Genomic DNA, 72,089 nt, shown 5'->3' on the forward strand with positions numbered 1-72,089 from the left:
TTCAAGGTGGGGAGAGACTCTGTTTGTTAACTTAACGTATATTCAGCTGAGGTGAAGAAACCCTTGTATCTCTCCTAAGAAAACCCTCTAAGTTAGAAGATGCAGCATTCAGCATCTCTGTCCTAATGAGAATTGTGTTAGGTTTGGAAAGAAATGCTTCCGGTAGTTCATAGTTTTCAAAGCGCAAAAAAGCTCATTTTGATCCAAAAAGACCTATTCAGCCAAGTGGAAGAAACACAGGTATCTCTCCAAGAAAACCATCGCTATTAGATGCAGGAGCATCGAGATCATTGATTCCTTGTGAGTATTGACTTAGGTTTTCAATGCAATGCTTCCTGCAACTAAGGTATTTCAAGATAGATTGTCTCTCTTTGCTCCAAAGGTGCCTTTTCAGCTGAGTTGAAGAAACACATGTATCTCTCAAAGGAAAACCATCCATGTTAGAAGCACTCTGTTTTCCTCTGAGAACTGCATTAGTTAGTAAAGGAAAACTTCCTGAATCTTAGGTGTGGAAGGGTTAATATAGACTGCGTTTGGTCTATTAGGGCTATCCAGCTGAGTTGAAGAAATTCATGTACCTCTTCAAAGAAAAGCATGTATGCTAGAAGCTGTAGCAGAGCACATTGTTTCACTTTGAGAGCTGAATTAGTTGTTGAAATGAGTAATCCCTGCAAATCACAGTTTTCAAGGTCGAAAAGGCTCATTTTATTCCAAATAGCCCTACTCGGCTCCAGTGAAGAAACACAGGTATTTCTCGCAAGAAAACAATCCCTGTTTGAAGCAGGAGCATCTAGCACACTGTTTCCCTGTCCAAATTGAATTTGGTTTTGAAAGGAATAACTCCCGAGAATCAGTATTTTTTCGGTGGAGAAAGGCTCATTTTGTTCCAAATTGGCCTCTTCAGCTAACTTGTAGAAACACATGTATCTCTTGAAAGAAAATCATCTGTCTTAGAACCAGGAGCTTCTACCACATGGTTTCCCTGTAGTATTCGGTTAGGTTTTTCAAGGAATACTTCCTGGAACTTAGGTGGTTGAAGGTGGAGATAGACTCTGTTTGCTCCCTTAAAGTATATTCAGCTGAGTTGAAGAAACCCATGTATCTCTCCAAAGAAAACCATCTATGTTAGAAGCTGGAGCATCTAACACATTGTATTGCAGTGAGAATGGTGTCCGTTTTGGAAAGGAATGCTTCCTGCAACTTTGGTGTTTCAAAGTGCAGATAGGCTGGGTTTGCTCCAAATAGGCCTATTCAGCTGAGTTGAAGTAACACATGTTCCTCCCCAAAGAAAACCATGTATGCTAGAAACTGCAGCATTCAGCACCTTGTTCTTGTGACAATGAAATTAGTTTTGGAAAGGACTGTTTCTTGCAATGTAGTTGTTTCAAGGTGCAGAAGGTCTCTCTTTGCACTAAGTAGGCCTATTCAGGTGAGTTGAAGAAACACATGTATCCCTGCCAAGACAATCACCTATGCTGGAAACCGCAGCTTCTAGCACATTGTTTCCCTTTGAGAATTAAGGAAGTTTTGGAAAGGAATACATCCTGCTAATCACAGTTTTCAGGTTGGAGATAGGCTCATTGTGTTCCAAATAGGCCTAGGCAACTAAGTTGAGGAAACACATGCATTCCTAGAAAGAAAACCACCGAGTTAGAAGCAGGAGTTTCAAGCACATTGTTTCCCTGTGAGACTTCAGATAGGTTTGGGAAGAATAACTCCTGCAAATCATACTTTTCAAGGTGGAGAAAGTCTCATTTTCTTGCAAATAGGCCAGTTCAAGAAAGTTGATGAAACATGTGTGTATCTCGAAAGACAAAAATCTGTGTTAGATGCAAAGAACCTACCACTTTGTTTCCTTGTGAGACTTGAGTTACGTTTTGAAAGGAATACGTCCTGCAAATCATCATTTTCACAGTGGAGAAAGGATCATTTTGCTCCGAATGGGCCTATTCACCTAAGGAGATGTAACACATGTACCTCTCCAAAGGAAACCGTCTGTGATGGCAGCATTTGCGTTTAGCACGTTGTTTCCCTTTGAGACTTGAGTTATTTTTGAAAGGAATACTTACTGCCACTTAGGTGTTTCAAGGTGGAGAGAGCATGTGCTTACTCTAAATAGGCCTATTTGGGTGAATTGCAGATACACATGCATGTATGCAAAGAAATCCTTCAATGTTAGAAACTGCCACATCTAGCACAGTGTTTCACTATGAGAATTCATTTAGTTTTTTAAAGCAATGCACCCTGCAAATATCAATATTCAAAGTAGGAGGCTCACCTCATTTCAAATAGGCCTATTCAGCTAAGTTGAAGACACACACATCTCTCAAAGGAAAACCACCCATGTTAGAAGCACATGTTTTCCTGTGAGAACTGTGTTAGTTTTTGAAAGGAATTCTTCATGAATCTAAGGTGTTTGCAGGGGGAGATAGGCTGCGTTTGGTCCATTAGGGCTATTCAGCTGAGTAGAGGAAGTACATGTACCTCTAAAAGAAAAGTATGCATGGTAGAAGCCCTAGCATCTAGCACAATGTTTCCCTTTGAGAGTTGAATTGGATTTGCAGAAGAATAATTCCTGCAATTCACAGTTTTCAAGGTCGAAAACTGTCATCTCATTCCAAATAGCCCGACTTGGCTAAGTTGAAGAAACACAGGTATTTCTCGAAAGAAAACCATCCCTGTTGGAAGCAGGAGCACCTAGCACATTGTTTTCCTGTGAGAATTGCGTCCGTTTTGGAAAAGAATACTTCCTGCAACCACGGCCTTTCAAGGTGGAAATAGCCTCACTTTGCTCCAAATAGGCCTCTTCACCTGAGTTGAAGAACCATATGCATCTCTCCAAAGAAAACCAGCTATGAAAGTGGCTGCCACATCGAGCACATTGTTAGGCCATGAGAACTCAGTTAGGTTTTGAAAGGAGTACTTCCTGCAAACCAAAGTTTTCAAGATGGAAAAGGCTCATTTGGCTGCAGATCCACCAATTCATCTTACTTGAAGAAACACATGTATCTCTCGAAGGAACTCCATCTGTGTAGAAACAGAAGCTAGCAGCACATTGTTTCTCTGGGATAACTGAGTTAACTTTTGAAAGAAATACTTCGTGAAAAGTAGGTGCTTCAAGGTGGAGATAGGCACTTTTGGCTCCAAATAGGCCTATTCAACTGAGGGGAGGGAACACATGTACCTCTCCAAAGACAACCATCTGTGATAGAAGCTGCAGCATCTTCTGCATTGTCTCCCTCCGACAATTGTGTTAGTTTTGAAAGGAATAATTCCTGTGAACGATAGTTTTCCAGGTGGGGAAGGGCTCATTTTGTTGCAAATAGACCTATTCAGCTAAATTGAAGGAATCCTTGTATCCCTCAAAAGAAATCCACCTGTGTTAGAAACAGGAGCATGTAGCACCTTTTTTCCAGTGAGGCTTGTGTTATGTTTTGACAGGAATAATTCCTGCAAAAAAAATGTTCACAGGGGAGAAAGGCTCCTTGTGCTTCAAATACACCTATTCTGGTGAGGTGATGCAACACATGTGTCTCTCAAGGAAATCCCTCATTGTTCCATGCAGGAGAATGTAGCACATGCTTTTCCTGGGAGAATTCAGTTTGTTCTGAAAAGACACATCCCGCAACTTAGGTGTTTCAAGGTGGAGATCGATTCCATTGGCTGCAACTAGGCATTTTCCATTGAGTTGAAGGAACACATCTGTCTCCTTAAAGAAAACCACCTGTTTTAAAAGATGTAGCATCTACCACATTGTTTCCCTGTGAGAATTGAATTTGGTTTTGAAAGGAATATCTCTTGCATATCAGAATTTTCTAGGTGGAGAAAGGCTCAAGTTGTTCTAAATAGGCCTATTCAGCTAACTTGAAGAAACACATGTATCTCTGGAAAGAAATCTATCTGTCTTATGACCAGGAGCTTCTACCACATTGTTTCCCTGTAGAATTCGGTTAGTTTTTTAAAGGAATACTTCCTGGAACTTTGGTGGTTCAAGGTGGGGAGAGACTCTGTTTGTTAACTTAACGTATATTCAGCTGAGGTGAAGAAACCCTTGTATCTCTCCTAAGAAAACCCTCTAAGTTAGAAGATGCAGCATTCAGCATCTCTGTCCTAATGAGAATTGTGTTAGGTTTGGAAAGAAATGCTTCCGGTAGTTCATAGTTTTCAAAGCGCAAAAAAGCTCATTTTGATCCAAAAAGACCTATTCAGCCAAGTGGAAGAAACACAGGTATCTCTCCAAGAAAACCATCGCTATTAGATGCAGGAGCATCGAGATCATTGATTCCTTGTGAGTATTGACTTAGGTTTTCAATGCAATGCTTCCTGCAACTAAGGTATTTCAAGATAGATTGTCTCTCTTTGCTCCAAAGGTGCCTTTTCAGCTGAGTTGAAGAAACACATGTATCTCTCAAAGGAAAACCATCCATGTTAGAAGCACTCTGTTTTCCTCTGAGAACTGCATTAGTTAGTAAAGGAAAACTTCCTGAATCTTAGGTGTGGAAGGGTTAATATAGACTGCGTTTGGTCTATTAGGGCTATCCAGCTGAGTTGAAGAAATTCATGTACCTCTTCAAAGAAAAGCATGTATGCTAGAAGCTGTAGCAGAGCACATTGTTTCACTTTGAGAGCTGAATTAGTTGTTGAAATGAGTAATCCCTGCAAATCACAGTTTTCAAGGTCGAAAAGGCTCATTTTATTCCAAATAGCCCTACTCGGCTCCAGTGAAGAAACACAGGTATTTCTCGCAAGAAAACAATCCCTGTTTGAAGCAGGAGCATCTAGCACACTGTTTCCCTGTCCAAATTGAATTTGGTTTTGAAAGGAATAACTCCCGAGAATCAGTATTTTTTCGGTGGAGAAAGGCTCATTTTGTTCCAAATTGGCCTCTTCAGCTAACTTGTAGAAACACATGTATCTCTTGAAAGAAAATCATCTGTCTTAGAACCAGGAGCTTCTACCACATGGTTTCCCTGTAGTATTCGGTTAGGTTTTTCAAGGAATACTTCCTGGAACTTAGGTGGTTGAAGGTGGAGATAGACTCTGTTTGCTCCCTTAAAGTATATTCAGCTGAGTTGAAGAAACCCATGTATCTCTCCAAAGAAAACCATCTATGTTAGAAGCTGGAGCATCTAACACATTGTATTGCAGTGAGAATGGTGTCCGTTTTGGAAAGGAATGCTTCCTGCAACTTTGGTGTTTCAAAGTGCAGATAGGCTGGGTTTGCTCCAAATAGGCCTATTCAGCTGAGTTGAAGTAACACATGTTCCTCCCCAAAGAAAACCATGTATGCTAGAAACTGCAGCATTCAGCACCTTGTTCTTGTGACAATGAAATTAGTTTTGGAAAGGACTGTTTCTTGCAATGTAGTTGTTTCAAGGTGCAGAAGGTCTCTCTTTGCACTAAGTAGGCCTATTCAGGTGAGTTGAAGAAACACATGTATCCCTGCCAAGACAATCACCTATGCTGGAAACCGCAGCTTCTAGCACATTGTTTCCCTTTGAGAATTAAGGAAGTTTTGGAAAGGAATACATCCTGCTAATCACAGTTTTCAGGTTGGAGATAGGCTCATTGTGTTCCAAATAGGCCTAGGCAACTAAGTTGAGGAAACACATGCATTCCTAGAAAGAAAACCACCGAGTTAGAAGCAGGAGTTTCAAGCACATTGTTTCCCTGTGAGACTTCAGATAGGTTTGGGAAGAATAACTCCTGCAAATCATACTTTTCAAGGTGGAGAAAGTCTCATTTTCTTGCAAATAGGCCAGTTCAAGAAAGTTGATGAAACATGTGTGTATCTCGAAAGAAAAAAATCTGTGTTAGATGCAAAGAACCTACCACTTTGTTTCCTTGTGAGACTTGAGTTACGTTTTGAAAGGAATACGTCCTGCAAATCATCATTTTCACAGTGGAGAAAGGATCATTTTGCTCCGAATGGGCCTATTCACCTAAGGAGATGTAACACATGTACCTCTCCAAAGGAAACCGTCTGTGATGGCAGCATTTGCGTTTAGCACGTTGTTTCCCTTTGAGACTTGAGTTATTTTTGAAAGGAATACTTACTGCCACTTAGGTGTTTCAAGGTGGAGAGAGCATGTGCTTACTCTAAATAGGCCTATTTGGGTGAATTGCAGATACACATGCATGTATGCAAAGAAATCCTTCAATGTTAGAAACTGCCACATCTAGCACAGTGTTTCACTATGAGAATTCATTTAGTTTTTTAAAGCAATGCACCCTGCAAATATCAATATTCAAAGTAGGAGGCTCACCTCATTTCAAATAGGCCTATTCAGCTAAGTTGAAGACACACACATCTCTCAAAGGAAAACCACCCATGTTAGAAGCACATGTTTTCCTGTGAGAACTGTGTTAGTTTTTGAAAGGAATTCTTCATGAATCTTAGGTGTTTGCAGGGGGAGATAGGCTGCGTTTGGTCCATTAGGGCTATTCAGCTGAGTAGAGGAAGTACATGTACCTCTAAAAGAAAAGTATGCATGGTAGAAGCCCTAGCATCTAGCACAATGTTTCCCTTTGAGAGTTGAATTGGATTTGCAGAAGAATAATTCCTGCAATTCACAGTTTTCAAGGTCGAAAACTGTCATCTCATTCCAAATAGCCCGACGTGGCTAAGTTGAAGAAACACAGGTATTTCTCGAAAGAAAACCATCCCTGTTGGAAGCAGGAGCACCTAGCACATTGTTTTCCTGTGAGAATTGCGTCCGTTTTGGAAAAGAATACTTCCTGCAACCACGGCCTTTCAAGGTGGAAATAGCCTCACTTTGCTCCAAATAGGCCTCTTCACCTGAGTTGAAGAACCATATGCATCTCTCCAAAGAAAACCAGCTATGAAAGTGGCTGCCACATCGAGCACATTGTTAGGCCATGAGAACTCAGTTAGGTTTTGAAAGGAGTACTTCCTGCAAACCAAAGTTTTCAAGATGGAAAAGGCTCATTTGGCTGCAGATCCACCAATTCATCTTACTTGAAGAAACACATGTATCTCTCGAAGGAACTCCATCTGTGTAGAAACAGAAGCTAGCAGCACATTGTTTCTCTGTGATAACTGAGTTAACTTTTGAAAGAAATACTTCGTGAAAAGTAGGTGCTTCAAGGTGGAGATAGGCACATTTTGCTCCAAATAGGCCTATTCAACTGAGGGGAGGGAACACATGTACCTCTCCAAAGACAACCATCTGTGATAGAAGCTGCAGCATCTTCTGCATTGTCTCCCTCCGACAATTGAGTTAGTTTTGAAAGGAATAATTCCTGTGAACGATAGTTTTCCAGGTGGGGAAGGGCTCATTTTGTTGCAAATAGACCTATTCAGCTAAATTGAAGGAATCCTTGTATCCCTCAAAAGAAAACCACCTGTGTTAGAAACAGGAGCATGTAGCACCTTTTTTCCAGTGAGGCTTGTGTTATGTTTTGACAGGAATAATTCCTGCAAAAAAAAATGTTCACAGGGGAGAAAGGCTCCTTGTGCTTCAAATACACCTATTCTGGTGAGGTGATGCAACACATGTGTCTCTCAAGGAAATCCCTCATTGTTCCATGCAGGAGAATGTAGCACATGCTTTTCCTGGGAGAATTCAGTTTGTTCTGAAAAGACACATCCCGCAACTTAGGTGTTTCAAGGTGGAGATCGATTCCATTGGCTGCAACTAGGCATTTTCCATTGAGTTGAAGGAACACATCTGTCTCCTTAAAGAAAACCACCTGTTTTAAAAGATGTAGCATCTACCACATTGTTTCCCTGTGAGAATTGAATTTGGTTTGAAAGGAATATCTCTTGCATATCAGAATTTTCTAGGTGGAGAAAGGCTCAAGTTGTTCTAAATAGGCCTATTCAGCTAACTTGAAGAAACACATGTATCTCTGGAAAGAAATCTATCTGTCTTATGACCAGGAGCTTCTACCACATTGTTTCCCTGTAGAATTCGGTTAGTTTTTTAAAGGAATACTTCCTGGAACTTTGGTGGTTCAAGGTGGGGAGAGACTCTGTTTGTTAACTTAACGTATATTCAGCTGAGGTGAAGAAACCCTTGTATCTCTCCTAAGAAAACCCTCTAAGTTAGAAGATGCAGCATTCAGCATCTCTGTCCTAATGAGAATTGTGTTAGGTTTGGAAAGAAATGCTTCCTGTAGTTCATAGTTTTCAAAGCGCAAAAAAGCTCATTTTGATCCAAAAAGACCTATTCAGCCAAGTGGAAGAAACACAGGTATCTCTCCAAGAAAACCATCGCTATTAGATGCAGGAGCATCGAGATCATTGATTCCTTGTGAGTATTGACTTAGGTTTTCAATGCAATGCTTCCTGCAACTAAGGTATTTCAAGATAGATTGTCTCTCTTTGCTCCAAAGATGCCTTTTCAGCTGAGTTGAAGAAACACATGTATCTCTCAAAGGAAAACCATCCATGTTAGAAGCACTCTGTTTTCCTCTGAGAACTGCATTAGTTAGTAAAGGAAAACTTCCTGAATCTTAGGTGTGGAAGGGTTAATATAGACTGCGTTTGGTCTATTAGGGCTATCCAGCTGAGTTGAAGAAATTCATGTACCTCTTCAAAGAAAAGCATGTATGCTAGAAGCTGTAGCAGAGCACATTGTTTCACTTTGAGAGCTGAATTAGTTGTTGAAATGAGTAATCCCTGCAAATCACAGTTTTCAAGGTCGAAAAGGCTCATTTTATTCCAAATAGCCCTACTCGGCTCCAGTGAAGAAACACAGGTATTTCTCGCAAGAAAACAATCCCTGTTTGAAGCAGGAGCATCTAGCACACTGTTTCCCTGTCCAAATTGAATTTGGTTTTGAAAGGAATAACTCCCGAGAATCAGTATTTTTTCGGTGGAGAAAGGCTCATTTTGTTCCAAATTGGCCTCTTCAGCTAACTTGTAGAAACACATGTATCTCTTGAAAGAAAATCATCTGTCTTAGAACCAGGAGCTTCTACCACATGGTTTCCCTGTAGTATTCGGTTAGGTTTTTCAAGGAATACTTCCTGGAACTTAGGTGGTTGAAGGTGGAGATAGACTCTGTTTGCTCCCTTAAAGTATATTCAGCTGAGTTGAAGAAACCCATGTATCTCTCCAAAGAAAACCATCTATGTTAGAAGCTGGAGCATCTAACACATTGTATTGCAGTGAGAATGGTGTCCGTTTTGGAAAGGAATGCTTCCTGCAACTTCGGTGTTTCAAAGTGCAGATAGGCTGGGTTTGCTCCAAATAGGCCTATTCAGCTGAGTTGAAGTAACACATGTTCCTCCCCAAAGAAAACCATGTATGCTAGAAACTGCAGCATTCAGCACCTTGTTCTTGTGACAATGAAATTAGTTTTGGAAAGGACTGTTTCTTGCAATGTAGTTGTTTCAAGGTGCAGCAGGTCTCTCTTTGCACTAAGTAGGCCTAATCAGGTGAGTTGAAGAAACACATGTATCCCTGCCAAGACAATCACCTATGCTGGAAGCCGCAGCTTCTAGCACATTGTTTCCCTTTGAGAATTAAGGAAGTTTTGGAAAGGAATACATCCTGCTAATCACAGTTTTCAGGTTGGAGATAGGCTCATTGTGTTCCAAATAGGCCTAGGCAACTAAGTTGAGGAAACACATGCATTCCTAGAAAGAAAACCACCGAGTTAGAAGCAGGAGTTTCAAGCACATTGTTTCCCTGTGAGACTTCAGATAGGTTTGGGAAGAATAACTCCTGCAAATCATACTTTTCAAGGTGGAGAAAGTCTCATTTTCTTGCAAATAGGCCAGTTCAAGAAAGTTGATGAAACATGTGTGTATCTCGAAAGAAAAAAATCTGTGTTAGATGCAAAGAACCTACCACTTTGTTTCCTTGTGAGACTTGAGTTACGTTTTGAAAGGAATACGTCCTGCAAATCATCGTTTTCACAGTGGAGAAAGGATCCTTTTGCTCCGAATGGGCCTATTCACCTAAGGAGATGTAACACATGTCCCTCTCCAAAGGAAACCGTCTGTGATGGCAGCATTTGCGTTTAGCACGTTGTTTCCCTTTGAGACTTGAGTTATTTTTGAAAGGAATACTTACTGCCACTTAGGTGTTTCAAGGTGGAGAGAGCATGTGCTTACTCTAAATAGGCCTATTTGGGTGAATTGCAGATACACATGCATGTATGCAAAGAAATCCTTCAATGTTAGAAACTGCCACATCTAGCACAGTGTTTCACTATGAGAATTCATTTAGTTTTTTAAAGCAATGCACCCTGCAAATATCAATATTCAAAGTAGGAGGCTCACCTCATTTCAAATAGGCCTATTCAGCTAAGTTGAAGACACACACATCTCTCAAAGGAAAACCACCCATGTTAGAAGCACATGTTTTCCTGTGAGAACTGTGTTAGTTTTTGAAAGGAATTCTTCATGAATCTTAGGTGTTTGCAGGGGGAGATAGGCTGCGTTTGGTCCATTAGGGCTATTCAGCTGAGTAGAGGAAGTACATGTACCTCTAAAAGAAAAGTATGCATGGTAGAAGCCCTAGCATCTAGCACAATGTTTCCCTTTGAGAGTTGAATTGGATTTGCAGAAGAATAATTCCTGCAATTCACAGTTTTCAAGGTCGAAAACTGTCATCTCATTCCAAATAGCCCGACTTGGCTAAGTTGAAGAAACACAGGTATTTCTCGAAAGAAAACCATCCCTGTTGGAAGCAGGAGCACCTAGCACATTGTTTTCCTGTGAGAATTGCGTCCGTTTTGGAAAAGAATACTTCCTGCAACCACGGCCTTTCAAGGTGGAAATAGCCTCACTTTGCTCCAAATAGGCCTCTTCACCTGAGTTGAAGAACCATATGCATCTCTCCAAAGAAAACCAGCTATGAAAGTGGCTGCCACATCGAGCACATTGTTAGGCCATGAGAACTCAGTTAGGTTTTGAAAGGAGTACTTCCTGCAAACCAAAGTTTTCAAGATGGAAAAGGCTCATTTGGCTGCAGATCCACCAATTCATCTTACTTGAAGAAACACATGTATCTCTCGAAGGAACTCCATCTGTGTAGAAACAGAAGCTAGCAGCACATTGTTTCTCTGTGATAACTGAGTTAACTTTTGAAAGAAATACTTCGTGAAAAGTAGGTGCTTCAAGGTGGAGATAGGCACATTTTGCTCCAAATAGGCCTATTCAACTGAGGGGAGGGAACACATGTACCTCTCCAAAGACAACCATCTGTGATAGAAGCTGCAGCATCTTCTGCATTGTCTCCCTCCGACAATTGAGTTAGTTTTGAAAGGAATAATTCCTGTGAACGATAGTTTTCCAGGTGGGGAAGGGCTCATTTTGTTGCAAATAGACCTATTCAGCTAAATTGAAGGAATCCTTGTATCCCTCAAAAGAAAACCACCTGTGTTAGAAACAGGAGCATGTAGCACCTTTTTTCCAGTGAGGCTTGTGTTATGTTTTGACAGGAATAATTCCTGCAAAAAAAAATGTTCACAGGGGAGAAAGGCTCCTTGTGCTTCAAATACACCTATTCTGGTGAGGTGATGCAACACATGTGTCTCTCAAGGAAATCCCTCATTGTTCCATGCAGGAGAATGTAGCACATGCTTTTCCTGGGAGAATTCAGTTTGTTCTGAAAAGACACATCCCGCAACTTAGGTGTTTCAAGGTGGAGATCGATTCCATTGGCTGCAACTAGGCATTTTCCATTGAGTTGAAGGAACACATCTGTCTCCTTAAAGAAAACCACCTGTTTTAAAAGATGTAGCATCTACCACATTGTTTCCCTGTGAGAATTGAATTTGGTTTGAAAGGAATATCTCTTGCATATCAGAATTTTCTAGGTGGAGAAAGGCTCAAGTTGTTCTAAATAGGCCTATTCAGCTAACTTGAAGAAACACATGTATCTCTGGAAAGAAATCTATCTGTCTTATGACCAGGAGCTTCTACCACATTGTTTCCCTGTAGAATTCGGTTAGTTTTTTAAAGGAATACTTCCTGGAACTTTGGTGGTTCAAGGTGGGGAGAGACTCTGTTTGTTAACTTAACGTATATTCAGCTGAGGTGAAGAAACCCTTGTATCTCTCCTAAGAAAACCCTCTAAGTTAGAAGATGCAGCATTCAGCATCTCTGTCCTAATGAGAATTGTGTTAGGTTTGGAAAGAAATGCTTCCTGTAGTTCATAGTTTTCAAAGCGCAAAAAAGCTCATTTTGATCCAAAAAGACCTATTCAGCCAAGTGGAAGAAACACAGGTATCTCTCCAAGAAAACCATCGCTATTAGATGCAGGAGCATCGAGATCATTGATTCCTTGTGAGTATTGACTTAGGTTTTCAATGCAATGCTTCCTGCAACTAAGGTATTTCAAGATAGATTGTCTCTCTTTGCTCCAAAGATGCCTTTTCAGCTGAGTTGAAGAAACACATGTATCTCTCAAAGGAAAACCATCCATGTTAGAAGCACTCTGTTTTCCTCTGAGAACTGCATTAGTTAGTAAAGGAAAACTTCCTGAATCTTAGGTGTGGAAGGGTTAATATAGACTGCGTTTGGTCTATTAGGGCTATCCAGCTGAGTTGAAGAAATTCATGTACCTCTTCAAAGAAAAGCATGGATGCTAGAAGCTGTAGCAGAGCACATTGTTTCACTTTGAGAGCTGAATTAGTTGTTGAAATGAGTAATCCCTGCAAATCACAGTTTTCAAGGTCGAAAAGGCTCATTTTATTCCAAATAGCCCTACTCGGCTCCAGTGAAGAAACACAGGTATTTCTCGCAAGAAAACAATCCCTGTTTGAAGCAGGAGCATCTAGCACACTGTTTCCCTGTCCAAATTGAATTTGGTTTTGAAAGGAATAACTCCCGAGAATCAGTATTTTTTCGGTGGAGAAAGGCTCATTTTGTTCCAAATTGGCCTCTTCAGCTAACTTGTAGAAACACATGTATCTCTTGAAAGAAAATCATCTGTCTTAGAACCAGGAGCTTCTACCACATGGTTTCCCTGTAGTATTCGGTTAGGTTTTTCAAGGAATACTTCCTGGAACTTAGGTGGTTGAAGGTGGAGATAGACTCTGTTTGCTCCCTTAAAGTATATTCAGCTGAGTTGAAGAAACCCATGTATCTCTCCAAAGAAAACCATCTATGTTAGAAGCTGGAGCATCTAACACATTGTATTGCAGTGAGAATGGTGTCCGTTTTGGAAAGGAATGCTTCCTGCAACTTCGGTGTTTCAAAGTGCAGATAGGCTGGGTTTGCTCCAAATAGGCCTATTCAGCTGAGTTGAAGTAACACATGTTCCTCCCCAAAGAAAACCATGTATGCTAGAAACTGCAGCATTCAGCACCTTGTTCTTGTGACAATGAAATTAGTTTTGGAAAGGACTGTTTCTTGCAATGTAGTTGTTTCAAGGTGCAGCAGGTCTCTCTTTGCACTAAGTAGGCCTAATCAGGTGAGTTGAAGAAACACATGTATCCCTGCCAAGACAATCACCTATGCTGGAAGCCGCAGCTTCTAGCACATTGTTTCCCTTTGAGAATTAAGGAAGTTTTGGAAAGGAATACATCCTGCTAATCACAGTTTTCAGGTTGGAGATAGGCTCATTGTGTTCCAAATAGGCCTAGGCAACTAAGTTGAGGAAACACATGCATTCCTAGAAAGAAAACCACCGAGTTAGAAGCAGGAGTTTCAAGCACATTGTTTCCCTGTGAGACTTCAGATAGGTTTGGGAAGAATAACTCCTGCAAATCATACTTTTCAAGGTGGAGAAAGTCTCATTTTCTTGCAAATAGGCCAGTTCAAGAAAGTTGATGAAACATGTGTGTATCTCGAAAGAAAAAAATCTGTGTTAGATGCAAAGAACCTACCACTTTGTTTCCTTGTGAGACTTGAGTTACGTTTTGAAAGGAATACGTCCTGCAAATCATCGTTTTCACAGTGGAGAAAGGATCCTTTTGCTCCGAATGGGCCTATTCACCTAAGGAGATGTAACACATGTCCCTCTCCAAAGGAAACCGTCTGTGATGGCAGCATTTGCGTTTAGCACGTTGTTTCCCTTTGAGACTTGAGTTATTTTTGAAAGGAATACTTACTGCCACTTAGGTGTTTCAAGGTGGAGAGAGCATGTGCTTACTCTAAATAGGCCTATTTGGGTGAATTGCAGATACACATGCATGTATGCAAAGAAATCCTTCAATGTTAGAAACTGCCACATCTAGCACAGTGTTTCACTATGAGAATTCATTTAGTTTTTTAAAGCAATGCACCCTGCAAATATCAATATTCAAAGTAGGAGGCTCACCTCATTTCAAATAGGCCTATTCAGCTAAGTTGAAGACACACACATCTCTCAAAGGAAAACCACCCATGTTAGAAGCACATGTTTTCCTGTGAGAACTGTGTTAGTTTTTGAAAGGAATTCTTCATGAATCTTAGGTGTTTGCAGGGGGAGATAGGCTGCGTTTGGTCCATTAGGGCTATTCAGCTGAGTAGAGGAAGTACATGTACCTCTAAAAGAAAAGTATGCATGGTAGAAGCCCTAGCATCTAGCACAATGTTTCCCTTTGAGAGTTGAATTGGATTTGCAGAAGAATAATTCCTGCAATTCACAGTTTTCAAGGTCGAAAACTGTCATCTCATTCCAAATAGCCCGACTTGGCTAAGTTGAAGAAACACAGGTATTTCTCGAAAGAAAACCATCCCTGTTGGAAGCAGGAGCACCTAGCACATTGTTTTCCTGTGAGAATTGCGTCCGTTTTGGAAAAGAATACTTCCTGCAACCACGGCCTTTCAAGGTGGAAATAGCCTCACTTTGCTCCAAATAGGCCTCTTCACCTGAGTTGAAGAACCATATGCATCTCTCCAAAGAAAACCAGCTATGAAAGTGGCTGCCACATCGAGCACATTGTTAGGCCATGAGAACTCAGTTAGGTTTTGAAAGGAGTACTTCCTGCAAACCAAAGTTTTCAAGATGGAAAAGGCTCATTTGGCTGCAGATCCACCAATTCATCTTACTTGAAGAAACACATGTATCTCTCGAAGGAACTCCATCTGTGTAGAAACAGAAGCTAGCAGCACATTGTTTCTCTGTGATAACTGAGTTAACTTTTGAAAGAAATACTTCGTGAAAAGTAGGTGCTTCAAGGTGGAGATAGGCACATTTTGCTCCAAATAGGCCTATTCAACTGAGGGGAGGGAACACATGTACCTCTCCAAAGACAACCATCTGTGATAGAAGCTGCAGCATCTTCTGCATTGTCTCCCTCCGACAATTGAGTTAGTTTTGAAAGGAATAATTCCTGTGAACGATAGTTTTCCAGGTGGGGAAGGGCTCATTTTGTTGCAAATAGACCTATTCAGCTAAATTGAAGGAATCCTTGTATCCCTCAAAAGAAAACCACCTGTGTTAGAAACAGGAGCATGTAGCACCTTTTTTCCAGTGAGGCTTGTGTTATGTTTTGACAGGAATAATTCCTGCAAAAAAAAATGTTCACAGGGGAGAAAGGCTCCTTGTGCTTCAAATACACCTATTCTGGTGAGGTGATGCAACACATGTGTCTCTCAAGGAAATCCCTCATTGTTCCATGCAGGAGAATGTAGCACATGCTTTTCCTGGGAGAATTCAGTTTGTTCTGAAAAGACACATCCCGCAACTTAGGTGTTTCAAGGTGGAGATCGATTCCATTGGCTGCAACTAGGCATTTTCCATTGAGTTGAAGGAACACATCTGTCTCCTTAAAGAAAACCACCTGTTTTAAAAGATGTAGCATCTACCACATTGTTTCCCTGTGAGAATTGAATTTGGTTTGAAAGGAATATCTCTTGCATATCAGAATTTTCTAGGTGGAGAAAGGCTCAAGTTGTTCTAAATAGGCCTATTCAGCTAACTTGAAGAAACACATGTATCTCTGGAAAGAAATCTATCTGTCTTATGACCAGGAGCTTCTACCACATTGTTTCCCTGTAGAATTCGGTTAGTTTTTTAAAGGAATACTTCCTGGAACTTTGGTGGTTCAAGGTGGGGAGAGACTCTGTTTGTTAACTTAACGTATATTCAGCTGAGGTGAAGAAACCCTTGTATCTCTCCTAAGAAAACCCTCTAAGTTAGAAGATGCAGCATTCAGCATCTCTGTCCTAATGAGAATTGTGTTAGGTTTGGAAAGAAATGCTTCCTGTAGTTCATAGTTTTCAAAGCGCAAAAAAGCTCATTTTGATCCAAAAAGACCTATTCAGCCAAGTGGAAGAAACACAGGTATCTCTCCAAGAAAACCATCGCTATTAGATGCAGGAGCATCGAGATCATTGATTCCTTGTGAGTATTGACTTAGGTTTTCAATGCAATGCTTCCTGCAACTAAGGTATTTCAAGATAGATTGTCTCTCTTTGCTCCAAAGATGCCTTTTCAGCTGAGTTGAAGAAACACATGTATCTCTCAAAGGAAAACCATCCATGTTAGAAGCACTCTGTTTTCCTCTGAGAACTGCATTAGTTAGTAAAGGAAAACTTCCTGAATCTTAGGTGTGGAAGGGTTAATATAGACTGCGTTTGGTCTATTAGGGCTATCCAGCTGAGTTGAAGAAATTCATGTACCTCTTCAAAGAAAAGCATGTATGCTAGAAGCTGTAGCAGAGCACATTGTTTCACTTTGAGAGCTGAATTAGTTGTTGAAATGAGTAATCCCTGCAAATCACAGTTTTCAAGGTCGAAAAGGCTCATTTTATTCCAAATAGCCCTACTCGGCTCCAGTGAAGAAACACAGGTATTTCTCGCAAGAAAACAATCCCTGTTTGAAGCAGGAGCATCTAGCACACTGTTTCCCTGTCCAAATTGAATTTGGTTTTGAAAGGAATAACTCCCGAGAATCAGTATTTTTTCGGTGGAGAAAGGCTCATTTTGTTCCAAATTGGCCTCTTCAGCTAACTTGTAGAAACACATGTATCTCTTGAAAGAAAATCATCTGTCTTAGAACCAGGAGCTTCTACCACATGGTTTCCCTGTAGTATTCGGTTAGGTTTTTCAAGGAATACTTCCTGGAACTTAGGTGGTTGAAGGTGGAGATAGACTCTGTTTGCTCCCTTAAAGTATATTCAGCTGAGTTGAAGAAACCCATGTATCTCTCCAAAGAAAACCATCTATGTTAGAAGCTGGAGCATCTAACACATTGTATTGCAGTGAGAATGGTGTCCGTTTTGGAAAGGAATGCTTCCTGCAACTTCGGTGTTTCAAAGTGCAGATAGGCTGGGTTTGCTCCAAATAGGCCTATTCAGCTGAGTTGAAGTAACACATGTTCCTCCCCAAAGAAAACCATGTATGCTAGAAACTGCAGCATTCAGCACCTTGTTCTTGTGACAATGAAATTAGTTTTGGAAAGGACTGTTTCTTGCAATGTAGTTGTTTCAAGGTGCAGCAGGTCTCTCTTTGCACTAAGTAGGCCTAATCAGGAGAGTTGAAGAAACACATGTATCCCTGCCAAGACAATCACCTATGCTGGAAGCCGCAGCTTCTAGCACATTGTTTCCCTTTGAGAATTAAGGAAGTTTTGGAAAGGAATAAATCCTGCTAATCACAGTTTTCAGGTTGGAGATAGGCTCATTGTGTTCCAAATAGGCCTAGGCAACTAAGTTGAGGAAACACATGCATTCCTAGAAAGAAAACCACCGAGTTAGAAGCAGGAGTTTCAAGCACATTGTTTCCCTGTGAGACTTCAGATAGGTTTGGGAAGAATAACTCCTGCAAATCATACTTTTCAAGGTGGAGAAAGTCTCATTTTCTTGCAAATAGGCCAGTTCAAGAAAGTTGATGAAACATGTGTGTATCTCGAAAGAAAAAAATCTGTGTTAGATGCAAAGAACCTACCACTTTGTTTCCTTGTGAGACTTGAGTTACGTTTTGAAAGGAATACGTCCTGCAAATCATCGTTTTCACAGTGGAGAAAGGATCCTTTTGCTCCGAATGGGCCTATTCACCTAAGGAGATGTAACACATGTCCCTCTCCAAAGGAAACCGTCTGTGATGGCAGCATTTGCGTTTAGCACGTTGTTTCCCTTTGAGACTTGAGTTATTTTTGAAAGGAATACTTACTGCCACTTAGGTGTTTCAAGGTGGAGAGAGCATGTGCTTACTCTAAATAGGCCTATTTGGGTGAATTGCAGATACACATGCATGTATGCAAAGAAATCCTTCAATGTTAGAAACTGCCACATCTAGCACAGTGTTTCACTATGAGAATTCATTTAGTTTTTTAAAGCAATGCACCCTGCAAATATCAATATTCAAAGTAGGAGGCTCACCTCATTTCAAATAGGCCTATTCAGCTAAGTTGAAGACACACACATCTCTCAAAGGAAAACCACCCATGTTAGAAGCACATGTTTTCCTGTGAGAACTGTGTTAGTTTTTGAAAGGAATTCTTCATGAATCTTAGGTGTTTGCAGGGGGAGATAGGCTGCGTTTGGTCCATTAGGGCTATTCAGCTGAGTAGAGGAAGTACATGTACCTCTAAAAGAAAAGTATGCATGGTAGAAGCCCTAGCATCTAGCACAATGTTTCCCTTTGAGAGTTGAATTGGATTTGCAGAAGAATAATTCCTGCAATTCACAGTTTTCAAGGTCGAAAACTGTCATCTCATTCCAAATAGCCCGACTTGGCTAAGTTGAAGAAACACAGGTATTTCTCGAAAGAAAACCATCCCTGTTGGAAGCAGGAGCACCTAGCACATTGTTTTCCTGTGAGAATTGCGTCCGTTTTGGAAAAGAATACTTCCTGCAACCACGGCCTTTCAAGGTGGAAATAGCCTCACTTTGCTCCAAATAGGCCTCTTCACCTGAGTTGAAGAACCATATGCATCTCTCCAAAGAAAACCAGCTATGAAAGTGGCTGCCACATCGAGCACATTGTTAGGCCATGAGAACTCAGTTAGGTTTTGAAAGGAGTACTTCCTGCAAACCAAAGTTTTCAAGATGGAAAAGGCTCATTTGGCTGCAGATCCACCAATTCATCTTACTTGAAGAAACACATGTATCTCTCGAAGGAACTCCATCTGTGTAGAAACAGAAGCTAGCAGCACATTGTTTCTCTGTGATAACTGAGTTAACTTTTGAAAGAAATACTTCGTGAAAAGTAGGTGCTTCAAGGTGGAGATAGGCACATTTTGCTCCAAATAGGCCTATTCAACTGAGGGGAGGGAACACATGTACCTCTCCAAAGACAACCATCTGTGATAGAAGCTGCAGCATCTTCTGCATTGTCTCCCTCCGACAATTGAGTTAGTTTTGAAAGGAATAATTCCTGTGAACGATAGTTTTCCAGGTGGGGAAGGGCTCATTTTGTTGCAAATAGACCTATTCAGCTAAATTGAAGGAATCCTTGTATCCCTCAAAAGAAAACCACCTGTGTTAGAAACAGGAGCATGTAGCACCTTTTTTCCAGTGAGGCTTGTGTTATGTTTTGACAGGAATAATTCCTGCAAAAAAAAATGTTCACAGGGGAGAAAGGCTCCTTGTGCTTCAAATACACCTATTCTGGTGAGGTGATGCAACACATGTGTCTCTCAAGGAAATCCCTCATTGTTCCATGCAGGAGAATGTAGCACATGCTTTTCCTGGGAGAATTCAGTTTGTTCTGAAAAGACACATCCCGCAACTTAGGTGTTTCAAGGTGGAGATCGATTCCATTGGCTGCAACTAGGCATTTTCCATTGAGTTGAAGGAACACATCTGTCTCCTTAAAGAAAACCACCTGTTTTAAAAGATGTAGCATCTACCACATTGTTTCCCTGTGAGAATTGAATTTGGTTTGAAAGGAATATCTCTTGCATATCAGAATTTTCTAGGTGGAGAAAGGCTCAAGTTGTTCTAAATAGGCCTATTCAGCTAACTTGAAGAAACACATGTATCTCTGGAAAGAAATCTATCTGTCTTATGACCAGGAGCTTCTACCACATTGTTTCCCTGTAGAATTCGGTTAGTTTTTTAAAGGAATACTTCCTGGAACTTTGGTGGTTCAAGGTGGGGAGAGACTCTGTTTGTTAACTTAACGTATATTCAGCTGAGGTGAAGAAACCCTTGTATCTCTCCTAAGAAAACCCTCTAAGTTAGAAGATGCAGCATTCAGCATCTCTGTCCTAATGAGAATTGTGTTAGGTTTGGAAAGAAATGCTTCCTGTAGTTCATAGTTTTCAAAGCGCAAAAAAGCTCATTTTGATCCAAAAAGACCTATTCAGCCAAGTGGAAGAAACACAGGTATCTCTCCAAGAAAACCATCGCTATTAGATGCAGGAGCATCGAGATCATTGATTCCTTGTGAGTATTGACTTAGGTTTTCAATGCAATGCTTCCTGCAACTAAGGTATTTCAAGATAGATTGTCTCTCTTTGCTCCAAAGATGCCTTTTCAGCTGAGTTGAAGAAACACATGTATCTCTCAAAGGAAAACCATCCATGTTAGAAGCACTCTGTTTTCCTCTGAGAACTGCATTAGTTAGTAAAGGAAAACTTCCTGAATCTTAGGTGTGGAAGGGTTAATATAGACTGCGTTTGGTCTATTAGGGCTATCCAGCTGAGTTGAAGAAATTCATGTACCTCTTCAAAGAAAAGCATGTATGCTAGAAGCTGTAGCAGAGCACATTGTTTCACTTTGAGAGCTGAATTAGTTGTTGAAATGAGTAATCCCTGCAAATCACAGTTTTCAAGGTCGAAAAGGCTCATTTTATTCCAAATAGCCCTACTCGGCTCCAGTGAAGAAACACAGGTATTTCTCGCAAGAAAACAATCCCTGTTTGAAGCAGGAGCATCTAGCACACTGTTTCCCTGTCCAAATTGAATTTGGTTTTGAAAGGAATAACTCCCGAGAATCAGTATTTTTTCGGTGGAGAAAGGCTCATTTTGTTCCAAATTGGCCTCTTCAGCTAACTTGTAGAAACACATGTATCTCTTGAAAGAAAATCATCTGTCTTAGAACCAGGAGCTTCTACCACATGGTTTCCCTGTAGTATTCGGTTAGGTTTTTCAAGGAATACTTCCTGGAACTTAGGTGGTTGAAGGTGGAGATAGACTCTGTTTGCTCCCTTAAAGTATATTCAGCTGAGTTGAAGAAACCCATGTATCTCTCCAAAGAAAACCATCTATGTTAGAAGCTGGAGCATCTAACACATTGTATTGCAGTGAGAATGGTGTCCGTTTTGGAAAGGAATGCTTCCTGCAACTTTGGTGTTTCAAAGTGCAGATAGGCTGGGTTTGCTCCAAATAGGCCTATTCAGCTGAGTTGAAGTAACACATGTTCCTCCCCAAAGAAAACCATGTATGCTAGAAACTGCAGCATTCAGCACCTTGTTCTTGTGACAATGAAATTAGTTTTGGAAAGGACTGTTTCTTGCAATGTAGTTGTTTCAAGGTGCAGCAGGTCTCTCTTTGCACTAAGTAGGCCTAATCAGGAGAGTTGAAGAAACACATGTATCCCTGCCAAGACAATCACCTATGCTGGAAGCCGCAGCTTCTAGCACATTGTTTCCCTTTGAGAATTAAGGAAGTTTTGGAAAGGAATACATCCTGCTAATCACAGTTTTCAGGTTGGAGATAGGCTCATTGTGTTCCAAATAGGCCTAGGCAACTAAGTTGAGGAAACACATGCATTCCTAGAAAGAAAACCACCGAGTTAGAAGCAGGAGTTTCAAGCACATTGTTTCCCTGTGAGACTTCAGATAGGTTTGGGAAGAATAACTCCTGCAAATCATACTTTTCAAGGTGGAGAAAGTCTCATTTTCTTGCAAATAGGCCAGTTCAAGAAAGTTGATGAAACATGTGTGTATCTCGAAAGAAAAAAATCTGTGTTAGATGCAAAGAACCTACCACTTTGTTTCCTTGTGAGACTTGAGTTACGTTTTGAAAGGAATACGTCCTGCAAATCATCGTTTTCACAGTGGAGAAAGGATCCTTTTGCTCCGAATGGCCCTATTCACCTAAGGAGATGTAACACATGTACCTCTCCAAAGGAAACCGTCTGTGATGGCAGCATTTGCGTTTAGCACGTTGTTTCCCTTTGAGACTTGAGTTATTTTTGAAAGGAATACTTACTGCCACTTAGGTGTTTCAAGGTGGAGAGAGCATGTGCTTACTCTAAATAGGCCTATTTGGGTGAATTGCAGATACACATGCATGTATGCAAAGAAATCCTTCAATGTTAGAAACTGCCACATCTAGCACAGTGTTTCACTATGAGAATTCATTTAGTTTTTTAAAGCAACGCACCCTGCAAATATCAATATTCAAAGTAGGAGGCTCACCTCATTTCAAATAGGCCTATTCAGCTAAGTTGAAGACACACACATCTCTCAAAGGAAAACCACCCATGTTAGAAGCACATGTTTTCCTGTGAGAACTGTGTTAGTTTTTGAAAGGAATTCTTCATGAATCTTAGGTGTTTGCAGGGGGAGATAGGCTGCGTTTGGTCCATTAGGGCTATTCAGCTGAGTAGAGGAAGTACATGTACCTCTAAAAGAAAAGTATGCATGGTAGAAGCCCTAGCATCTAGCACAATGTTTCCCTTTGAGAGTTGAATTGGATTTGCAGAAGAATAATTCCTGCAATTCACAGTTTTCAAGGTCGAAAACTGTCATCTCATTCCAAATAGCCCGACTTGGCTAAGTTGAAGAAACACAGGTATTTCTCGAAAGAAAACCATCCCTGTTGGAAGCAGGAGCACCTAGCACATTGTTTTCCTGTGAGAATTGCGTCCGTTTTGGAAAAGAATACTTCCTGCAACCACGGCCTTTCAAGGTGGAAATAGCCTCACTTTGCTCCAAATAGGCCTCTTCACCTGAGTTGAAGAACCATATGCATCTCTCCAAAGAAAACCAGCTATGAAAGTGGCTGCCACATCGAGCACATTGTTAGGCCATGAGAACTCAGTTAGGTTTTGAAAGGAGTACTTCCTGCAAACCAAAGTTTTCAAGATGGAAAAGGCTCATTTGGCTGCAGATCCACCAATTCATCTTACTTGAAGAAACACATGTATCTCTCGAAGGAACTCCATCTGTGTAGAAACAGAAGCTAGCAGCACATTGTTTCTCTGTGATAACTGAGTTAACTTTTGAAAGAAATACTTCGTGAAAAGTAGGTGCTTCAAGGTGGAGATAGGCACATTTTGCTCCAAATAGGCCTATTCAACTGAGGGGAGGGAACACATGTACCTCTCCAAAGACAACCATCTGTGATAGAAGCTGCAGCATCTTCTGCATTGTCTCCCTCCGACAATTGAGTTAGTTTTGAAAGGAATAATTCCTGTGAACGATAGTTTTCCAGGTGGGGAAGGGCTCATTTTGTTGCAAATAGACCTATTCAGCTAAATTGAAGGAATCCTTGTATCCCTCAAAAGAAAACCACCTGTGTTAGAAACAGGAGCATGTAGCACCTTTTTTCCAGTGAGGCTTGTGTTATGTTTTGACAGGAATAATTCCTGCAAAAAAAAATGTTCACAGGGGAGAAAGGCTCCTTGTGCTTCAAATACACCTATTCTGGTGAGGTGATGCAACACATGTGTCTCTCAAGGAAATCCCTCATTGTTCCATGCAGGAGAATGTAGCACATGCTTTTCCTGGGAGAATTCAGTTTGTTCTGAAAAGACACATCCCGCAACTTAGGTGTTTCAAGGTGGAGATCGATTCCATTGGCTGCAACTAGGCATTTTCCATTGAGTTGAAGGAACACATCTGTCTCCTTAAAGAAAACCACCTGTTTTAAAAGATGTAGCATCTACCACATTGTTTCCCTGTGAGAATTGAATTTGGTTTGAAAGGAATATCTCTTGCATATCAGAATTTTCTACGTGGAGAAAGGCTCAAGTTGTTCTAAATAGGCCTATTCAGCTAACTTGAAGAAACACATGTATCTCTGGAAAGAAATCTATCTGTCTTATGACCAGGAGCTTCTACCACATTGTTTCCCTGTAGAATTCGGTTAGTTTTTTAAAGGAATACTTCCTGGAACTTTGGTGGTTCAAGGTGGGGAGAGACTCTGTTTGTTAACTTAACGTATATTCAGCTGAGGTGAAGAAACCCTTGTATCTCTCCTAAGAAAACCCTCTAAGTTAGAAGATGCAGCATTCAGCATCTCTGTCCTAATGAGAATTGTGTTAGGTTTGGAAAGAAATGCTTCCTGTAGTTCATAGTTTTCAAAGCGCAAAAAAGCTCATTTTGATCCAAAAAGACCTATTCAGCCAAGTGGAAGAAACACAGGTATCTCTCCAAGAAAACCATCGCTATTAGATGCAGGAGCATCGAGATCATTGATTCCTTGTGAGTATTGACTTAGGTTTTCAATGCAATGCTTCCTGCAACTAAGGTATTTCAAGATAGATTGTCTCTCTTTGCTCCAAAGATGCCTTTTCAGCTGAGTTGAAGAAACACATGTATCTCTCAAAGGAAAACCATCCATGTTAGAAGCACTCTGTTTTCCTCTGAGAACTGCATTAGTTAGTAAAGGAAAACTTCCTGAATCTTAGGTGTGGAAGGGTTAATATAGACTGCGTTTGGTCTATTAGGGCTATCCAGCTGAGTTGAAGAAATTCATGTACCTCTTCAAAGAAAAGCATGTATGCTAGAAGCTGTAGCAGAGCACATTGTTTCACTTTGAGAGCTGAATTAGTTGTTGAAATGAGTAATCCCTGCAAATCACAGTTTTCAAGGTCGAAAAGGCTCATTTTATTCCAAATAGCCCTACTCGGCTCCAGTGAAGAAACACAGGTATTTCTCGCAAGAAAACAATCCCTGTTTGAAGCAGGAGCATCTAGCACACTGTTTCCCTGTCCAAATTGAATTTGGTTTTGAAAGGAATAACTCCCGAGAATCAGTATTTTTTCGGTGGAGAAAGGCTCATTTTGTTCCAAATTGGCCTCTTCAGCTAACTTGTAGAAACACATGTATCTCTTGAAAGAAAATCATCTGTCTTAGAACCAGGAGCTTCTACCACATGGTTTCCCTGTAGTATTCGGTTAGGTTTTTCAAGGAATACTTCCTGGAACTTAGGTGGTTGAAGGTGGAGATAGACTCTGTTTGCTCCCTTAAAGTATATTCAGCTGAGTTGAAGAAACCCATGTATCTCTCCAAAGAAAACCATCTATGTTAGAAGCTGGAGCATCTAACACATTGTATTGCAGTGAGAATGGTGTCCGTTTTGGAAAGGAATGCTTCCTGCAACTTTGGTGTTTCAAAGTGCAGATAGGCTGGGTTTGCTCCAAATAGGCCTATTCAGCTGAGTTGAAGTAACACATGTTCCTCCCCAAAGAAAACCATGTATGCTAGAAACTGCAGCATTCAGCACCTTGTTCTTGTGACAATGAAATTAGTTTTGGAAAGGACTGTTTCTTGCAATGTAGTTGTTTCAAGGTGCAGCAGGTCTCTCTTTGCACTAAGTAGGCCTAATCAGGTGAGTTGAAGAAACACATGTATCCCTGCCAAGACAATCACCTATGCTGGAAGCCGCAGCTTCTAGCACATTGTTTCCCTTTGAGAATTAAGGAAGTTTTGGAAAGGAATACATCCTGCTAATCACAGTTTTCAGGTTGGAGATAGGCTCATTGTGTTCCAAATAGGCCTAGGCAACTAAGTTGAGGAAACACATGCATTCCTAGAAAGAAAACCACCGAGTTAGAAGCAGGAGTTTCAAGCACATTGTTTCCCTGTGAGACTTCAGATAGGTTTGGGAAGAATAACTCCTGCAAATCATACTTTTCAAGGTGGAGAAAGTCTCATTTTCTTGCAAATAGGCCAGTTCAAGAAAGTTGATGAAACATGTGTGTATCTCGAAAGAAAAAAATCTGTGTTAGATGCAAAGAACCTACCACTTTGTTTCCTTGTGAGACTTGAGTTACGTTTTGAAAGGAATACGTCCTGCAAATCATCGTTTTCACAGTGGAGAAAGGATCCTTTTGCTCCGAATGGGCCTATTCACCTAAGGAGATGTAACACATGTACCTCTCCAAAGGAAACCGTCTGTGATGGCAGCATTTGCGTTTAGCACGTTGTTTCCCTTTGAGACTTGAGTTATTTTTGAAAGGAATACTTACTGCCACTTAGGTGTTTCAAGGTGGAGAGAGCATGTGCTTACTCTAAATAGGCCTATTTGGGTGAATTGCAGATACACATGCATGTATGCAAAGAAATCCTTCAATGTTAGAAACTGCCACATCTAGCACAGTGTTTCACTATGAGAATTCATTTAGTTTTTTAAAGCAATGCACCCTGCAAATATCAATATTCAAAGTAGGAGGCTCACCTCATTTCAAATAGGCCTATTCAGCTAAGTTGAAGACACACACATCTCTCAAAGGAAAACCACCCATGTTAGAAGCACATGTTTTCCTGTGAGAACTGTGTTAGTTTTTGAAAGGAATTCTTCATGAATCTTAGGTGTTTGCAGGGGGAGATAGGCTGCGTTTGGTCCATTAGGGCTATTCAGCTGAGTAGAGGAAGTACATGTACCTCTAAAAGAAAAGTATGCATGGTAGAAGCCCTAGCATCTAGCACAATGTTTCCCTTTGAGAGTTGAATTGGATTTGCAGAAGAATAATTCCTGCAATTCACAGTTTTCAAGGTCGAAAACTGTCATCTCATTCCAAATAGCCCGACTTGGCTAAGTTGAAGAAACACAGGTATTTCTCGAAAGAAAACCATCCCTGTTGGAAGCAGGAGCACCTAGCACATTGTTTTCCTGTGAGAATTGCGTCCGTTTTGGAAAAGAATACTTCCTGCAACCACGGCCTTTCAAGGTGGAAATAGCCTCACTTTGCTCCAAATAGGCCTCTTCACCTGAGTTGAAGAACCATATGCATCTCTCCAAAGAAAACCAGCTATGAAAGTGGCTGCCACATCGAGCACATTGTTAGGCCATGAGAACTCAGTTAGGTTTTGAAAGGAGTACTTCCTGCAAACCAAAGTTTTCAAGATGGAAAAGGCTCATTTGGCTGCAGATCCACCAATTCATCTTACTTGAAGAAACACATGTATCTCTCGAAGGAACTCCATCTGTGTAGAAACAGAAGCTAGCAGCACATTGTTTCTCTGTGATAACTGAGTTAACTTTTGAAAGAAATACTTCGTGAAAAGTAGGTGCTTCAAGGTGGAGATAGGCACATTTTGCTCCAAATAGGCCTATTCAACTGAGGGGAGGGAACACATGTACCTCTCCAAAGACAACCATCTGTGAGAGAAGCTGCAGCATCTTCTGCATTGTCTCCCTCCGACAATTGAGTTAGTTTTGAAAGGAATAATTCCTGTGAACGATAGTTTTCCAGGTGGGGAAGGGCTCATTTTGTTGCAAATAGACCTATTCAGCTAAATTGAAGGAATCCTTGTATCCCTCAAAAGAAAACCACCTGTGTTAGAAACAGGAGCATGTAGCACCTTTTTTCCAGTGAGGCTTGTGTTATGTTTTGACAGGAATAATTCCTGCAAAAAAAAATGTTCACAGGGGAGAAAGGCTCCTTGTGCTTCAAATACACCTATTCTGGTGAGGTGATGCAACACATGTGTCTCTCAAGGAAATCCCTCATTGTTCCATGCAGGAGAATGTAGCACATGCTTTTCCTGGGAGAATTCAGTTTGTTCTGAAAAGACACATCCCGCAACTTAGGTGTTTCAAGGTGGAGATCGATTCCATTGGCTGCAACTAGGCATTTTCCATTGAGTTGAAGGAACACATCTGTCTCCTTAAAGAAAACCACCTGTTTTAAAAGATGTAGCATCTACCACATTGTTTCCCTGTGAGAATTGAATTTGGTTTGAAAGGAATATCTCTTGCATATCAGAATTTTCTAGGTGGAGAAAGGCTCAAGTTGTTCTAAATAGGCCTATTCAGCTAACTTGAAGAAACACATGTATCTCTGGAAAGAAATCTATCTGTCTTATGACCAGGAGCTTCTACCACATTGTTTCCCTGTAGAATTCGGTTAGTTTTTTAAAGGAATACTTCCTGGAACTTTGGTGGTTCAAGGTGGGGAGAGACTCTGTTTGTTAACTTAACGTATATTCAGCTGAGGTGAAGAAACCCTTGTATCTCTCCTAAGAAAACCCTCTAAGTTAGAAGATGCAGCATTCAGCATCTCTGTCCTAATGAGAATTGTGTTAGGTTTGGAAAGAAATGCTTCCTGTAGTTCATAGTTTTCAAAGCGCAAAAAAGCTCATTTTGATCCAAAAAGACCTATTCAGCCAAGTGGAAGAAACACAGGTATCTCTCCAAGAAAACCATCGCTATTAGATGCAGGAGCATCGAGATCATTGATTCCTTGTGAGTATTGACTTAGGTTTTCAATGCAATGCTTCCTGCAACTAAGGTATTTCAAGATAGATTGTCTCTCTTTGCTCCAAAGGTGCCTTTTCAGCTGAGTTGAAGAAACACATGTATCTCTCAAAGGAAAACCATCCATGTTAGAAGCACTCTGTTTTCCTCTGAGAACTGCATTAGTTAGTAAAGGAAAACTTCCTGAATCTTAGGTGTGGAAGGGTTAATATAGACTGCGTTTGGTCTATTAGGGCTATCCAGCTGAGTTGAAGAAATTCATGTACCTCTTCAAAGAAAAGCATGTATGCTAGAAGCTGTAGCAGAGCACATTGTTTCACTTTGAGAGCTGAATTAGTTGTTGAAATGAGTAATCCCTGCAAATCACAGTTTTCAAGGTCGAAAAGGCTCATTTTATTCCAAATAGCCCTACTCGGCTCCAGTGAAGAAACACAGGTATTTCTCGCAAGAAAACAATCCCTGTTTGAAGCAGGAGCATCTAGCACACTGTTTCCCTGTCCAAATTGAATTTGGTTTTGAAAGGAATAACTCCCGAGAATCAGTATTTTTTCGGTGGAGAAAGGCTCATTTTGTTCCAAATTGGCCTCTTCAGCTAACTTGTAGAAACACATGTATCTCTTGAAAGAAAATCATCTGTCTTAGAACCAGGAGCTTCTACCACATGGTTTCCCTGTAGTATTCGGTTAGGTTTTTCAAGGAATACTTCCTGGAACTTAGGTGGTTGAAGGTGGAGATAGACTCTGTTTGCTCCCTTAAAGTATATTCAGCTGAGTTGAAGAAACCCATGTATCTCTCCAAAGAAAACCATCTATGTTAGAAGCTGGAGCATCTAACACATTGTATTGCAGTGAGAATGGTGTCCGTTTTGGAAAGGAATGCTTCCTGCAACTTTGGTGTTTCAAAGTGCAGATAGGCTGGGTTTGCTCCAAATAGGCCTATTCAGCTGAGTTGAAGTAACACATGTTCCTCCCCAAAGAAAACCATGTATGCTAGAAACTGCAGCATTCAGCACCTTGTTCTTGTGACAATGAAATTAGTTTTGGAAAGGACTGTTTCTTGCAATGTAGTTGTTTCAAGGTGCAGAAGGTCTCTCTTTGCACTAAGTAGGCCTATTCAGGTGAGTTGAAGAAACACATGTATCCCTGCCAAGACAATCACCTATGCTGGAAACCGCAGCTTCTAGCACATTGTTTCCCTTTGAGAATTAAGGAAGTTTTGGAAAGGAATACATCCTGCTAATCACAGTTTTCAGGTTGGAGATAGGCTCATTGTGTTCCAAATAGGCCTAGGCAACTAAGTTGAGGAAACACATGCATTCCTAGAAAGAAAACCACCGAGTTAGAAGCAGGAGTTTCAAGCACATTGTTTCCCTGTGAGACTTCAGATAGGTTTGGGAAGAATAACTCCTGCAAATCATACTTTTCAAGGTGGAGAAAGTCTCATTTTCTTGCAAATAGGCCAGTTCAAGAAAGTTGATGAAACATGTGTGTATCTCGAAAGAAAAAAATCTGTGTTAGATGCAAAGAACCTACCACTTTGTTTCCTTGTGAGACTTGAGTTACGTTTTGAAAGGAATACGTCCTGCAAATCATCATTTTCACAGTGGAGAAAGGATCATTTTGCTCCGAATGGGCCTATTCACCTAAGGAGATGTAACACATGTACCTCTCCAAAGGAAACCGTCTGTGATGGCAGCATTTGCGTTTAGCACGTTGTTTCCCTTTGAGACTTGAGTTATTTTTGAAAGGAATACTTACTGCCACTTAGGTGTTTCAAGGTGGAGAGAGCATGTGCTTACTCTAAATAGGCCTATTTGGGTGAATTGCAGATACACATGCATGTATGCAAAGAAATCCTTCAATGTTAGAAACTGCCACATCTAGCACAGTGTTTCACTATGAGAATTCATTTAGTTTTTTAAAGCAACGCACCCTGCAAATATCAATATTCAAAGTAGGAGGCTCACCTCATTTCAAATAGGCCTATTCAGCTAAGTTGAAGACACACACATCTCTCAAAGGAAAACCACCCATGTTAGAAGCACATGTTTTCCTGTGAGAACTGTGTTAGTTTTTGAAAGGAATTCTTCATGAATCTTAGGTGTTTGCAGGGGGAGATAGGCTGCGTTTGGTCCATTAGGGCTATTCAGCTGAGTAGAGGAAGTACATGTACCTCTAAAAGAAAAGTATGCATGGTAGAAGCCCTAGCATCTAGCACAATGTTTCCCTTTGAGAGTTGAATTGGATTTGCAGAAGAATAATTCCTGCAATTCACAGTTTTCAAGGTCGAAAACTGTCATCTCATTCCAAATAGCCCGACTTGGCTAAGTTGAAGAAACACAGGTATTTCTCGAAAGAAAACCATCCCTGTTGGAAGCAGGAGCACCTAGCACATTGTTTTCCTGTGAGAATTGCGTCCGTTTTGGAAAAGAATACTTCCTGCAACCACGGCCTTTCAAGGTGGAAATAGCCTCACTTTGCTCCAAATAGGCCTCTTCACCTGAGTTGAAGAACCATATGCATCTCTCCAAAGAAAACCAGCTATGAAAGTGGCTGCCACATCGAGCACATTGTTAGGCCATGAGAACTCAGTTAGGTTTTGAAAGGAGTACTTCCTGCAAACCAAAGTTTTCAAGATGGAAAAGGCTCATTTGGCTGCAGATCCACCAATTCATCTTACTTGAAGAAACACATGTATCTCTCGAAGGAACTCCATCTGTGTAGAAACAGAAGCTAGCAGCACATTGTTTCTCTGGGATAACTGAGTTAACTTTTGAAAGAAATACTTCGTGAAAAGTAGGTGCTTCAAGGTGGAGATAGGCACTTTTGGCTCCAAATAGGCCTATTCAACTGAGGGGAGGGAACACATGTACCTCTCCAAAGACAACCATCTGTGATAGAAGCTGCAGCATCTTCTGCATTGTCTCCCTCCGACAATTGTGTTAGTTTTGAAAGGAATAATTCCTGTGAACGATAGTTTTCCAGGTGGGGAAGGGCTCATTTTGTTGCAAATAGACCTATTCAGCTAAATTGAAGGAATCCTTGTATCCCTCAAAAGAAATCCACCTGTGTTAGAAACAGGAGCATGTAGCACCTTTTTTCCAGTGAGGCTTGTGTTATGTTTTGACAGGAATAATTCCTGCAAAAAAAATGTTCACAGGGGAGAAAGGCTCCTTGTGCTTCAAATACACCTATTCTGGTGAGGTGATGCAACACATGTGTCTCTCAAGGAAATCCCTCATTGTTCCATGCAGGAGAATGTAGCACATGCTTTTCCTGGGAGAATTCAGTTTGTTCTGAAAAGACACATCCCGCAACTTAGGTGTTTCAAGGTGGAGATCGATTCCATTGGCTGCAACTAGGCATTTTCCATTGAGTTGAAGGAACACATCTGTCTCCTTAAAGAAAACCACCTGTTTTAAAAGATGTAGCATCTACCACATTGTTTCCCTGTGAGAATTGAATTTGGTTTTGAAAGGAATATCTCTTGCATATCAGAATTTTCTAGGTGGAGAAAGGCTCAAGTTGTTCTAAATAGGCCTATTCAGCTAACTTGAAGAAACACATGTATCTCTGGAAAGAAATCTATCTGTCTTATGACCAGGAGCTTCTACCACATTGTTTCCCTGTAGAATTCGGTTAGTTTTTTAAAGGAATACTTCCTGGAACTTTGGTGGTTCAAGGTGGGGAGAGACTCTGTTTGTTAACTTAACGTATATTCAGCTGAGGTGAAGAAACCCTTGTATCTCTCCTAAGAAAACCCTCTAAGTTAGAAGATGCAGCATTCAGCATCTCTGTCCTAATGAGAATTGTGTTAGGTTTGGAAAGAAATGCTTCCGGTAGTTCATAGTTTTCAAAGCGCAAAAAAGCTCATTTTGATCCAAAAAGACCTATTCAGCCAAGTGGAAGAAACACAGGTATCTCTCCAAGAAAACCATCGCTATTAGATGCAGGAGCATCGAGATCATTGATTCCTTGTGAGTATTGACTTAGGTTTTCAATGCAATGCTTCCTGCAACTAAGGTATTTCAAGATAGATTGTCTCTCTTTGCTCCAAAGGTGCCTTTTCAGCTGAGTTGAAGAAACACATGTATCTCTCAAAGGAAAACCATCCATGTTAGAAGCACTCTGTTTTCCTCTGAGAACTGCATTAGTTAGTAAAGGAAAACTTCCTGAATCTTAGGTGTGGAAGGGTTAATATAGACTGCGTTTGGTCTATTAGGGCTATCCAGCTGAGTTGAAGAAATTCATGTACCTCTTCAAAGAAAAGCATGTATGCTAGAAGCTGTAGCAGAGCACATTGTTTCACTTTGAGAGCTGAATTAGTTGTTGAAATGAGTAATCCCTGCAAATCACAGTTTTCAAGGTCGAAAAGGCTCATTTTATTCCAAATAGCCCTACTCGGCTCCAGTGAAGAAACACAGGTATTTCTCGCAAGAAAACAATCCCTGTTTGAAGCAGGAGCATCTAGCACACTGTTTCCCTGTCCAAATTGAATTTGGTTTTGAAAGGAATAACTCCCGAGAATCAGTATTTTTTCGGTGGAGAAAGGCTCATTTTGTTCCAAATTGGCCTCTTCAGCTAACTTGTAGAAACACATGTATCTCTTGAAAGAAAATCATCTGTCTTAGAACCAGGAGCTTCTACCACATGGTTTCCCTGTAGTATTCGGTTAGGTTTTTCAAGGAATACTTCCTGGAACTTAGGTGGTTGAAGGTGGAGATAGACTCTGTTTGCTCCCTTAAAGTATATTCAGCTGAGTTGAAGAAACCCATGTATCTCTCCAAAGAAAACCATCTATGTTAGAAGCTGGAGCATCTAACACATTGTATTGCAGTGAGAATGGTGTCCGTTTTGGAAAGGAATGCTTCCTGCAACTTTGGTGTTTCAAAGTGCAGATAGGCTGGGTTTGCTCCAAATAGGCCTATTCAGCTGAGTTGAAGTAACACATGTTCCTCCCCAAAGAAAACCATGTATGCTAGAAACTGCAGCATTCAGCACCTTGTTCTTGTGACAATGAAATTAGTTTTGGAAAGGACTGTTTCTTGCAATGTAGTTGTTTCAAGGTGCAGAAGGTCTCTCTTTGCACTAAGTAGGCCTATTCAGGTGAGTTGAAGAAACACATGTATCCCTGCCAAGACAATCACCTATGCTGGAAACCGCAGCTTCTAGCACATTGTTTCCCTTTGAGAATTAAGGAAGTTTTGGAAAGGAATACATCCTGCTAATCACAGTTTTCAGGTTGGAGATAGGCTCATTGTGTTCCAAATAGGCCTAGGCAACTAAGTTGAGGAAACACATGCATTCCTAGAAAGAAAACCACCGAGTTAGAAGCAGGAGTTTCAAGCACATTGTTTCCCTGTGAGACTTCAGATAGGTTTGGGAAGAATAACTCCTGCAAATCATACTTTTCAAGGTGGAGAAAGTCTCATTTTCTTGCAAATAGGCCAGTTCAAGAAAGTTGATGAAACATGTGTGTATCTCGAAAGAAAAAAATCTGTGTTAGATGCAAAGAACCTACCACTTTGTTTCCTTGTGAGACTTGAGTTACGTTTTGAAAGGAATACGTCCTGCAAATCATCATTTTCACAGTGGAGAAAGGATCATTTTGCTCCGAATGGGCCTATTCACCTAAGGAGATGTAACACATGTACCTCTCCAAAGGAAACCGTCTGTGATGGCAGCATTTGCGTTTAGCACGTTGTTTCCCTTTGAGACTTGAGTTATTTTTGAAAGGAATACTTACTGCCACTTAGGTGTTTCAAGGTGGAGAGAGCATGTGCTTACTCTAAATAGGCCTATTTGGGTGAATTGCAGATACACATGCATGTATGCAAAGAAATCCTTCAATGTTAGAAACTGCCACATCTAGCACAGTGTTTCACTATGAGAATTCATTTAGTTTTTTAAAGCAATGCACCCTGCAAATATCAATATTCAAAGTAGGAGGCTCACCTCATTTCAAATAGGCCTATTCAGCTAAGTTGAAGACACACACATCTCTCAAAGGAAAACCACCCATGTTAGAAGCACATGTTTTCCTGTGAGAACTGTGTTAGTTTTTGAAAGGAATTCTTCATGAATCTTAGGTGTTTGCAGGGGGAGATAGGCTGCGTTTGGTCCATTAGGGCTATTCAGCTGAGTAGAGGAAGTACATGTACCTCTAAAAGAAAAGTATGCATGGTAGAAGCCCTAGCATCTAGCACAATGTTTCCCTTTGAGAGTTGAATTGGATTTGCAGAAGAATAATTCCTGCAATTCACAGTTTTCAAGGTCGAAAACTGTCATCTCATTCCAAATAGCCCGACGTGGCTAAGTTGAAGAAACACAGGTATTTCTCGAAAGAAAACCATCCCTGTTGGAAGCAGGAGCACCTAGCACATTGTTTTCCTGTGAGAATTGCGTCCGTTTTGGAAAAGAATACTTCCTGCAACCACGGCCTTTCAAGGTGGAAATAGCCTCACTTTGCTCCAAATAGGCCTCTTCACCTGAGTTGAAGAACCATATGCATCTCTCCAAAGAAAACCAGCTATGAAAGTGGCTGCCACATCGAGCACATTGTTAGGCCATGAGAACTCAGTTAGGTTTTGAAAGGAGTACTTCCTGCAAACCAAAGTTTTCAAGATGGAAAAGGCTCATTTGGCTGCAGATCCACCAATTCATCTTACTTGAAGAAACACATGTATCTCTCGAAGGAACTCCATCTGTGTAGAAACAGAAGCTAGCAGCACATTGTTTCTCTGGGATAACTGAGTTAACTTTTGAAAGAAATACTTCGTGAAAAGTAGGTGCTTCAAGGTGGAGATAGGCACTTTTGGCTCCAAATAGGCCTATTCAACTGAGGGGAGGGAACACATGTACCTCTCCAAAGACAACCATCAGTGATAGAAGCTGCAGCATCTTCTGCATTGTCTCCCTCTGACAATTGTGTTAGTTTTGAAAGGAATAATTCCTGTGAACGATAGTTTTCCAGGTGGGGAAGGGCTCATTTTGTTGCAAATAGACCTATTCAGCTAAATTGAAGGAATCCTTGTATCCCTCAAAAGAAAACCACCTGTGTTAGAAACAGGAGCATGTAGCACCTTTTTTCCAGTGAGGCTTGTGTTATGTTTTGACAGGAATAATTCCTGCAAAAAAAATGTTCACAGGGGAGAAAGGCTCCTTGTGCTTCAAATACACCTATTCTGGTGAGGTGATGCAACACATGTGTCTCTCAAGGAAATCCCTCATTGTTCCATGCAGGAGAATGTAGCACATGCTTTTCCTGGGAGAATTCAGTTTGTTCTGAAAAGACACATCCCGCAACTTAGGTGTTTCAAGGTGGAGATCGATTCCATTGGCTGCAACTAGGCATTTTCCATTGAGTTGAAGGAACACATCTGTCTCCTTAAAGAAAACCACCTGTTTTAAAAGATGTAGCATCTACCACATTGTTTCCCTGTGAGAATTGAATTTGGTTTTGAAAGGAATATCTCTTGCATATCAGAATTTTCTAGGTGGAGAAAGGCTCAAGTTGTTCTAAATAGGCCTATTCAGCTAACTTGAAGAAACACATGTATCTCTGGAAAGAAATCTATCTGTCTTATGACCAGGAGCTTCTACCACATTGTTTCCCTGTAGAATTCGGTTAGTTTTTTAAAGGAATACTTCCTGGAACTTTGGTGGTTCAAGGTGGGGAGAGACTCTGTTTGTTAACTTAACGTATATTCAGCTGAGGTGAAGAAACCCTTGTATCTCTCCTAAGAAAACCCTCTAAGTTAGAAGATGCAGCATTCAGCATCTCTGTCCTAATGAGAATTGTGTTAGGTTTGGAAAGAAATGCTTCCTGTAGTTCATAGTTTTCAAAGCGCAAAAAAGCTCATTTTGATCCAAAAAGACCTATTCAGCCAAGTGGAAGAAACACAGGTATCTCTCCAAGAAAACCATCGCTATTAGATGCAGGAGCATCGAGATCATTGATTCCTTGTGAATATTGACTTAGGTTTTCAATGCAATGCTTCCTGCAACTAAGGTATTTCAAGATAGATTGTCTCTCTTTGCTCCAAAGATGCCTTTTCAGCTGAGTTGAAGAAACACATGTATCTCTCAAAGGAAAACCATCCATGTTAGAAGCACTCTGTTTTCCTCTGAGAACTGCATTAGTTAGTAAAGGAAAACTTCCTGAATCTTAGGTGTGGAAGGGTTAATATAGACTGCGTTTGGTCTATTAGGGCTATCCAGCTGAGTTGAAGAAATTCATGTACCTCTTCAAAGAAAAGCATGTATGCTAGAAGCTGTAGCAGAGCACATTGTTTCACTTTGAGAGCTGAATTAGTTGTTGAAATGAGTAATCCCTGCAAATCACAGTTTTCAAGGTCGAAAAGGCTCATTTTATTCCAAACAGCCCTACTCGGCTCCAGTGAAGAAACACAGGTATTTCTCGCAAGAAAACAATCCCTGTTTGAAGCAGGAGCATCTAGCACACTGTTTCCCTGTCCAAATTGAATTTGGTTTTGAAAGGAATAACTCCCGAGAATCAGTATTTTTTCGGTGGAGAAAGGCTCATTTTGTTCCAAACTGGCCTCTTCAGCTAACTTGTAGAAACACATGTATCTCTTGAAAGAAAATCATCTGTCTTAGAAACAGGAGCTTCTACCAGATGGTTTCCCTGTAGTATTCCGTTAGGTTTTTCAAGGAATACTTCCTGGAACTTAGGTGGTTGAAGGTGGAGATAGACTCTGTTTGCTCCCTTAAAGTATATTCAGCTGAGTTGAAGAAACCCATGTATCTCTCCAAAGAAAACCATCTATGTTAGAAGCTGGAGCATCTAACACATTGTATTCCAGTGAGAATGGTGTCCGTTTTGGAAAGGAATGCTTCCTGCAACTTGGGTGTTTCAAAGTGCAGATTGGCTGGGTTTGCTCCAAACAGGCCTATTCAGCTGAGTTGAAGTAACACATGTTCCTCCCCAAAGAAAACCATGTATGCTAGAAACTGTAGCATTCAGCACCTTGTTCTTGTGACAATGAAATTAGTTTTTGAAAGGACTGTTTCTTGCAATGTAGTTGTTTCAAGGTGCAGCAGGTCTCTCTTTGCACTAAGTAGGCCTAATCAGGTGAGTTGAAGAAACACATGTATCCCTGCCAAGACAATCACCTATGCTGGAAGCCGCAGCTTCTAGCACATTGTTTCCCTTTGAGAATTAAGGAAGTTTTGGAAAGGAATACATCCTGCTAATCACAGTTTTCAGGTTGGAGATAGGCTCATTGTGTTCCAAATAGGCCTAGGCAACTAAGTTGAGGAAACACATGCATTCCTAGAAAGAAAACCACCGAGTTAGAAGCAGGAGTTTCAAGCACATTGTTACCCTGTGAGACTTCAGATAGGTTTGGGAAGAATAACTCCTGCAAATCATACTTTTCAAGGTGCAGAAAGTCTCATTTTCTTGCAAATAGACCAGTTCAAGTAAGTTGATGAAACATGTGTGTATCTCGAAAGAAAAAAATCTGTGTTAGATGCAAAGAATCTACCACTTTGTTTCCTTGTGAGACTTGAGTTACGTTTTGAAAGGAATACGTCCTGCAAATCATCGTTTTCACAGTGGAGAAAGGATCATTTTGCTCCGAATGGGCCTATTCACCTAAGGAGATGTAACACATGTACCTCTCCAAAGGAAACCGTCTGTGATGGCAGCATTTGCGTTTAGCACGTTGTTTCCCTTTGAGACTTGAGTTATTTTTGAAAGGAATACTTACTGCCACTTAGGTGTTTCAAGGTGGAGAGAGCATGTGCTTACTCTAAATAGGCCTATTTGGGTGAATTGCAGATACACATGCATGTATGCAAAGAAATCCTTCAATGTTAGAAACTGCCACATCTAGCACAGTGTTTCACTATGAGAATTCATTTAGTTTTTTAAAGCAATGCACCCTGCAAATATCAATATTCAAAGTAGGAGGCTCACCTCATTTCAAATAGGCCTATTCAGCTAAGTTGAAGACACACACATCTCTCAAAGGAAAACCACCCATGTTAGAAGCACATGTTTTCCTGTGAGAACTGTGTTAGTTTTTGAAAGGAATTCTTCATGAATCTTAGGTGTTTGCAGGGGGAGATAGGCTGCGTTTGGTCCATTAGGGCTATTCAGCTGAGTAGAGGAAGTACATGTACCTCTAAAAGAAAAGTATGCATGGTAGAAGCCCTAGCATCTAGAACAATGTTTCCCTTTGAGAGTTGAATTGGATTTGCAGAAGAATAATTCCTGCAATTCACAGTTTTCAAGGTCGAAAACTGTCATCTCATTCCAAATAGCCCGACTTGGCTAAGTTGAAGAAACACAGGTATTTCTCGAAAGAAAACCATCCCTGTTGGAAGCAGGAGCACCTAGCACATTGTTTTCCTGTGAGAATTGCGTCCGTTTTGGAAAAGAATACTTCCTGCAACGACGGCCTGTCAAGGTGGAAATAGCCTCACTTTGCTCCAAATAGGCCTCTTCACCTGAGTTGAAGAACCATATGCATCTCTCCAAAGAAAACCAGCTATGAAAGTGGCTGCCACATCGAGCACATTGTTAGGCCATGAGAACTCAGTTAGGTTTTGAAAGGAGTACTTCCTGCAAACCAAAGTTTTCAAGATGGAAAAGGCTCATTTGGCTGCAGATCCACCAATTCATCTTACTTGAAGAAACACATGTATCTCTCGAAGGAACTCCATCTGTGTAGAAACAGAAGCTAGCAGCACATTGTTTCTCTGTGATAACTGAGTTAACTTTTGAAAGAAATACTTCGTGAAAAGTAGGTGCTTCAAGGTGGAGATAGGCACTTTTGGCTCCAAATAGGCCTATTCAACTGAGGGGAGGGAACACATGTACCTCTCCAAAGACAACCATCTGTGAGAGAAGCTGCAGCATCTTCTGCATTGTCTCCCTCCGACAATTGAGTTAGTTTTGAAAGGAATAATTCCTGTGAACGATAGTTTTCCAGGTGGGGAAGGGCTCATTTTGTTGCAAATAGACCTATTCAGCTAAATTGAAGGAATCCTTGTATCCCTCAAAAGAAAACCACCTGTGTTAGAAACAGGAGCATGTAGCACCTTTTTTCCAGTGAGGCTTGTGTTATGTTTTGACAGGAATAATTCCTGCAAAAAAAATGTTCACAGGGGAGAAAGGCTCCTTGTGCTTCAAATACACCTATTCTGGTGAGGTGATGCAACACATGTGTCTCTCAAAGAAATCCCTCATTGTTCCATGCAGGAGAATGTAGCACATGCTTTTCCTGGGAGAATTCAGTTTGTTCTGAAAAGACACATCCCGCAACTTAGGTGTTTCAAGGTGGAGATCGATTCCATTGGCTGCAACTAGGCATTTTCCATTGAGTTGAAGGAACACATCTGTCTCCTTAAAGAAAACCACCTGTTTTAAAAGATGTAGCATCTACCACATTGTTTCCCTGTGAGAATTGAATTTGGTTTGAAAGGAATATCTCTTGCATATCAGAATTTTCTAGGTGGAGAAAGGCTCAAGTTGTTCTAAATAGGCCTATTCAGCTAACTTGAAGAAACACATGTATCTCTGGAAAGAAATCTATCTGTCTTATGACCAGGAGCTTCTACCACATTGTTTCCCTGTAGAATTCGGTTAGTTTTTTAAAGGAATACTTCCTGGAACTTTGGTGGTTCAAGGTGGGGAGAGACTCTGTTTGTTAACTTAACGTATATTCAGCTGAGGTGAAGAAACCCTTGTATCTCTCCTAAGAAAACCCTCTAAGTTAGAAGATGCAGCATTCAGCATCTCTGTCCTAATGAGAATTGTGTTAGGTTTGGAAAGAAATGCTTCCTGTAGTTCATAGTTTTCAAAGCGCAAAAAAGCTCATTTTGATCCAAAAAGACCTATTCAGCCAAGTGGAAGAAACACAGGTATCTCTCCAAGAAAACCATCGCTATTAGATGCAGGAGCATCGAGATCATTGATTCCTTGTGAGTATTGACTTAGGTTTTCAATGCAATGCTTCCTGCAACTAAGGTATTTCAAGATAGATTGTCTCTCTTTGCTCCAAAGATGCCTTTTCAGCTGAGTTGAAGAAACACATGTATCTCTCAAAGGAAAACCATCCATGTTAGAAGCACTCTGTTTTCCTCTGAGAACTGCATTAGTTAGTAAAGGAAAACTTCCTGAATCTTAGGTGTGGAAGGGTTAATATAGACTGCGTTTGGTCTATTAGGGCTATCCAGCTGAGTTGAAGAAATTCATGTACCTCTTCAAAGAAAAGCATGTATGCTAGAAGCTGTAGCAGAGCACATTGTTTCACTTTGAGAGCTGAATTAGTTGTTGAAATGAGTAATCCCTGCAAATCACAGTTTTCAAGGTCGAAAAGGCTCATTTTATTCCAAATAGCCCTACTCGGCTCCAGTGAAGAAACACAGGTATTTCTCGCAAGAAAACAATCCCTGTTTGAAGCAGGAGCATCTAGCACACTGTTTCCCTGTCCAAATTGAATTTGGTTTTGAAAGGAATAACTCCCGAGAATCAGTATTTTTTCGGTGGAGAAAGGCTCATTTTGTTCCAAATTGGCCTCTTCAGCTAACTTGTAGAAACACATGTATCTCTTGAAAGAAAATCATCTGTCTTAGAACCAGGAGCTTCTACCACATGGTTTCCCTGTAGTATTCGGTTAGGTTTTTCAAGGAATACTTCCTGGAACTTAGGTGGTTGAAGGTGGAGATAGACTCTGTTTGCTCCCTTAAAGTATATTCAGCTGAGTTGAAGAAACCCATGTATCTCTCCAAAGAAAACCATCTATGTTAGAAGCTGGAGCATCTAACACATTGTATTGCAGTGAGAATGGTGTCCGTTTTGGAAAGGAATGCTTCCTGCAACTTTGGTGTTTCAAAGTGCAGATAGGCTGGGTTTGCTCCAAATAGGCCTATTCAGCTGAGTTGAAGTAACACATGTTCCTCCCCAAAGAAAACCATGTATGCTAGAAACTGCAGCATTCAGCACCTTGTTCTTGTGACAATGAAATTAGTTTTGGAAAGGACTGTTTCTTGCAATGTAGTTGTTTCAAGGTGCAGAAGGTCTCTCTTTGCACTAAGTAGGCCTATTCAGGTGAGTTGAAGAAACACATGTATCCCTGCCAAGACAATCACCTATGCTGGAAGCCGCAGCTTCTAGCACATTGTTTCCCTTTGAGAATTAAGGAAGTTTTGGAAAGGAATACATCCTGCTAATCACAGTTTTCAGGTTGGAGATAGGCTCATTGTGTTCCAAATAGGCCTAGGCAACTAAGTTGAGGAAACACATGCATTCCTAGAAAGAAAACCACCGAGTTAGAAGCAGGAGTTTCAAGCACATTGTTACCCTGTGAGACTTCAGATAGGTTTGGGAAGAATAATTCCTGCAAATCATACTTTTCAAGGTGGAGAAAGTCTCATTTTCTTGCAAATAGGCCAGTTCAAGAAAGTTGATGAAACATGTGTGTATCTCGAAAGAAAAAAATCCGTGTTAGATGCAAAGAACCTACCACTTTGTTTCCTTGTGAGACTTGAGTTACGTTTTGAAAGGAATACGTCCTGCAAATCATCGTTTTCACAGTGGAGAAAGGATCATTTTGCTCCGAATGGGCCTATTCACCTAAGGAGATGTAACACATGTACCTCTCCAAAGGAAACCGTCTGTGATGGCAGCATTTGCATTTAGCACGTTGTTTCCCTTTGAGACTTGAGTTATTTTTGAAAGGAATACTTACTGCCACTTAGGTGTTTCAAGGTGGAGAGAGCATGTGCTTACTCTAAATAGGCCTATTTGGGTGAATTGCAGATACACATGCATGTATGCAAAGAAATCCTTCAATGTTAGAAACTGCCACATCTAGCACAGTGTTTCACTATGAGAATTCATTTAGTTTTTTAAAGCAATGCACCCTGCAAATATCAATATTCAAAGTAGGAGGCTCACCTCATTTCAAATAGGCCTATTCAGCTAAGTTGAAGACACACACATCTCTCAAAGGAAAACCACCCATGTTAGAAGCACATGTTTTCCTGTGAGAACTGTGTTAGTTTTTGAAAGGAATTCTTCATGAATCTTAGGTGTTTGCAGGGGGAGATAGGCTGCGTTTGGTCCATTAGGGCTATTCAGCTGAGTAGAGGAAGTACATGTACCTCTAAAAGAAAAGTATGCATGGTAGAAGCCCTAGCATCTAGCACAATGTTTCCCTTTGAGAGTTGAATTGGATTTGCAGAAGAATAATTCCTGCAATTCACAGTTTTCAAGGTCGAAAACTGTCATCTCATTCCAAATAGCCCGACTTGGCTAAGTTGAAGAAACACAGGTATTTCTCGAAAGAAAACCATCCCTGTTGGAAGCAGGAGCACCTAGCACATTGTTTTCCTGTGAGAATTGCGTCCGTTTTGGAAAAGAATACTTCCTGCAACCACGGCCTTTCAAGGTGGAAATAGCCTCACTTTGCTCCAAATAGGCCTCTTCACCTGAGTTGAAGAACCATATGCATCTCTCCAAAGAAAACCAGCTATGAAAGTGGCTGCCACATCGAGCACATTGTTAGGCCATGAGAACTCAGTTAGGTTTTGAAAGGAGTACTTCCTGCAAACCAAAGTTTTCAAGATGGAAAAGGCTCATTTGGCTGCAGATCCACCAATTCATCTTACTTGAAGAAACACATGTATCTCTCGAAGGAACTCCATCTGTGTAGAAACAGAAGCTAGCAGCACATTGTTTCTCTGTGATAACTGAGTTAACTTTTGAAAGAAATACTTCGTGAAAAGTAGGTGCTTCAAGGTGGAGATAGGCACTTTTGGCTCCAAATAGGCCTATTCAACTGAGGGGAGGGAACACATGTACCTCTCCAAAGACAACCATCTGTGAGAGAAGCTGCAGCATCTTCTGCATTGTCTCCCTCCGACAATTGAGTTAGTTTTGAAAGGAATAATTCCTGTGAACGATAGTTTTCCAGGTGGGGAAGGGCTCATTTTGTTGCAAATAGACCTATTCAGCTAAATTGAAGGAATCCTTGTATCCCTCAAAAGAAAACCACCTGTGTTAGAAACAGGAGCATGTAGCACCTTTTTTCCAGTGAGGCTTGTGTTATGTTTTGACAGGAATAATTCCTGCAAAAAAAATGTTCACAGGGGAGAAAGGCTCCTTGTGCTTCAAATACACCTATTCTGGTGAGGTGATGCAACACATGTGTCTCTCAAAGAAATCCCTCATTGTTCCATGCAGGAGAATGTAGCACATGCTTTTCCTGGGAGAATTCAGTTTGTTCTGAAAAGACACATCCCGCAACTTAGGTGTTTCAAGGTGGAGATCGATTCCATTGGCTGCAACTAGGCATTTTCCATTGAGTTGAAGGAACACATCTGTCTCCTTAAAGAAAACCACCTGTTTTAAAAGATGTAGCATCTACCACATTGTTTCCCTGTGAGAATTGAATTTGGTTTTGAAAGGAATATCTCTTGCATATCAGAATTTTCTAGGTGGAGAAAGGCTCAAGTTGTTCTAAATAGGCCTATTCAGCTAACTTGAAGAAACACATGTATCTCTGGAAAGAAATCTATCTGTCTTATGACCAGGAGCTTCTACCACATTGTTTCCCTGTAGAATTCGGTTAGTTTTTTAAAGGAATACTTCCTGGAACTTTGGTGGTTCAAGGTGGGGAGAGACTCTGTTTGTTAACTTAACGTATATTCAGCTGAGGTGAAGAAACCCTTGTATCTCTCCTAAGAAAACCCTCTAAGTTAGAAGATGCAGCATTCAGCATCTCTGTCCTAATGAGAATTGTGTTAGGTTTGGAAAGAAATGCTTCCTGTAGTCCATAGTTTTCAAAGGGCAAAAAAGCTCATTTTGATCCAAAAAGACCTATTCAGCCAAGTGGAAGAAACACAGGTATCTCTCCAAGAAAACCATCGCTATTAGATGCAGGAGCATCGAGATCATTGATTCCTTGTGAATATTGACTTAGGTTTTCAATGCAATGCTTCCTGCAACTAAGGTATTTCAAGATAGATTGTCTCTCTTTGCTCCAAAGATGCCTTTTCAGCTGAGTTGAAGAAACACATGTATCTCTCAAAGGAAAACCATCCATGTTAGAAGCACTCTGTTTTCCTCTGAGAACTGCATTAGTTAGTAAAGGAAAACTTCCTGAATCTTAGGTGTGGAAGGGTTAATATAGACTGCGTTTGGTCTATTAGGGCTATCCAGCTGAGTTGAAGAAATTCATGTACCTCTTCAAAGAAAAGCATGTATGCTAGAAGCTGTAGCAGAGCACATTGTTTCACTTTCAGAGCTGAATTAGTTGTTGAAATGAGTAATCCCTGCAAATCACAGTTTTCAAGGTCGAAAAGGCTCATTTTATTCCAAATAGCCCTACTCGGCTCCAGTGAAGAAACACAGGTATTTCTCGCAAGAAAACAATCCCTGTTTGAAGCAGGAGCATCTAGCACACTGTTTCCCTGTCCAAATTGAATTTGGTTTTGAAAGGAATAACTCCCGAGAATCAGTATTTTTTCGGTGGAGAAAGGCTCATTTTTTTCCAAATTGACCTCTTCAGCTAACTTGTAGAAACACATGTATCTCTTGAAAGAAAATCATCTGTCTTAGAACCAGGAGCTTCTACCACATGGTTTCCCTGTAGTATTCCGTTAGGTTTTTCAAGGAATACTTCCTGGAACTTAGGTGGTTGAAGGTGGAGATAGACTCTGTTTGCTCCCTTAAAGTATATTCAGCTGAGTTGAAGAAACCCATGTATCTCTCCAAAGAAAACCATCTATGTTAGAAGCTGGAGCATCTAACACATTGTATTCCAGTGAGAATGGTGTCCGTTTTGGAAAGGAATGCTTCCTGCAACTTGGGTGTTTCAAAGTGCAGATTGGCTGGGTTTGCTCCAAACAGGCCTATTCAGCTGAGTTGAAGTAACACATGTTCCTCCCCAAAGAAAACCATGTATGCTAGAAACTGTAGTATTCAGCACCTTGTTCTTGTGACAATGAAATTAGTTTTTGAAAGGACTGTTTCTTGCAATGTAGTTGTTTCAAGGTGCAGCAGGTCTCTCTTTGCACTAAGTAGGCCTAATCAGGTGAGTTGAAGAAACACATGTATCCCTGCCAAGACAATCACCTATGCTGGAAGCCGCAGCTTCTAGCACATTGTTTCCCTTTGAGAATTAAGGAAGTTTTGGAAAGGAATACATCCTGCTAATCACAGTTTTCAGGTTGGAGATAGGCTCATTGTGTTCCAAATAGGCCTAGGCAACTAAGTTGAGGAAACACATGCATTCCTAGAAAGAAAACCACCGAGTTAGAAGCAGGAGTTTCAAGCACATTGTTACCCTGTGAGACTTCAGATAGGTTTGGGAAGAATAACTCCTGCAAATCATACTTTTCAAGGTGCAGAAAGTCTCATTTTCTTGCAAATAGGCCAGTTCAAGTAAGTTGATGAAACATGTGTGTATCTCGAAAGAAAAAAATCTGTGTTAGATGCAAAGAATCTACCACTTTGTTTCCTTGTGAGACTTGAGTTACGTTTTGAAAGGAATACGTCCTGCAAATCATCGTTTTCACAGTGGAGAAAGGATCATTTTGCTCCGAATGGGCCTATTCACCTAAGGAGATGTAACACATGTACCTCTCCAAAGGAAACCGTCTGTGATGGCAGCATTTGCGTTTAGCACGTTGTTTCCCTTTGAGACTTGAGTTATTTTTGAAAGGAATACTTACTGCCACTTAGGTGTTTCAAGGTGGAGAGAGCATGTGCTTACTCTAAATAGGCCTATTTGGGTGAATTGCAGATACACATGCATGTATGCAAAGAAATCCTTCAATGTTAGAAACTGCCACATCTAGCACAGTGTTTCACTATGAGAATTCATTTAGTTTTTTAAAGCAATGCACCCTGCAAATATCAATATTCAAAGTAGGAGGCTCACCTAATTTCAAATAGGCCTATTCAGCTAAGTTGAAGACACACACATCTCTCAAAGGAAAACCACCCATGTTAGAAGCACATGTTTTCCTGTGAGAACTGTGTTAGTTTTTGAAAGGAATTCTTCATGAATCTTAGGTGTTTGCAGGGGGAGATAGGCTGCGTTTGGTCCATTAGGGCTATTCAGCTGAGTAGAGGAAGTACATGTACCTCTAAAAGAAAAGTATGCATGGTAGAAGCCCTAGCATCTAGCACAATGTTTCCCTTTGAGAGTTGAATTGGATTTGCAGAAGAATAATTCCTGCAATTCACAGTTTTCAAGGTCGAAAAGTGTCATCTCATTCCAAATAGCCCGACTTGGCTAAGTTGAAGAAACACAGGTATTTCTCGAAAGAAAACCATCCCTGTTGGAAGCAGGAGCACCTAGCACATTGTTTTCCTGTGAGAATTGCGTCCGTTTTGGAAAAGAATACTTCCTGCAACCACGGCCTTTCAAGGTGGAAATAGCCTCACTTTGCTCCAAATAGGCCTCTTCACCTGAGTTGAAGAACCATATGCATCTCTCCAAAGAAAACCAGCTATGAAAGTGGCTGCCACATCGAGCACATTGTTAGGCCATGAGAACTCAGTTAGGTTTTGAAAGGAGTACTTCCTGCAAACCAAAGTTTTCAAGATGGAAAAGGCTCATTTGGCTGCAGATCCACCAATTCATCTTACTTGAAGAAACACATGTATCTCTCGAAGGAACTCCATCTGTGTAGAAACAGAAGCTAGCAGCACATTGTTTCTCTGTGATAACTGAGTTAACTTTTGAAAGAAATACTTCGTGAAAAGTAGGTGCTTCAAGGTGGAGATAGGCACTTTTGGCTCCAAATAGGCCTATTCAACTGAGGGGAGGGAACACATGTACCTCTCCAAAGACAACCATCTGTGAGAGAAGCTGCAGCATCTTCTACATTGTCTCCCTCCGACAATTGAGTTAGTTTTGAAAGGAATAATTCCTGTGAACGATAGTTTTCCAGGTGGGGAAGGGCTCATTTTGTTGCAAATAGACCTATTCAGCTAAATTGAAGGAATCCTTGTATCCCTCAAAAGAAAACCACCTGTGTTAGAAACAGGAGCATGTAGCACCTTTTTTCCAGTGAGGCTTGTGTTATGTTTTGACAGGAATAATTCCTGCAAAAAAAATGTTCACAGGGGAGAAAGGCTCCTTGTGCTTCAAATACACCTATTCTGGTGAGGTGATGCAACACATGTGTCTCTCAAGGAAATCCCTCATTGTTCCATGCAGGAGAATGTAGCACATGCTTTTCCTGGGAGAATTCAGTTTGTTCTGAAAAGACACATCCCGCAACTTAGGTGTTTCAAGGTGGAGATCGATTCCATTGGCTGCAACTAGGCATTTTCCATTGAGTTGAAGGAACACATCTGTCTCCTTAAAGAAAACCACCTGTTTTAAAAGATGTAGCATCTACCACATTGTTTCCCTGTGAGAATTGAATTTGGTTTTGAAAGGAATATCTCTTGCATATCAGAATTTTCTAGGTGGAGAAAGGCTCAAGTTGTTCTAAATAGGCCTATTCAGCTAACTTGAAGAAACACATGTATCTCTGGAAAGAAATCTATCTGTCTTATGACCAGGAGCTTCTACCACATTGTTTCCCTGTAGAATTCGGTTAGTTTTTTAAAGGAATACTTCCTGGAACTTTGGTGGTTCAAGGTGGGGAGAGACTCTGTTTGTTAACTTAACGTATATTCAGCTGAGGTGAAGAAACCCTTGTATCTCTCCTAAGAAAACCCTCTAAGTTAGAAGATGCAGCATTCAGCATCTCTGTCCTAATGAGAATTGTGTTAGGTTTGGAAAGAAATGCTTCCTGTAGTTCATAGTTTTCAAAGCGCAAAAAAGCTCATTTTGATCCAAAAAGACCTATTCAGCCAAGTGGAAGAAACACAGGTATCTCTCCAAGAAAACCATCGCTATTAGATGCAGGAGCATCGAGATCATTGATTCCTTGTGAATATTGACTTAGGTTTTCAATGCAATGCTTCCTGCAACTAAGGTATTTCAAGATAGATTGTCTCTCTTTGCTCCAAAGATGCCTTTTCAGCTGAGTTGAAGAAACACATGTATCTCTCAAAGGAAAACCATCCATGTTAGAAGCACTCTGTTTTCCTCTGAGAACTGCATTAGTTAGTAAAGGAAAACTTCCTGAATCTTAGGTGTGGAAGGGTTAATATAGACTGCGTTTGGTCTATTAGGGCTATCCAGCTGAGTTGAAGAAATTCATGTACCTCTTCAAAGAAAAGCATGTATGCTAGAAGCTGTAGCAGAGCACATTGTTTCACTTTGAGAGCTGAATTAGTTGTTGAAATGAGTAATCCCTGCAAATCACAGTTTTCAAGGTCGAAAAGGCTCATTTTATTCCAAACAGCCCTACTCGGCTCCAGTGAAGAAACACAGGTATTTCTCGCAAGAAAACAATCCCTGTTTGAAGCAGGAGCATCTAGCACACTGTTTCCCTGTCCAAATTGAACTTGGTTTTGAAAGGAATAACTCCCGAGAATCAGTATTTTTTCGGTGGAGAAAGGCTCATTTTGTTCCAAATTGGCCTCTTCAGCTAACTTGTAGAAACACATGTATCTCTTGAAAGAAAATCATCTGTCTTAGAACCAGGAGCTTCTACCACATGGTTTCCCTGTAGTATTCGGTTAGGTTTTTCAAGGAATACTTCCTGGAACTTAGGTGGTTGAAGGTGGAGATAGACTCTGTTTGCTCCCTTAAAGTATATTCAGCTGAGTTGAAGAAACCCATGTATCTCTCCAAAGAAAACCATCTATGTTAGAAGCTGGAGCATCTAACACATTGTATTGCAGTGAGAATGGTGTCCGTTTTGGAAAGGAATGCTTCCTGCAACTTTGGTGTTTCAAAGTGCAGATAGGCTGGGTTTGCTCCAAACAGGCCTATTCAGCTGAGTTGAAGTAACACATGTTCCTCCCCAAAGAAAACCATGTATGCTAGAAACTGCAGCATTCAGCACCTTGTTCTTGTGACAATGAAATTAGTTTTTGAAAGGACTGTTTCTTGCAATGTAGTTGTTTCAAGGTGCAGCAGGTCTCTCTTTGCACTAAGTAGGCTTAATCAGGTGAGTTGAAGAAACACATGTATCCCTGCCAAGACAATCACCTATGCTGGAAGCCGCAGCTTCTAGCACATTGTTTCCCTTTGAGAATTAAGGAAGTTTTGGAAAGGAATACATCCTGCTAATCACAGTTTTCAGGTTGGAGATAGGCTCATTGTGTTCCAAATAGGCCTAGGCAACTAAGTTGAGGAAACACATGCATTCCTAGAAAGAAAACCACCGAGTTAGAAGCAGGAGTTTCAAGCACATTGTTACCCTGTGAGACCTCAGATAGGTTTGGGAAGAATAACTCCTGCAAATCATACTTTTCAAGGTGCAGAAAGTCTCATTTTCTTGCAAATAGGCCAGTTCAAGTAAGTTGATGAAACATGTGTGTATCTCGAAAGAAAAAAATCTGTGTTAGATGCAAAGAATCTACCACTTTGTTTCCTTGTGAGACTTGAGTTACGTTTTGAAAGGAATACATCCTGCAAATCATCGTTTTCACAGTGGAGAAAGGATCATTTTGCTCCGAATGGGCCTATTCACCTAAGGAGATGTAACACATGTACCTCTCCAAAGGAAACCGTCTGTGATGGCAGCATTTGCGTTTAGCACGTTGTTTCCCTTTGAGACTTGAGTTATTTTTGAAAGGAATACTTACTGCCACTTAGGTGTTTCAAGGTGGAGAGAGCATGTGCTTACTCTAAATAGGCCTATTTGGGTGAATTGCAGATACACATGCATGTATGCAAAGAAATCCTTCAATGTTAGAAACTGCCACATCTAGCACAGTGTTTCACTATGAGAATTCATTTAGTTTTTTAAAGCAATGCACCCTGCAAATATCAATATTCAAAGTAGGAGGCTCACCTCATTTCAAATAGGCCTATTCAGCTAAGTTGAAGACACACACATCTCTCAAAGGAAAACCACCCATGTTAGAAGCACATGTTTTCCTGTGAGAACTGTGTTAGTTTTTGAAAGGAATTCTTCATGAATCTTAGGTGTTTGCAGGGGGAGATAGGCTGCGTTTGGTCCATTAGGGCTATTCAGCTGAGTAGAGGAAGTACATGTACCTCTAAAAGAAAAGTATGCATGGTAGAAGCCCTAGCATCTAGCACAATGTTTCCCTTTGAGAGGTGAAGTGGATTTGCAGAAGAATAATTCCTGCAATTCACAGTTTTCAAGGTCGAAAACTGTCATCTCATTCCAAATAGCCCGACTTGGCTAAGTTGAAGAAACACAGGTATTTCTCGAAAGAAAACCATCCCTGTTGGAAGCAGGAGCACCTAGCACATTGTTTTCCTGTGAGAATTGCGTCCGTTTTGGAAAAGAATACTTCCTGCAACCACGGCCTGTCAAGGTGGAAATAGCCTCACTTTGCTCCAAATAGGCCTCTTCACCTGAGTTGAAGAACCATATGCATCTCTCCAAAGAAAACCAGCTATGAAAGTGGCTGCCACATCGAGCACATTGTTAGGCCATGAGAACTCAGTTAGGTTTTGAAAGGAGTACTTCCTGCAAACCAAAGTTTTCAAGATGGAAAAGGCTCATTTGGCTGCAGATCCACCAATTCATCTTACTTGAAGAAACACATGTATCTCTCGAAGGAACTCCATCTGTGTAGAAACAGAAGCTAGCAGCACATTGTTTCTCTGTGATAACTGAGTTAACTTTTGAAAGAAATACTTCGTGAAAAGTAGGTGCTTCAAGGTGGAGATAGGCACTTTTGGCTCCAAATAGGCCTATTCAACTGAGGGGAGGGAACACATGTACCTCTCCAAAGACAACCATCTGTGAGAGAAGCTGCAGCATCTTCTGCATTGTCTCCCTCCGACAATTGAGTTAGTTTTGAAAGGAATAATTCCTGTGAACGATAGTTTTCCAGGTGGGGAAGGGCTCATTTTGTTGCAAATAGACCTATTCAGCTAAATTGAAGGAATCCTTGTATCCCTCAAAAGAAAACCACCTGTGTTAGAAACAGGAGCATGTAGCACCTTTTTTCCAGTGAGGCTTGTGTTATGTTTTGACAGGAATAATTCCTGCAAAAAAAATGTTCACAGGGGAGAAAGGCTCCTTGTGCTTCAAATACACCTATTCTGGTGAGGTGATGCAACACATGTGTCTCTCAAGGAAATCCCTCATTGTTCCATGCAGGAGAATGTAGCACATGCTTTTCCTGGGAGAATTCAGTTTGTTCTGAAAAGACACATCCCGCAACTTAGGTGTTTCAAGGTGGAGATCGATTCCATTGGCTGCAACTAGGCATTTTCCATTGAGTTGAAGGAACACATCTGTCTCCTTAAAGAAAACCACCTGTTTTAAAAGATGTAGCATCTACCACATTGTTTCCCTGTGAGAATTGAATTTGGTTTTGAAAGGAATATCTCTTGCATATCAGAATTTTCTAGGTGGAGAAAGGCTCAAGTTGTTCTAAATAGGCCTATTCAGCTAACTTGAAGAAACACATGTATCTCTGGAAAGAAATCTATCTGTCTTATGACCAGGAGCTTCTACCACATTGTTTCCCTGTAGAATTCGGTTAGTTTTTTAAAGGAATACTTCCTGGAACTTTGGTGGTTCAAGGTGGGGAGAGACTCTGTTTGTTAACTTAACGTATATTCAGCTGAGGTGAAGAAACCCTTGTATCTCTCCTAAGAAAACCCTCTAAGTTAGAAGATGCAGCATTCAGCATCTCTGTCCTAATGAGAATTGTGTTAGGTTTGGAAAGAAATGCTTCCTGTAGTTCATAGTTTTCAAAGCGCAAAAAAGCTCATTTTGATCCAAAAAGACCTATTCAGCCAAGTGGAAGAAACACAGGTATCTCTCCAAGAAAACCATCGCTATTAGATGCAGGAGCATCGAGATCATTGATTCCTTGTGAGTATTGACTTAGGTTTTCAATGCAATGCTTCCTGCAACTATGGTATTTCAAGATAGATTGTCTCTCTTTGCTCCAAAGATGCCTTTTCAGCTGAGTTGAAGAAACACATGTATCTCTCAAAGGAAAACCATCCATGTTAGAAGCACTCTGTTTTCCTCTGAGAACTGCATTAGTTAGTAAAGGAAAACTTCCTGAATCTTAGGTGTGGAAGGGTTAATATAGACTGCGTTTGGTCTATTAGGGCTATCCAGCTGAGTTGAAGAAATTCATGTACCTCTTCAAAGAAAAGCATGTATGCTAGAAGCTGTAGCAGAGCACATTGTTTCACTTTGAGAGCTGAATTAGTTTTTGAAATGAGTAATCCCTGCAAATCACAGTTTTCAAGGTCGAAAAGGCTCATTTTATTCCAAATAGCCCTACTCGGCTCCAGTGAAGAAACACAGGTATTTCTCGCAAGAAAACAATCCCTGTTTGAAGCAGGAGCATCTAGCACACTGTTTCCCTGTCCAAATTGAATTTGGTTTTGAAAGGAATAACTCCCGAGAATCAGTATTTTTTCGGTGGAGAAAGGCTCATTTTGTTCCAAATTGGCCTCTTCAGCTAACTTGTAGAAACACATGTATCTCTTGAAAGAAAATCATCTGTCTTAGAACCAGGAGCTTCTACCACATGGTTTCCCTGTAGTATTCGGTTAGGTTTTTCAAGGAATACTTCCTGGAACTTAGGTGGTTGAAGGTGGAGATAGACTCTGTTTGCTCCCTTAAAGTATATTCAGCTGAGTTGAAGAAACCCATGTATCTCTCCAAAGAAAACCATCTATGTTAGAAGCTGGAGCATCTAACACATTGTATTCCAGTGAGAATGGTGTCCGTTTTGGAAAGGAATGCTTCCTGCAACTTGGGTGTTTCAAAGTGCAGATAGGCTGGGTTTGCTCCAAACAGGCCTATTCAGCTGAGTTGAAGTAACACATGTTCCTCCCCAAAGAAAACCATGTATGCTAGAAACTGCAGCATTCAGCACCTTGTTCTTGTGACAATGAAATTAGTTTTTGAAAGGACTGTTTCTTGCAATGTAGTTGTTTCAAGGTGCAGCAGGTCTCTCTTTGCACTAAGTAGGCCTAATCAGGTGAGTTGAAGAAACACATGTATCCCTGCCAAGACAATCACCTATGCTGGAAGCCGCAGCTTCTAGCACATTGTTTCCCTTTGAGAATTAAGGAAGTTTTGGAAAGGAATACATCCTGCTAATCACAGTTTTCAGGTTGGAGATAGGCTCATTGTGTTCCAAATAGGCCTAGGCAACTAAGTTGAGGAAACACATGCATTCCTAGAAAGAAAACCACCGAGTTAGAAGCAGGAGTTTCAAGCACATTGTTACCCTGTGAGACTTCAGATAGGTTTGGGAAGAATAACTCCTGCAAATCATACTTTTCAAGGTGCAGAAAGTCTCATTTTCTTGCAAATAGACCAGTTCAAGTAAGTTGATGAAACATGTGTGTATCTCGAAAGAAAAAAATCTGTGTTAGATGCAAAGAATCTACCACTTTGTTTCCTTGTGAGACTTGAGTTACGTTTTGAAAGGAATACGTCCTGCAAATCATCGTTTTCACAGTGGAGAAAGGATCATTTTGCTCCGAATGGGCCTATTCACCTAAGGAGATGTAACACATGTACCTCTCCAAAGGAAACCGTCTGTGATGGCAGCATTTGCGTTTAGCACGTTGTTTCCCTTTGAGACTTGAGTTATTTTTGAAAGGAATACTTACTGCCACTTAGGTGTTTCAAGGTGGAGAGAGCATGTGCTTACTCTAAATAGGCCTATTTGGGTGAATTGCAGATACACATGCATGTATGCAAAGAAATCCTTCAATGTTAGAAACTGCCACATCTAGCACAGTGTTTCACTATGAGAATTCATTTAGTTTTTTAAAGCAATGCACCCTGCAAATATCAATATTCAAAGTAGGAGGCTCACCTCATTTCAAATAGGCCTATTCAGCTAAGTTGAAGACACACACATCTCTCAAAGGAAAACCACCCATGTTAGAAGCACATGTTTTCCTGTGAGAACTGTGTTAGTTTTTGAAAGGAATTCTTCATGAATCTTAGGTGTTTGCAGGGGGAGATAGGCTGCGTTTGGTCCATTAGGGCTATTCAGCTGAGTAGAGGAAGTACATGTACCTCTAAAAGAAAAGTATGCATGGTAGAAGCCCTAGCATCTAGCACAATGTTTCCCTTTGAGAGTTGAATTGGATTTGCAGAAGAATAATTCCTGCAATTCACAGTTTTCAAGGTCGAAAACTGTCATCTCATTCCAAATAGCCCGACTTGGCTAAGTTGAAGAAACACAGGTATTTCTCGAAAGAAAACCATCCCTGTTGGAAGCAGGAGCACCTAGCACATTGTTTTCCTGTGAGAATTGCGTCCGTTTTGGAAAAGAATACTTCCTGCAACCACGGCCTGTCAAGGTGGAAATAGCCTCACTTTGCTCCAAATAGGCCTCTTCACCTGAGTTGAAGAACCATATGCATCTCTCCAAAGAAAACCAGCTATGAAAGTGGCTGCCACATCGAGCACATTGTTAGGCCATGAGAACTCAGTTAGGTTTTGAAAGGAGTACTTCCTGCAAACCAAAGTTTTCAAGATGGAAAAGGCTCATTTGGCTGCAGATCCACCAATTCATCTTACTTGAAGAAACACATGTATCTCTCGAAGGAACTCCATCTGTGTAGAAACAGAAGCTAGCAGCACATTGTTTCTCTGTGATAACTGAGTTAACTTTTGAAAGAAATACTTCGTGAAAAGTAGGTGCTTCAAGGTGGAGATAGGCACTTTTGGCTCCAAATAGGCCTATTCAACTGAGGGGAGGGAACACATGTACCTCTCCAAAGACAACCATCTGTGAGAGAAGCTGCAGCATCTTCTGCATTGTCTCCCTCCGACAATTGAGTTAGTTTTGAAAGGAATAATTCCTGTGAACGATAGTTTTCCAGGTGGGGAAGGGCTCATTTTGTTGCAAATAGACCTATTCAGCTAAATTGAAGGAATCCTTGTATCCCTCAAAAGAAAACCACCTGTGTTAGAAACAGGAGCATGTAGCACCTTTTTTCCAGTGAGGCTTGTGTTATGTTTTGACAGGAATAATTCCTGCAAAAAAAATGTTCACAGGGGAGAAAGGCTCCTTGTGCTTCAAATACACCTATTCTGGTGAGGTGATGCAACACATGTGTCTCTCAAGGAAATCCCTCATTGTTCCATGCAGGAGAATGTAGCACATGCTTTTCCTGGGAGAATTCAGTTTGTTCTGAAAAGACACATCCCGCAACTTAGGTGTTTCAAGGTGGAGATCGATTCCATTGGCTGCAACTAGGCATTTTCCATTGAGTTGAAGGAACACATCTGTCTCCTTAAAGAAAACCACCTGTTTTAAAAGATGTAGCATCTACCACATTGTTTCCCTGTGAGAATTGAATTTGGTTTTGAAAGGAATATCTCTTGCATATCAGAATTTTCTAGGTGGAGAAAGGCTCAAGTTGTTCTAAATAGGCCTATTCAGCTAACTTGAAGAAACACATGTATCTCTGGAAAGAAATCTATCTGTCTTATGACCAGGAGCTTCTACCACATTGTTTCCCTGTAGAATTCGGTTAGTTTTTTAAAGGAATACTTCCTGGAACTTTGGTGGTTCAAGGTGGGGAGAGACTCTGTTTGTTAACTTAACGTATATTCAGCTGAGGTGAAGAAACCCTTGTATCTCTCCTAAGAAAACCCTCTAAGTTAGAAGATGCAGCATTCAGCATCTCTGTCCTAATGAGAATTGTGTTAGGTTTGGAAAGAAATGCTTCCTGTAGTTCATAGTTTTCAAAGCGCAAAAAAGCTCATTTTGATCCAAAAAGACCTATTCAGCCAAGTGGAAGAAACACAGGTATCTCTCCAAGAAAACCATCGCTATTAGATGCAGGAGCATCGAGATCATTGATTCCTTGTGAGTATTGACTTAGGTTTTCAATGCAATGCTTCCTGCAACTATGGTATTTCAAGATAGATTGTCTCTCTTTGCTCCAAAGATGCCTTTTCAGCTGAGTTGAAGAAACACATGTATCTCTCAAAGGAAAACCATCCATGTTAGAAGCACTCTGTTTTCCTCTGAGAACTGCATTAGTTAGTAAAGGAAAACTTCCTGAATCTTAGGTGTGGAAGGGTTAATATAGACTGCGTTTGGTCTATTAGGGCTATCCAGCTGAGTTGAAGAAATTCATGTACCTCTTCAAAGAAAAGCATGTATGCTAGAAGCTGTAGCAGAGCACATTGTTTCACTTTGAGAGCTGAATTAGTTTTTGAAATGAGTAATCCCTGCAAATCACAGTTTTCAAGGTCGAAAAGGCTCATTTTATTCCAAATAGCCCTACTCGGCTCCAGTGAAGAAACACAGGTATTTCTCGCAAGAAAACAATCCCTGTTTGAAGCAGGAGCATCTAGCACACTGTTTCCCTGTCCAAATTGAATTTGGTTTTGAAAGGAATAACTCCCGAGAATCAGTATTTTTTCGGTGGAGAAAGGCTCATTTTGTTCCAAATTGGCCTCTTCAGCTAACTTGTAGAAACACATGTATCTCTTGAAAGAAAATCATCTGTCTTAGAACCAGGAGCTTCTACCACATGGTTTCCCTGTAGTATTCGGTTAGGTTTTTCAAGGAATACTTCCTGGAACTTAGGTGGTTGAAGGTGGAGATAGACTCTGTTTGCTCCCTTAAAGTATATTCAGCTGAGTTGAAGAAACCCATGTATCTCTCCAAAGAAAACCATCTATGTTAGAAGCTGGAGCATCTAACACATTGTATTCCAGTGAGAATGGTGTCCGTTTTGGAAAGGAATGCTTCCTGCAACTTGGGTGTTTCAAAGTGCAGATAGGCTGGGTTTGCTCCAAACAGGCCTATTCAGCTGAGTTGAAGTAACACATGTTCCTCCCCAAAGAAAACCATGTATGCTAGAAACTGCAGCATTCAGCACCTTGTTCTTGTGACAATGAAATTAGTTTTTGAAAGGACTGTTTCTTGCAATGTAGTTGTTTCAAGGTGCAGAAGGTCTCTCTTTGCACTAAGTAGGCCTATTCAGGTGAGTTGAAGAAACACATGTATCCCTGCCAAGACAATCACCTATGCTGGAAGCCGCAGCTTCTAGCACATTGTTTCCCTTTGAGAATTAAGGAAGTTTTGGAAAGGAATACATCCTGCTAATCACAGTTTTCAGGTTGGAGATAGGCTCATTGTGTTCCAAATAGGCCTAGGCAACTAAGTGGAGGAAACACATGCATTCCTAGAAAGAAAACCACCGAGTTAGAAGCAGGAGTTTCAAGCACATTGTTTCCCTGTGAGACTTCAGATAGGTTTGGGAAGAATAACTCCTGCAAATCCTACTTTTCAAGGTGGAGAAAGTCTCATTTTCTTGCAAATAGGCCAGTTCAAGAAAGTTGATGAAACATGTGTGTATCTCGAAAGAAAAAAATCTGTGTTAGATGCAAAGAACCTACCACTTTGTTTCCTTGTGAGACTTGAGTTACGTTTTGAAAGGAATACGTCCTGCAAATCATCGTTTTCACAGTGGAGAAAGGATCATTTTGCTCCGAATGGGCCTATTCACCTAAGGAGATGTAACACATGTACCTCTCCAAAGGAAACCGTCTGTGATGGCAGCATTTGCGTTTAGCACGTTGTTTCCCTTTGAGACTTGAGTTATTTTTGAAAGGAATACTTACTGCCACTTAGGTGTTTCAAGGTGGAGAGAGCATGTGCTTACTCTAAATAGGCCTATTTGGGTGAATTGCAGATACACATGCATGTATGCAAAGAAATCCTTCAATGTTAGAAACTGCCACATCTAGCAAAGTGTTTCACTATGAGAATTCATTTAGTTTTTTAAAGCAATGCACCCTGCAAATATCAATATTCAAAGTAGGAGGCTCACCTCATTTCAAATAGGCCTATTCAGCTAAGTTGAAGACACACACATCTCTCAAAGGAAAACCACCCATGTTAGAAGCACATGTTTTCCTGTGAGAACTGTGTTAGTTTTTGAAAGGAATTCTTCATGAATCTTAGGTGTTTGCAGGGGGAGATAGGCTGCGTTTGGTCCATTAGGGCTATTCAGCTGAGTAGAGGAAGTACATGTACCTCTAAAAGAAAAGTATGCATGGTAGAAGCCCTAGCATCTAGCACAATGTTTCCCTTTGAGAGTTGAATTGGATTTGCAGAAGAATAATTCCTGCAATTCACAGTTTTCAAGGTCGAAAACTGTCATCTCATTCCAAATAGCCCGACTTGGCTAAGTTGAAGAAACACAGGTATTTCTCGAAAGAAAACCATCCCTGTTGGAAGCAGGAGCACCTAGCACATTGTTTTCCTGTGAGAATTGCGTCCGTTTTGGAAAAGAATACTTCCTGCAACCACGGCCTGTCAAGGTGGAAATAGCCTCACTTTGCTCCAAATAGGCCTCTTCACCTGAGTTGAAGAACCATATGCATCTCTCCAAAGAAAACCAGCTATGAAAGTGGCTGCCACATCGAGCACATTGTTAGGCCATGAGAACTCAGTTAGGTTTTGAAAGGAGTACTTCCTGCAAACCAAAGTTTTCAAGATGGAAAAGGCTCATTTGGCTGCAGATCCACCAATTCATCTTACTTGAAGAAACACATGTATCTCTCGAAGGAACTCCATCTGTGTAGAAACAGAAGCTAGCAGCACATTGTTTCTCTGTGATAACTGAGTTAACTTTTGAAAGAAATACTTCGTGAAAAGTAGGTGCTTCAAGGTGGAGATAGGCACTTTTGGCTCCAAATAGGCCTATTCAACTGAGGGGAGGGAACACATGTACCTCTCCAAAGACAACCATCTGTGAGAGAAGCTGCAGCATCTTCTGCATTGTCTCCCTCCGACAATTGAGTTAGTTTTTTAAGGAATAATTCCTGTGAACGATAGTTTTCCAGGTGGGGAAGGGCTCATTTTGTTGCAAATAGACCTATTCAGCTAAATTGAAGGAATCCTTGTATCCCTCAAAAGAAAACCACCTGTGTTAGAAACAGGAGCATGTAGCACCTTTTTTCCAGTGAGGCTTGTGTTATGTTTTGACAGGAATAATTCCTGCAAAAAAAATGTTCACAGGGGAGAAAGGCTCCTTGTACTTCAAATACACCTATTCTGGTGAGGTGATGCAACACATGTGTCTCTCAAGGAAATCCCTCATTGTTCCATGCAGGAGAATGTAGCACATGCTTTTCCTGGGAGAATTCAGTTTGTTCTGAAAAGACACATCCCGCAACTTAGGTGTTTCAAGGTGGAGATCGATTCCATTGGCTGCAACTAGGCATTTTCCATTGAGTTGAAGGAACACATCTGTCTCCTTAAAGAAAACCACCTGTTTTAAAAGATGTAGCATCTACCAAATTGTTTCCCTGTGAGAATTGAATTTGGTTTTGAAAGGAATATCTCTTGCATATCAGAATTTTCTAGGTGGAGAAAGGCTCAAGTTGTTCTAAATAGGCCTATTCAGCTAACTTGAAGAAACACATGTATCTCTGGAAAGAAATCTATCTGTCTTATGACCAGGAGCTTCTACCACATTGTTTCCCTGTACAATTCGGTTAGTTTTTTAAAGGAATACTTCCTGGAACTTTGGTGGTTCAAGGTGGGGAGAGACTCTGTTTGTTAACTTAACGTATATTCAGCTGAGGTGAAGAAACCCTTGTATCTCTCCTAAGAAAACCCTCTAAGTTAGAAGATGCAGCATTCAGCATCTCTGTCCTAATGAGAATTGTGTTAGGTTTGGAAAGAAATGCTTCCTGTAGTTCATAGTTTTCAAAGCGCAAAAAAGCTCATTTTGATCCAAAAAGACCTATTCAGCCAAGTGGAAGAAACACAGGTATCTCTCCAAGAAAACCATCGCTATTAGATGCAGGAGCATCGAGATCATTGATTCCTTGTGAGTATTGACTTAGGTTTTCAATGCAATGCTTCCTGCAACTATGGTATTTCAAGATAGATTGTCTCTCTTTGCTCCAAAGATGCCTTTTCAGCTGAGTTGAAGAAACACATGTATCTCTCAAAGGAAAACCATCCATGTTAGAAGCACTCTGTTTTCCTCTGAGAACTGCATTAGTTAGTAAAGGAAAACTTCCTGAATCTTAGGTGTGGAAGGGTTAATATAGACTGCGTTTGGTCTATTAGGGCTATCCAGCTGAGTTGAAGAAATTCATGTACTTCTTCAAAGAAAAGCATGTATGCTAGAAGCTGTAGCAGAGCACATTGTTTCACTTTGAGAGCTGAATTAGTTTTTGAAATGAGTAATCCCTGCAAATCACAGTTTTCAAGGTCGAAAAGGCTCATTTTATTCCAAATAGCCCTACTCGGCTCCAGTGAAGAAACACAGGTATTTCTCGCAAGAAAACAATCCCTGTTTGAAGCAGGAGCATCTAGCACACTGTTTCCCTGTCCAAATTGAATTTGGTTTTGAAAGGAATAACTCCCGAGAATCAGTATTTTTTCGGTGGAGAAAGGCTCATTTTGTTCCAAATTGGCCTCTTCAGCTAACTTGTAGAAACACATGTATCTCTTGAAAGAAAATCATCTGTCTTAGAACCAGGAGCTTCTACCACATGGTTTCCCTGTAGTATTCGGTTAGGTTTTTCAAAGAATACTTCCTGGAACTTAGGTGGTTGAAGGTGGAGATAGACTCTGTTTGCTCCCTTAAAGTATATTCAGCTGAGTTGAAGAAACCCATGTATCTCTCCAAAGAAAACCATCTATGTTAGAAGCTGGAGCATCTAACACATTGTATTCCAGTGAGAATGGTGTCCGTTTTGGAAAGGAATGCTTCCTGCAACTTTGGTGTTTCAAAGTGCAGATAGGCTGGGTTTGCTCCAAATAGGCCTATTCAGCTGAGTTGAAGTAACACATGTTCCTCCCCAAAGAAAACCATGTATGCTAGAAACTGCAGCATTCAGCACCTTGTTCTTGTGACAATGAAATTAGTTTTTGAAAGGACTGTTTCTTGCAATGTAGTTGTTTCAAGGTGCAGAAGGTCTCTCTTTGCACTAAGTAGGCCTATTCAGGTGAGTTGAAGAAACACATGTATCCCTGCCAAGACAATCACCTATGCTGGAAGCCGCAGCTTCTAGCACATTGTTTCCCTTTGAGAATTAAGGAAGTTTTGGAAAGGAATACATCCTGCTAATCACAGTTTTCAGGTTGGAGATAGGCTCATTGTGTTCCAAATAGGCCTAGGCAACTAAGTGGAGGAAACACATGCATTCCTAGAAAGAAAACCACCGAGTTAGAAGCAGGAGTTTCAAGCACATTGTTTCCCTGTGAGACTTCAGATAGGTTTGGGAAGAATAACTCCTGCAAATCCTACTTTTCAAGGTGGAGAAAGTCTCATTTTCTTGCAAATAGGCCAGTTCAAGAAAGTTGATGAAACATGTGTGTATCTCGAAAGAAAAAAATCTGTGTTAGATGCAAAGAACCTACCACTTTGTTTCCTTGTGAGACTTGAGTTACGTTTTGAAAGGAATACGTCCTGCAAATCATCGTTTTCACAGTGGAGAAAGGATCATTTTGCTCCGAATGGGCCTATTCACCTAAGGAGATGTAACACATGTACCTCTCCAAAGGAAACCGTCTGTGATGGCAGCATTTGCGTTTAGCACGTTGTTTCCCTTTGAGACTTGAGTTATTTTTGAAAGGAATACTTACTGCCACTTAGGTGTTTCAAGGTGGAGAGAGCATGTGCTTACTCTAAATAGGCCTATTTGGGTGAATTGCAGATACACATGCATGTATGCAAAGAAATCCTTCAATGGTAGAAACTGCCACATCTAGCACAGTGTTTCACTATGAGAATTCATTTAGTTTTTTAAAGCAATGCACCCTGCAAATATCAATATTCAAAGTAGGAGGCTCACCTCATTTCAAATAGGCCTATTCAGCTAAGTTGAAGACACACACATCTCTCAAAGGAAAACCACCCATGTTAGAAGCACATGTTTTCCTGTGAGAACTGTGTTAGTTTTTGAAAGGAATTCTTCATGAATCTTAGGTGTTTGCAGGGGGAGATAGGCTGCGTTTGGTCCATTAGGGCTATTCAGCTGAGTAGAGGAAGTACATGTACCTCTAAAAGAAAAGTATGCATGGTAGAAGCCCTAGCATCTAGCACAATGTTTCCCTTTGAGAGTTGAATTGGATTTGCAGAAGAATAATTCCTGCAATTCACAGTTTTCAAGGTCGAAAACTGTCATCTCATTCCAAATAGCCCGACTTGGCTAAGTTGAAGAAACACAGGTATTTCTCGAAAGAAAACCATCCCTGTTGGAAGCAGGAGCACCTAGCACATTGTTTTCCTGTGAGAATTGCGTCCGTTTTGGAAAAGAATACTTCCTGCAACCACGGCCTGTCAAGGTGGAAATAGCCTCACTTTGCTCCAAATAGGCCTCTTCACCTGAGTTGAAGAACCATATGCATCTCTCCAAAGAAAACCAGCTATGAAAGTGGCTGCCACATCGAGCACATTGTTAGGCCATGAGAACTCAGTTAGGTTTTGAAAGGAGTACTTCCTGCAAACCAAAGTTTTCAAGATGGAAAAGGCTCATTTGGCTGCAGATCCACCAATTCATCTTACTTGAAGAAACACATGTATCTCTCGAAGGAACTCCATCTGTGTAGAAACAGAAGCTAGCAGCACATTGTTTCTCTGTGATAACTGAGTTAACTTTTGAAAGAAATACTTCGTGAAAAGTAGGTGCTTCAAGGTGGAGATAGGCACTTTTGGCTCCAAATAGGCCTATTCAACTGAGGGGAGGGAACACATGTACCTCTCCAAAGACAACCATCTGTGAGAGAAGCTGCAGCATCTTCTGCATTGTCTCCCTCCGACAATTGAGTTAGTTTTTTAAGGAATAATTCCTGTGAACGATAGTTTTCCAGGTGGGGAAGGGCTCATTTTGTTGCAAATAGACCTATTCAGCTAAATTGAAGGAATCCTTGTATCCCTCAAAAGAAAACCACCTGTGTTAGAAACAGGAGCATGTAGCACCTTTTTTCCAGTGAGGCTTGTGTTATGTTTTGACAGGAATAATTCCTGCAAAAAAAATGTTCACAGGGGAGAAAGGCTCCTTGTACTTCAAATACACCTATTCTGGTGAGGTGATGCAACACATGTGTCTCTCAAGGAAATCCCTCATTGTTCCATGCAGGAGAATGTAGCACATGCTTTTCCTGGGAGAATTCAGTTTGTTCTGAAAAGACACATCCCGCAACTTAGGTGTTTCAAGGTGGAGATCGATTCCATTGGCTGCAACTAGGCATTTTCCATTGAGTTGAAGGAACACATCTGTCTCCTTAAAGAAAACCACCTGTTTTAAAAGATGTAGCATCTACCAAATTGTTTCCCTGTGAGAATTGAATTTGGTTTTGAAAGGAATATCTCTTGCATATCAGAATTTTCTAGGTGGAGAAAGGCTCAAGTTGTTCTAAATAGGCCTATTCAGCTAACTTGAAGAAACACATGTATCTCTGGAAAGAAATCTATCTGTCTTATGACCAGGAGCTTCTACCACATTGTTTCCCTGTACAATTCGGTTAGTTTTTTAAAGGAATACTTCCTGGAACTTTGGTGGTTCAAGGTGGGGAGAGACTCTGTTTGTTAACTTAACGTATATTCAGCTGAGGTGAAGAAACCCTTGTATCTCTCCTAAGAAAACCCTCTAAGTTAGAAGATGCAGCATTCAGCATCTCTGTCCTAATGAGAATTGTGTTAGGTTTGGAAAGAAATGCTTCCTGTAGTTCATAGTTTTCAAAGCGCAAAAAAGCTCATTTTGATCCAAAAAGACCTATTCAGCCAAGTGGAAGAAACACAGGTATCTCTCCAAGAAAACCATCGCTATTAGATGCAGGAGCATCGAGATCATTGATTCCTTGTGAGTATTGACTTAGGTTTTCAATGCAATGCTTCCTGCAACTATGGTATTTCAAGATAGATTGTCTCTCTTTGCTCCAAAGATGCCTTTTCAGCTGAGTTGAAGAAACACATGTATCTCTCAAAGGAAAACCATCCATGTTAGAAGCACTCTGTTTTCCTCTGAGAACTGCATTAGTTAGTAAAGGAAAACTTCCTGAATCTTAGGTGTGGAAGGGTTAATATAGACTGCGTTTGGTCTATTAGGGCTATCCAGCTGAGTTGAAGAAATTCATGTACTTCTTCAAAGAAAAGCATGTATGCTAGAAGCTGTAGCAGAGCACATTGTTTCACTTTGAGAGCTGAATTAGTTTTTGAAATGAGTAATCCCTGCAAATCACAGTTTTCAAGGTCGAAAAGGCTCATTTTATTCCAAATAGCCCTACTCGGCTCCAGTGAAGAAACACAGGTATTTCTCGCAAGAAAACAATCCCTGTTTGAAGCAGGAGCATCTAGCACACTGTTTCCCTGTCCAAATTGAATTTGGTTTTGAAAGGAATAACTCCCGAGAATCAGTATTTTTTCGGTGGAGAAAGGCTCATTTTGTTCCAAATTGGCCTCTTCAGCTAACTTGTAGAAACACATGTATCTCTTGAAAGAAAATCATCTGTCTTAGAACCAGGAGCTTCTACCACATGGTTTCCCTGTAGTATTCGGTTAGGTTTTTCAAAGAATACTTCCTGGAACTTAGGTGGTTGAAGGTGGAGATAGACTCTGTTTGCTCCCTTAAAGTATATTCAGCTGAGTTGAAGAAACCCATGTATCTCTCCAAAGAAAACCATCTATGTTAGAAGCTGGAGCATCTAACACATTGTATTCCAGTGAGAATGGTGTACGTTTTGGAAAGGAATGCTTCCTGCAACTTTGGTGTTTCAAAGTGCAGATAGGCTGGGTTTGCTCCAAATAGGCCTATTCAGCTGAGTTGAAGTAACACATGTTCCTCCCCAAAGAAAACCATGTATGCTAGAAACTGCAGCATTCAGCACCTTGTTCTTGTGACAATGAAATTAGTTTTTGAAAGGACTGTTTCTTGCAATGTAGTTGTTTCAAGGTGCAGAAGGTCTCTCTTTGCACTAAGTAGGCCTATTCAGGTGAGTTGAAGAAACACATGTATCCCTGCCAAGACAATCACCTATGCTGGAAGCCGCAGCTTCTAGCACATTGTTTCCCTTTGAGAATTAAGGAAGTTTTGGAAAGGAATACATCCTGCTAATCACAGTTTTCAGGTTGGAGATAGGCTCATTGTGTTCCAAATAGGCCTAGGCAACTAAGTGGAGGAAACACATGCATTCCTAGAAAGAAAACCACCGAGTTAGAAGCAGGAGTTTCAAGCACATTGTTTCCCTGTGAGACTTCAGATAGGTTTGGGAAGAATAACTCCTGCAAATCCTACTTTTCAAGGTGGAGAAAGTCTCATTTTCTTGCAAATAGGCCAGTTCAAGAAAGTTGATGAAACATGTGTGTATCTCGAAAGAAAAAAATCTGTGTTAGATGCAAAGAACCTACCACTTTGTTTCCTTGTGAGACTTGAGTTACGTTTTGAAAGGAATACGTCCTGCAAATCATCGTTTTCACAGTGGAGAAAGGATCATTTTGCTCCGAATGGGCCTATTCACCTAAGGAGATGTAACACATGTACCTCTCCAAAGGAAACCGTCTGTGATGGCAGCATTTGCGTTTAGCACGTTGTTTCCCTTTGAGACTTGAGTTATTTTTGAAAGGAATACTTACTGCCACTTAGGTGTTTCAAGGTGGAGAGAGCATGTGCTTACTCTAAATAGGCCTATTTGGGTGAATTGCAGATACACATGCATGTATGCAAAGAAATCCTTCAATGGTAGAAACTGCCACATCTAGCACAGTGTTTCACTATGAGAATTCATTTAGTTTTTTAAAGCAATGCACCCTGCAAATATCAATATTCAAAGTAGGAGGCTCACCTCATTTCAAATAGGCCTATTCAGCTAAGTTGAAGACACACACATCTCTCAAAGGAAAACCACCCATGTTAGAAGCACATGTTTTCCTGTGAGAACTGTGTTAGTTTTTGAAAGGAATTCTTCATGAATCTTAGGTGTTTGCAGGGGGAGATAGGCTGCGTTTGGTCCATTAGGGCTATTCAGCTGAGTAGAGGAAGTACATGTACCTCTAAAAGAAAAGTATGCATGGTAGAAGCCCTAGCATCTAGCACAATGTTTCCCTTTGAGAGTTGAATTGGATTTGCAGAAGAATAATTCCTGCAATTCACAGTTTTCAAGGTCGAAAACTGTCATCTCATTCCAAATAGCCCGACTTGGCTAAGTTGAAGAAACACAGGTATTTCTCGAAAGAAAACCATCCCTGTTGGAAGCAGGAGCACCTAGCACATTGTTTTCCTGTGAGAATTGCATCCGTTTTGGAAAAGAATACTTCCTGCAACCACGGCCTGTCAAGGTGGAAATAGCCTCACTTTGCTCCAAATAGGCCTCTTCACCTGAGTTGAAGAACCATATGCATCTCTCCAAAGAAAACCAGCTATGAAAGTGGCTGCCACATCGAACACATTGTTAGGCCATGAGAACTCAGTTAGGTTTTGAAAGGAGTACTTCCTGCAAACCAAAGTTTTCAAGATGGAAAAGGCTCATTTGGCTGCAGATCCACCAATTCATCTTACTTGAAGAAACACATGTATCTCTCGAAGGAACTCCATCTGTGTAGAAACAGAAGCTAGCAGCACATTGTTTCTCTGTGATAACTGAGTTAACTTTTGAAAGAAATACTTCGTGAAAAGTAGGTGCTTCAAGGTCGAGATAGGCACTTTTGGCTCCAAATAGGCCTATTCAACTGAGGGGAGGGAACACATGAACCTCTCCAAAGACAACCATCTCTGAGAGAAGCTGCAGCATCTTCTGCATTGTCTCCCTCCGACAATTGAGTTAGTTTTGAAAGGAATAATTCCTGTGAACGATAGTTTTCCAGGTGGGGAAGGGCTCATTTTGTTGCAAATAGACCTATTCAGCTAAATTGAAGGAATCCTTGTATCCCTCAAAAGAAAACCACCTGTGTTAGAAACAGGAGCATGTAGCACCTTTTTTCCAGTGAGGCTTGTGTTATGTTTTGACAGGAATAATTCCTGCAAAAGAAATGTTCACAGGGGAGGAAGGCTCCTTGTGCTTCAAATACACCTATTCTGGTGAGGTGATGCAACACATGTGTCTCTCAAGGACATCCCTCATTGTTCCATGCAGGAGAATGTAGCACATGCTTTTCCTGGGAGAATTCAGTTTGTTCTGAAAAGACACATCCCGCAACTTAGGTGTTTCAAGGTGGAGATCGATTCCATTGGCTGCAACTAGGCATTTTCCATTGAGTTGAAGGAACACATCTGTCTCCTTATTGAAAACCACCTGTTTTAAAAGATGTAGCATCTACCACATTGTTTCCCTGTGAGAACTGAATTTGGTTTTGAAAGGAATATCTCTTGCATATCAGAATTTTCTAGGTGGAGAAAGGCTCAAGTTGTTCTAAATAGGCCTATTCAGCTAACTTGAAGAAACACATGTATCTCTGGAAAGAAATCTATCTGTCTTATGACCAGGAGCTTCTACCACATTGTTTCCCTGTAGAATTCGGTTAGTTTTTTAAAGGAATACTTCCTGGAACTTTGGTGGTTCAAGGTGGGGAGAGACTCTGTTTGTTAACTTAACGTATATTCAGCTGAGGTGAAGAAACCCTTGTATCTCTCCTAAGAAAACCCTCTAAGTTAGAAGATGCAGCATTCAGCATCTCTGTCCTAATGAGAATTGTGTTAGGTTTGGAAAGAAATGCTTCCTGTAGTTCATAGTTTTCAAAGCGCAAAAAAGCTCATTTTGATCCAAAAAGACCTATTCAGCCAAGTGGAAGAAACACAGGTATCTCTCCAAGAAAACCATCGCTATTAGATGCAGGAGCATCGAGATCATTGATTCCTTGTGAGTATTGACTTAGGTTTTCAATGCAATGCTTCCTGCAACTAAGGTATTTCAAGATAGATTGTCTCTCTTTGCTCCAAAGATGCCTTTTCAGCTGAGTTGAAGGAACGCATGTATCTCTCAAAGGAAAACCATCCATGTTAGAAGCACACTGTTTTCCTGTGAGAACTGCATTAGTTAGTAAAGGAAAACTTCCTGAATCTTAGGTGTGGAATAGTTAATATAGACTGCGTTTGGTCTATTAGGGCTATCCAGCTGAGTTGAAGAAATTCATGTACCTCTGCCAAGAAAAGCATGGATGCTAGAAGCTGTAGCAGAGCACATTGCTTCACTTTGAGAGCTGAATTAGTTTTTGAAATGAGTAATCCCTGCAAATCACAGTTTTCAAGGTCGAAAAGGCTCATTTTATTCCAAATAGCCCTACTCGGCTCCAGTGAAGAAACACAGGTATTTCTCGCAAGAAAACAATCCCTGTTTGAAGCAGGAGCATCTAGCACACTGTTTCCCTGTCCAAATTGAATTTGGTTTTGAAAGGAATAACTCCCGAGAATCAGTATTTTTTCGGTGGAGAAAGGCTCATTTTGTTCCAAATTGGCCTCTTCAGCTAACTTGTAGAAACACATGTATCTCTTGAAAGAAAATCATCTGTCTTAGAACCAGGAGCTTCTACCACATGGTTTCCCTGTAGTATTCGGTTAGGTTTTTCAAGGAATACTTCCTGGAACTTAGGTGGTTGAAGGTGGAGATAGACTCTGTTTGCTCCCTTAAAGTATATTCAGCTGAGTTGAAGAAACCCATGTATCTCTCCAAAGAAAACCATCTATGTTCGAAGCTGGAGCATCTAACACATTGTATTCCAGTGAGAATGGTGTCCGTTTTGGAAAGGAATGCTTCCTGCAACTTTGGTGTTTCAAAGTGCAGATAGGCTGGGTTTGCTCCAAATAGGCCTATTCAGCTGAGTTGAAGTAACACATGTTCCTCCCCAAAGAAAACCATGTATGCTAGAAACTGCAGCATTCAGCACCTTGTTCTTGTGACAATGAAATTAGTTTTTGAAAGGACTGTTTCTTGCAAAGTAGTTGTTTCAAGGTGCAGCAGGTCTCTCTTTGCACTAAGTAGGCCTAATCAGGTGAGTTGAAGAAACACATGTATCCCTGCCAAGACAATCACCTATGCTGGAAGCCGCAGCTTCTAGCACATTGTTTCCCTTTGAGAATTAAGGAAGTTTTGGAAAGGAATACATCCTGCTAATCACAGTTTTCAGGTTGGAGATAGGCTCATTGTGTTCCAAATAGGCCTAGGCAACTAAGTTGAGGAAACACATGCATTCCTAGAAAGAAAACCACCGAGTTAGAAGCAGGAGTTAAAGCACATTGTTTCCCTGTGAGACTTCAGATAGGTTTGGGAAGAATAACTCCTGCAAATCCTACTTTTCAAGGTGGAGAAAGTCTCATTTTCTTGCAAATAGGCCAGTTCAAGAAAGTTGATGAAACATGTGTGTATCTCGAAAGAAAAAAATCTGTGTTAGATGCAAAGAACCTACCACTTTGTTTCCTTGTGAGACTTGAGTTACGTTTTGAAAGGAATACGTCCTGCAAATCATCGTTTTCACAGTGGAGAAAGGATCATTTTGCTCCGAATGGGCCTATTCACCTAAGGAGATGTAACACATGTACCTCTCCAAAGGAAACCGTCTGTGATGGCAGCATTTGCGTTTAGCACGTTGTTTCCCTTTGAGACTTGAGTTATTTTTGAAAGGAATACTTACTGCCACTTAGGTGTTTCAAGGTGGAGAGAGCATGTGCTTACTCTAAATAGGCCTATTTGGGTGAATTGCAGATACACATGCATGTATGCAAAGAAATCCTTCAATGGTAGAAACTGCCACATCTAGCACAGTGTTTCACTATGAGAATTCATTTAGTTTTTTAAAGCAATGCACCCTGCAAATATCAATATTCAAAGTAGGAGGCTCACCTCATTTCAAATAGGCCTATTCAGCTAAGTTGAAGACACACACATCTCTCAAAGGAAAACCACCCATGTTAGAAGCACATGTTTTCCTGTGAGAACTGTGTTAGTTTTTGAAAGGAATTCTTCATGAATCTTAGGTGTTTGCAGGGGGAGATAGGCTGCGTTTGGTCCATTAGGGCTATTCAGCTGAGTAGAGGAAGTACATGTACCTCTAAAAGAAAAGTATGCATGGTAGAAGCCCTAGCATCTAGCACAATGTTTCCCTTTGAGAGTTGAATTGGATTTGCAGAAGAATAATTCCTGCAATTCACAGTTTTCAAGGTCGAAAAGTGTCATCTCATTCCAAATAGCCCGACTTGGCTAAGTTGAAGAAACACAGGTATTTCTCGAAAGAAAACCATCCCTGTTGGAAGCAGGAGCACCTAGCACATTGTTTTCCTGTGAGAATTGCTAAGTTTTGGAAAAGAATACTTCCTGCAACCACGGCCTTTCAAGGTGGAAATAGCCTCACTTTGCTCCAAATAGGCCTCTTCACCTGAGTTGAAGAACCATATGCATCTCTCCAAAGAAAACCAGCTATGAAAGTGGCTGCCACATCGAACACATTGTTAGGCCATGAGAACTCAGTTAGGTTTTGAAAGGAGTACTTCCTGCAAACCAAAGTTTTCAAGATGGAAAAGGCTCATTTGGCTGCAGATCCACCAATTCATCTTACTTGAAGAAACACATGTATCTCTCGAAGGAACTCCATCTGTGTAGAAACAGAAGCTAGCAGCACATTGTTTCTCTGTGATAACTGAGTTAACTTTTGAAAGAAATACTTCGTGAAAAGTAGGTGCTTCAAGGTGGAGATAGGCACTTTTTGCTCCAAATAGGCCTATTCAACTGAGGGGAGGGAACACATGTACCTCTCCAAAGACAACCATCTGTGAGAGAAGCTGCAGCATCTTCTGCATTGTCTCCCTCCGACAATTGAGTTAGTTTTGAAAGGAATAATTCCTGTGAACGATAGTTTTCCAGGTGGAGAAGGGCTCATTTTGTTGCAAATAGACCTATTCATCTAAATTGAAGGAATCCTTGTATCCCTCAAAAGAAAACCACCTGTGTTAGAAACAGGAGCATGTAGCACCTTTTTTCCAGTGAGGCTTGTGTTATGTTTTGACAGGAATAATTCCTGCAAAAAAAAATGTTCACAGGGGAGAAAGGCTCCTTGTGCTTCAAATGCACCTATTCTGGTGAGGTGATGCAACACATGTGTCTCTCAAGGAAATCCCTCATTGTTCCATGCAGGAGAATGTAGCACATGCTTTTCCTGGGAGAATTCAGTTTGTTCTGAAAAGACACATCCCGCAACTTAGGTGTTTCAAGGTGGAGATCGATTCCCTTGGCTGCAACTAGGCATTTTCCATTGAGTTGAAGGAACACATCTGTCTCCTTATTGAAAACCACCTGTTTTAAAAGATGTAGCATCTACCACATTGTTTCCCTGTGAGAATTGAATTTGGTTTTGAAAGGAATATCTCTTGCATATCAGAATTTTCTAGGTGGAGAAAGGCTCAAGTTGTTCTAAATAGGCCTATTCAGCTAACTTGAAGAAACACATGTATCTCTGGAAAGAAATCTATCTGTCTTATGACCAGGAGCTTCTACCACATTGTTTCCCTGTAGAATTCGGTTAGTTTTTTAAAGGAATACTTCCTGGAACTTTGGTGGTTCAAGGTGGGGAGAGACTCTGTTTGTTAACTTAACGTATATTCAGCTGAGGTGAGGAAACCCTTGTATCTCTCCTAAGAAAACCCTCTAAGTTAGAAGATGCAGCATTCAGCATCTCTGTCCTAATGAGAATTGTGTTAGGTTTGGAAAGAAATGCTTCCTGTAGTTCATAGTTTTCAAAGCGCAAAAAAGCTCATTTTGATCCAAAAAGACCTATTCAGCCAAGTGGAAGAAATACAGGTATCTCTCAAAGAAAACGATCGCTATTAGATGCAGGAGCATCGAGATCATTGATTCCTTGTGAGTA

Source organism: Castor canadensis, chromosome 8 (genome assembly GCF_047511655.1).
Source record: "Castor canadensis chromosome 8, mCasCan1.hap1v2, whole genome shotgun sequence".
NCBI classification, from domain to species: Eukaryota; Metazoa; Chordata; class Mammalia; order Rodentia; family Castoridae; genus Castor; species Castor canadensis.